General features: G+C 44.5%; 1 protein-coding gene and 1 pseudogene across 1 annotated transcript; one reads left to right on the top strand and one right to left on the bottom strand.

Moving 5' to 3' along the window:
• Positions 1 to 24,562: 24,562 nt before the first annotated feature.
• On the top strand, positions 24,563 to 29,339 carry LOC125544268 (SNF2 domain-containing protein CLASSY 4-like). The gene is made up of 4 exons (XM_048707882.2): positions 24,563 to 26,447; positions 26,677 to 26,829; positions 26,950 to 28,863; positions 28,951 to 29,339. Exons 1-3 carry the CDS (start codon positions 24,681 to 24,683, stop codon positions 28,837 to 28,839), a joined length of 3,810 nt encoding a protein of 1,269 aa, XP_048563839.2. The 5' UTR covers positions 24,563 to 24,680; the 3' UTR covers positions 28,840 to 28,863; positions 28,951 to 29,339.
• Positions 29,340 to 30,342: 1,003 nt separating this feature from the next.
• Positions 30,343 to 31,872, bottom strand: LOC125544269 (acyl transferase 5 pseudogene; annotated as a pseudogene).
• Positions 31,873 to 72,089: the final 40,217 nt, after the last annotated feature.

The following is a 72,089-nucleotide window of genomic DNA, read 5'->3' on the forward strand; positions in this document are numbered from 1 at the left end:
TTTTTGTTTCAGCTTAGCTAATAATTTCTTAAGATCACTCCTATCATTGCAAGAAAGAAAATTTCTAGCAGTTTCTTCATCCATGACATAGCCCTCAGGAACAACAGGTAATTCATATCTAGGGGGAGAGTCTTCATCATCACTTTCATCAATATTATGAGTTTCAATAATTTCATTCTCTCTAGCCCTAGCAAGTTGTTCATCAAGAAATTCACCAAGTGGCACAGTAGTATCAAGCATAGAAGTAGTTTCATCGTAAGTATCATGCATAGAAGAAGTGGCATCATCAATAACATGTGACATATCAGAATTAATAGCAGAAGCAGGTTTAGGTGTCGCAAGCTTACTCAAAAAAGAAGGTGAATCAAGTGCAGAGCTAGATGGCAGTTCCTTACCTCCCCTCGTAGTTGAGGGATAAATCTTGGTTCTTGGATCTTTCAAGTTCTTCATAATGATAAGCAGATATAAATCCCAAGTGACTCAAAGAATAGAGCTATGCTCCCCGGCAATGGAGCCAGAAAATAGTCTTGATAACCCACAAGTATAGGGGATTGCAACAGTTTTCGAGGGTAGAGTATTCAACCCAAATTTATTGATTCGACACAAGGGGAGCCAAAGAATATTCTCAAGTATTAGAAGCTGAGTTGTCAATTCAACCACACCTGGAAACTTAGTATCTGCAGCAAAGTAATATGATAGTAGTGGTAATGGTGGTAAAAGGTAACAATAGCAAAAGTAATATTTTTGGTGTTTTATAGTGATGATAATAATAGCAACGGAAAAGTAAATAAGCAAAGAACAATATATGGAAAGCTCGTAGGCAATGGATCGATGATGGAGAATTATGTCGAATGCGGTTCATCATGTAACAGTCATAACCTAGGGTGACACAGAACTAGCTCCAGTTCATCAATGTAATGTAGGCATGTATTCCAAATATAGCCATACCTGCTTATGGAAAAGAACTTGCGTGACATCTTTTGTCCTACCCTCCCGTGGCAGCGGGGTCCTAATGGAAACTAAGAGATATTAAGGCCTCCTTTTAATAGAGTACCGGAACAAAGCATTAACACATAGTGAATACATGAACTCCTCAAACTATAGTCATCACCGGTAAGTATCCTGATTATTGTCACTTCAGGGTTAACGGATCATAACACATAATAGGTGACTATAGACTTGCAAGATAGGATCAAGAACTCTCATATATTGATGAAAACATAATAGGTTCAGATCTGAAATCATGGCACTCGGGCCCTAGTGACAAGCATTAAGCATAGCAAAGTCATAGAAACATCAATCTCAAAACATGGTGGATACTAGGGATCAAACCCTAACAAAACTAACTCGATTACATGATAAATCTCCTCCAACTCATCACCGTCCAGCAAGCCTACGATGGAATTACTCACGCACAGCGGTGAGCATCATGAAGTTGGTGATGGAGGATGGTTGATGATGACGATGGAGATGGATTCCCTTCTCCGGATCCCCGAACGGACTCCAGATCAGCCCTCCCGAGAGAGTTTAGGGCTTGGCGGAGGCTCCGTATCATAAAACACGATGAATCCTTCTCCCTGGTTTTTTTTCTCCCCGAAAGTGATTATATGGAGTCCAGGTTGAGGTTGTTGGAGTGTCAGGGGGCCCACGAGGCAGGGGGTGCGCCCAGGGGGTAGGGCGCTCCCCCCACCCTCATGAACAGGTGGAGGCCCCCTGACGTGGATCTTCCTTCCAGTATTTTTTATATATTCCAAAATAATTCTCCGTGGATTTTCAGGTCATTCCGAGAACTTTTATTTCTGCACAAAAATAACACCATGGCAATTCTGCTGAAAATAGCGTCAGTCCGGGTTAGTTCCATTCAAATCATGCAAGTTAGAGTCCAAAACAAGGGCAAAAGTGTTTGGAAAAGTAGATACGACAGAGACGTATCAACCTGTGCCTCTTTCAATCTGTATCCCAGTTTGTGCTAGCCATCTTATGGCAACTTGTTTAACTTAATGTTTGTACTCAGATATTATTGCTTCCGCTAACTCTTGTGTTTTCAAGCTTATGTATTCGAGCCCTCGAGGCCCCTGGCTTGTAATATAAATCTTGTATTATTTTAATTTGTGTCTAGAGTTGTGTTATGATATCTTCCCGTGAGTCCCTGATCTTGGTCGTACACATTTGCGTGTATGATTAGTGTACGGTCAAATCAGGGGCGTCACAAGTTGGTATCAGAGCCGACTGCCTATAGGAATCCCCCTTCCAAACTCCATGGTCGAAGTTGAGTCTAGTCATTGAAAAAGTTTTTACTAACATGGATGTGCGACTTACGGGCCCACGTCGCCATTGGGTGGTACTAGGATCTTTTACTTCTCGTCTATACTCTGGGACTCTAATCTCTCTTTTATTCGAGTTGAAATGAATTTACTAACTCTAACATTAGGATCCCGTGAACACATCCACCCAGAGAGCCCCTTATTATAGATGATCACCTGCTACACCAGAAGATTCCAAAGATACTCTACGGTGTTCCCTCAAGACTATGTGCCCTCGCTTTTGCAATTCCATTCCATCGATAAATCCCCTATGGATAACCACATACACTTCCCATTCATACATTCATTCCCCATTGATCTTGTTATTACAAGATACCCCAAAATTCTCTCTATTGTTCCGAGAATTCTTTGTGCCTACTGCCCTGCAGTTCTTTACTGCCTGAATACCCCTGCGGATAATTTCTCACACTTACCGAGTATCAGCTCATCCCCAGCTGATTCATGTATTTCATAAAAGTCTTCGAAATACCATTCAATCTTCCAAAAATCCTTAACAGCCTATTGCTCTTGAAATTCTTGCTTGCTTGCATTATGATTAATCCCATAAGTCTGGTAATCTTATTGTCATCCTTTGTCGTTATCATTTTGAGTCTGTTGATTCAATGTGTTGTGAATGCACGCAATCCTCAATCAGATCCTAGCATTCATCCTTCTAGATTAGACGTTGTTTTAAACATGAGTTGGATCTCGACCAATCATATCGTCATCGATTGTACCCCTAAGGCTATTCAACATATCCATCCCTAATCAGAACATTGCTTCAGATCCCTTGTCTTGGAATTCATAATTCCTTTACAGCTGAGCTTTGAATTAGTCAGTTGTTTTTTTATCATCTGATCTCCTTGCATTCTTTCTTCTGGTTGAGTACCGATGCTCACAGCAGATCCCTTATGGACCACCAGATCCTCTATTGGATTTCATCCAACAACGTCCTTCATATTCAATAACCTTGTGAGCCTTTTCTTGGATACGTAATGCCTTTGGTAAATCGTATCCGCTGCTTCTCAACCATGCTCTGCTTTCGAGCTTGTATAATTTACTCCGGAAGTTTGTGTTATATGTTCCTAAGATGCCCCAACGGGTTGAACTTATGCCTTCCTTTCTCTGTGTGAACTCAAAAGTTATGTGGGTTATATTCTACTGACTTTTGGTCAGGTAAAATTTCAACGCTAAAACTTCTTCGAAACTGATAAGTTAATGAGAAGTTGTGTATTGGATAAGTGGGAGTCGACCTTGAACCTTTGTGTTCATGCCCATGGACCCGATGTGGAACTTATCATGGAAGCTTCTTGTAATAATAATAATAATAATCCCCTTGTTATAAGTTCATCTGGTATCTATGTTTGGTCCTTTTCAATCATGGTTCTGACCATACTGATCTTCTTTGATCCCATTTCTCGGACAAGTTGAAGTACTTGTCTTCTGTAGGTCAATACACCTATCCAGCCTCTATTTTGCTCTACCTTCGAGTACACCCTCTGGTATCTCGAGAATATCACGGAACTACATAACTTCTTATGAGTTCTTCATCTACTATTATTCTCACCGATTCCAACCCCCTGGGTTCTGAGTTAATAGTGACTCGAGAACACCGATAAGTGAATCGATTCCGCACTCTGATTCAATAACTCTAAGTAATTTTCATTGCTTATGAGTTTCATAATCCTTCAAGTCATTCCTAGCCTAATCAGCTATATCATTATCGTGCAACTTTTTATCTGTGCTACCTGGTCCTTCTTCCCGGAGCACAATTTTTGATGATGAGCTAAGCTTACGTCGACTTTCCTCGTCATATCATTTTGCCTTGAACAACAATCAAGATTTTGAGTTTGTGATGTAACTATGGTTCTAATAACCTTTCTCTTCATCATTCCTTTGACTTTATGTCATCACCGATCGATTACACCTTCATGAAATCTCTCGACAATTGTGTCGTGATCATCATCAACAATGATTTTCCTTCTTCCAAGTTGTGAATCGAATTCATGATGGAAAATAGCACCCTTTCCCCTTGATTATTTGTATTAACATCGACAACATTCTTGCATTCCCTCCAACACAAAACTTGTTCTTGTTTTGTGTTATACCTTGAGTTCCTTGTTATCCGACTTATGTTATGCTCTACCTTGGAGTACTACCATCTTTTATGTCAACAATGTCGTGAGAATTTCACCACCTCGTAACAATTCTTGATACAAGTTATACTCTTGCCATCACTGTTCATTCCTTGGTCCCCATGTCGTTTTTAACCGGGAAACCAACAATTGAACTACGACGTGCGAATTCAAAACTTCTAGCAACCCTATTGCTATGAAGTTAATGGTCGGCCGTTCATTCTTGGACTAATGGTGATTGAATCACCATTCCAACATTGATCATGCTACCTATGCCCATAATTTGGGCGCACCTTTCAACCAATGTTTAATTGTGTATGTTTTCCTCAAGCATACATCATTATGTCATTTGATCTGACAAATGTTATCTCCTTGTTCACATAATCGTAGAAATCCATCGTTTTGGGAATCTTGATGATATGTCGCTGAGTACATCAGCCACCCACCTCATCCTCTCCTTGGTTTAATGATGAAGTCTTCTTTCAGAACTCGCTTCCATAGTTCATTTCCCGAGAATCTTACAATGTCATCTCGTCAATTTGTGTTACACCTTTTTCTTCTCAGACATCCCGAGTCTAAGGTATCCTAACACCGATCAGATTTGAATCTCGGTCGGATATGATGGTTGGAACACATTCCCAAGAGTTATAACATTGGTCTTTAACCGGATAAGGTGATGTCATGCCTAGCACACCTGGCTGGAGGACCTATTGTTATAGTTTCCATTTTAGCAAGGTTAGTCATTCTTCCATGAGGAAATTGTAAGACTTGTTATATAAGTTGTTCCTGATGGATCCTTTATGAATCCAAAGTCGTATATTTACCCAGTGACCATGTCAATGCTATCCCGAAGCATGTCCGTAGTACTCCGATAACATTTGTAGCACAATGCTAAATTTTGTTTATCATTTATCCTAACACTGTTGTATGGGTAATATCATGAAATTCCTCCTTCCTTGCCGTAATGGTTTTCTGTGGGGGAACGTAGTATTTCAAAAAAATTCCTACGATCATGCAAGATCTATCTTGGAGATGCATAGGAACGAGAGGGGAGAGTGTGTCTACGTACCCTCATAGACTGAAAGCGGAAGCGTTTAGTAACACGGTTGATGTAGTCGAACGTCTTCGTGATCCAACCGATCAAGTACCAAACGCACGACACCTCCGCGATCTGCACACGTTCAGCTCGGTGACGTCCCTCGAACTCTAGATCCAGCTGAGGACGAGGGAGAGTTTCGTCAGCACGACGGCGTAGTGACGGTGATGATGAAGTTACCGACGTAGGGCTTCGCCTAAGCACTACGACAATATGACCGAGGTGGAAATCTGTGGAGGGGGGCACCGCACACGGCTAAGAAATCAACTTGTGTGTCTATGGGGTGCCCCCTCCCCCATATATAACGGAGGGGAGGAGGGAGCCGGCCGGCCTCAACGGGCGCGCCCCAAGGGGGGGGAATCCTACTCCTACTAGGAGTAGGTTCCCCATTTTCCTAGTCCAACTAGGAGGGGAAGGAAGGAGGAAGGGATGAGAAGGAAGGAGGGGGCCACCGCCCCCACCCCTTGTCCAATTCGGACAAGGGGGGCGCCACCTCCTAGTCGTGTAACATCCCAAATTTTCAATTTGGAATGTTATACAATAGATCATCATTGCATATCATATTTTATTGCATTTTGGTTGATCCTAGAAATTTCACGCAACTCAAGGACCCTCGCAGAGAGTTGGGGATTTCGTTATTTTCATATTTGAGTTTTCTCGAATTTTGAAAATAGGATCATTTGATTTTATTCATTTTATCTTCCATTATTTCTATTATAAAAGTATGAGAGAGGGAATAAAATGACTTTCCCAAAATAAAGAAATATTGAGGATTTAATAGTAAAATCAAATAAGATTTTATTTTGGTTTTATTTGCTATTTTATTTGAATTTACGAAAATGCGCGTTTTTCAAAATTGCATTTAGGCCCCAAATAAATGTTCATCCTGTGCGGCTTGATTTTAGAAGCTGGGGAAAATTTATTTCGGAATTTTTGAAGTCCGTTTAGTATACCTTTTGTTTTTTTTCTGAGCGTAATTATTTAAAAAAAAGTCTGAACCGACCTACGGGCCGTATCCGGCCAGGACTCCCTGGCCGAGGCCTTTAACTAGTGCCGCCCCGAGGCCCGAACAGCCCAACCGCGCCCCACCCAAACCTTAACCCTAGCCGCGCCGCGCCGCCGCCGCCCCGCCACGCTGCTGCCCCGCGCCGCCACCCGCGCCGCTGCCCTGCGCCGTGGGGATCGCCAGTACTTCTAGTGGAGAAGAAGGATGGATCGTTAAGGATGGTTGTTGATTATCGAGGGTTGAATGAAGTAACCATCAAGAACAAGTACCCACTACCGATGATCAATGATCTGATTGATCGATTGCAAGGAGCTAAGGTATTTTCCAAGATCGATCTGCGGTCAGGATACCATCAGTTGAAGATTCGAGAACAGGATATACCTAAGACAGCCTTTACCACCAGGTATGGGTTGTACGAGTATACCGTTATGTCATTTGGTCTGACTAACGCACCTGCATATTTTATGAACATGATGAACAAGGTGTTTATGGAGTTTTTGGATAAGTTCATCGTAGTGTTCATCGATGATATCCTGGTATACTCGAAGAATGAAGAGGAGCATAAGGAGCATTTGCGTTTGGTACTTGGTAAGCTCAGAGAACATCAGTTATATGCCAAGTTTAGCAAATGTGAGTTTTGGTTGAAGGAAGTTGGATTTCTCGGACACGTTATATCCGGAGAAGGTATAGCAGTAGATCCCACCAAGGTTGACACTGTGACAAATTGGGAAGCCCCAACAATAGGAGAGATCCAGAGTTTTCTTGGACTCGCATGATACTACCGGAGATTTATTGAAAATTTCTCGAAGATTGCGAAGCCTATGACGGAGTTGTTGAAAAAGGATACCAAGTTCATATGGACCGAGGAATGTGAGGCCAGTTTCTAGGAGTTGAAGAAACGTTTGGTTACATCACCAGTGCTAATTTTGCCAGATCATACCAAGGATTATGAGGTGTATTGCGATGCTTCACACCGAGGACTTGGAGCAGTGCTTATGCAAGAAGGAAGAGTCGTTTCATATGCCTCACGATAGCTCAAGCCTCATGAGTTAAATTATGCTACGCATGATTTGGAGTTAGCAGCCGTAGTGCATGCATTGAAAACCTGGAGACACTTTCTCATTGGAAACCATTGTGAGGTATATACAGATCACAAGAGTTTGAAGTATATTTTCACATAGAAGGAGTTGAACCTCAGACAAAGGAGATGGTTGGAACTCATCAAGGACTATGACATGAGATTGCATTATCACCCCGGAAAGGCTAACGTAGTAGCTCACGCGTTGAGCTGTAAAAGTCATGTCAACACCTTAATGACGGGTGAATTACCAAGAGAGTTAGCCGAGAATCTTCGTGAGCTATGTTTGGAGATAGTTCCGAGAGGGTATGTAGCAGCATTGGAGATTCAGTCTACTTTGATGGATAAGATCAGAGAAGCTCAAAAGACTGACAAGGAGATTGCTTCTATTAAGGAGAAAATAAGCAAAGGAAAAGCTAATGGATTTCGTGAGGATGAGCACGATACCTTATGGTTTGAAGACCGTGTTTATGTGGCTAATGACCCGGAGATCAGGAAGTTAATTCTGCAAGAGGCCCATGATTCACCATATTCGATTCACCCAGGGAATACCAAGATGTATTTGGATTTGAAGGATACTTTCTGGTGGACCGGAATGAAGAAGGATATTGCGGAGTATGTAGTAGTTTGTGATGTATGTCAGAGAGTAAAAGCAGAGCATCAAAAGCCAGCGGGATTGCTACAGCCATTGCCGATACCCGAATGGAAGTGGGATAAGTTAGGCATGGATTTTATCATAGGATTGCCCAGAACTCGTTCAGGCTATGACTCGATATGGGTTGTAGTTGATAGTTTGACAAAGGTATCTCATTTCATTCCAGTGAAGACTACCTATACCAGTGCCAAGTTGGCAAAGATATACATGACCAGGATCGTATGTCTGCATGGAGTTCCAAGGAGCATTGTATCAGATAGAGGAACCCAGTTTACCTCAAAGTTCTGGAATCAGTTGCATGAAGCTTTGGGTACGAGGCTAGAGTTTAGTACAGCTTTCCATCCGCAGACAGATGGACAGACCGAGAGAGTCAATCAGATTTTGGAGGATATGCTGAGAGCTTGTGCGCTAGATTATGGATCTAGTTGGGACGAGAATTTGCCATATGCAGAGTTCTCCTATAACAACAGTTATCAATCCAGTTTGAAGATGGCCCCTTTCGAAGCCTTGTACGGAAGGAGGTGCAGGACCCCATTGTCGTGGGATGAAGTTGGAGACCGCCAGTTGTTTGGACCGGATCTGATTAAGGAGTCTGAACAGAAAGTAAAATTGATTCGCGATAGGCTCAAGGTAGCCCAGTCCAGGCAGAAGAGCTACGCAGATTCAAAACGCAAGGAGACAGTTTACGAAGTCGGAGACCGAGTTTATCTTCGAGTATCTCCACTTCGAGGAGTTAAGCGCTTTGGAGTTAACGGAAAGTTAGCGCCACGTTTTGTAGGACCATACAAAGTTTTGGAGCGTATGGGAGAAGTAGCCTACAAGTTGGAGTTGCCCGAAGGATTGTCAGGAGTTCACGACGTGTTCCACGTTTCCCAGTTGAAGAAGTGCCATGCCGAGATGGCTGATATACCACTGAGAGACGCAGTACCGCTGGAAGCGATTCAGTTGGACAGTGATTTGACCTATGAGGAGAAACCAGTCAAGATTCTTGAATATGCCAGTCGAGTCACCCGCAGCAAGGTTATAAAGTTTTGCAAAGTTCAATGGAGCCACCACATGGAGGATGAAGCCACCTGGGAGCGAGAGGAAGATTTGCTGAAGGACCACCCTCACCTATTTTCTAGCCAACCCGAATCTCGAGGGCGAGATTCATCTTAAGGGGGGTAGGTTTGTAACATCCCAAATTTTCAATTTGGAATGTTATACAATAGATCATCATTGCATATCATATTTTATTGCATTTTCGTTGATCCTACAAATTTCACGCAACTCAAGGACCCTCGGAGAGAGTTGGGGATTTCGTTATTTTCATATTTGAGTTTTATCAAATTTTGAAAATGGGATCATTTGATTTTATTTATTTTATCTTCCATTATTTCTATTATAAAAGTATGAGAGAGGGAATAAAATGACTTTCCCAAAATAAAGAAATATTGAGGATTTAATAGTAAAATCAAATAATATTTTATTTTGGTTTTATTTGCTATTTTATTTGAATTTAGGAAAATGCGTGTTTTTCAAAATTGCATTTAGGCCCCAAATAAATGTTCATCCTGTGCGGCTTGATTTTAGAAGCCGGCGAAAATTTATTTCGGGATTTTTGAAGTCTGTTTAGTATTCCTTTTTTTCTGAGCGTAATTATTTTTAAATAAAAAAGTCCGAACCGACCTACGGGCCGTATCCGGCCAGGAGTCCCTGACCGAGGCCTTTAACTAGCTCCGCCCCGAGGCCCGAACAGCCCAACCGTGCCCCGCCCCAAATCCTAACCCTAGTCGCGCCGCGCCGCGCCGCTGCCCCGCGCAGCCACCCGCGCCGCCCCGCCGTGCCGCTGCCCCGCACCACCACCCGCGCGGCCCCGCCGCGCCGCTGCCCCGCCACCGCCACCCGCCGCCGCCGCTGTCGTTCGCCGGAGTCACGCCGCCACGACGCGCCGCCGCCGCTGCCGCCTCGCCGCGCCGCTGCCGACCGCGCCGCCACACCGCGCCGCCGTTCGCCGGAGGTTGACCGCGCCCGCCGCCGATTTCTCTCGAAAAACCGTTCGGTTTTCCGTCGGTTTTTCATTCAGTTTTTTTAGATTCGTTTTTTAATAGATCGGTTTTTCCGGTTTATTTAATTAGCGAGCGTTCGCTCGTTCATTCGTTTTAACGAACGCGTTCATCGTTTAGATCTAGATAACGAATGTTCGTTCGTTAGTCTGTTCATTGTTTTCTTTTTCTCGGATTAAATCTGCGATTTTTCTGATCGCGATTACTGATCCGATTTTCGTTCTAGTATAACTTTTGGTTCGTTTATCGGAATCAGGCGATTCAAGCGCCTGGAGTTTTGTCTCGAAACCCTCTTTCCGTTTAACCAACTCAAACAAGTTTTTGCCTCTGTAAAAATTGCCCTAGATCCAGAATAGTAAACAAAGCCTGTTTCTTTTGCCGTTTGTCTTTCGTTGCTTCGTTCGATTTGGTTCTTTTTGCCAACCGGAGTTCTTAAGTTGAACTTTCTGGTTAGATCTCTTATTTGAGTTTTACCTGTGCATTAGTTGAGTACTTATTGTATGCTTGCTTGTTTGCAATAGAGAACCCGGAGTGTGCCGCTTGCTACTTCGAATCGCTAGGTTTCCCGGATCATCAGCAAGGCAAGTAACACTTTGATCATACCTCCTACTACCCAGTTTTTATTGCATTAGATCAATCCTCACACATTGCATGTTTAGGATCTAATTAAATTGTGGGTTCTGGGAAGTAGATGAGGTAGTACCTATCACCTGTTTATTATCAAACCTTTGGGAGTTGCTTCTACGTTTGCTTGTTATGCCATGGTATGCTAGTAGACGTGGATTGGGTGAGTGTATCCATGACAGATGTGAGATTGTTAAATTAATGGTTTATCTAAGGTGGCAACTTAAATACACATCTGGGTGGATTGAGGCACCTGGGTATTCCAGCGATTGCCTATTTTTCTTTTGGACCGCCACCCAGGCTCACAGGGATCATGAGATTATTCATGCTAGAAACTTCTGTGTGCAGCCACAAGCTACTATGGGCTCTAGCATAGTTGAGTAAGTTGTGCGAACTCTTACAGTGGTAGACTAGCAGATGTAGGGAAAAGTAGGTGTAACAGTCTACCCGATCATAAGGTGCTAGCGCTTCTGAAAAACTATGTCTCGGTCATCCGTTTCTCAAACACCATGTAGTGCGAGAATCCCAACGAATTAGATCGAGTCTTGTGGGGAAAAGTGCGCAAACCTCTACAGAGTGTATAAACTAATCATGGTTAGCCGTGTCCCCGGTTATGGACATTCTTGAGTATCTAGTACTTGGATTATCATGTGAATCTCATCATGTTACTCTAAATTAATATTGTTGGGTTTTAATGATGATGTTTCTTAATTGGGATTGAGAATGCTGTCAACCATTCTCAATGTTTAACAACTACCATGATAGTTAAATAAAATTTATTCCTTTGCAGTAGGGAAAAATTGGCTTTACGCAAAACTGTAACCATAGAGCTTTCCACCAGCCAAATATGCATATAGAATAGCCTATTTCTTTCATTGCTCTCTATGTGTTACATTGCTAGCATATTCCATGTGCTGACCCGTTTCGGGCTGCAACGTTCATGTTGCAGACTTTTCAGACGACGAGTAAGGTGTCTTAGGTCGTATTTCTATACTCAGTGATGCCGTTGGAGTTGATGGACTCACTTATCTTCCAAGCCTTCCGTTGTTATAGTTATTAGATGGCCTTAAGCCATATTTATTGTAATAAGTTCTCTTTTGAGACACTCGATGTAATAAGTGTGTGATTGCTACTCTGTTATAAATCCTTCAAGTACTGTGTGGTGTCAGCATTACTGATCCAGGGATGACACCTGTGCACAGAGATTGGACCGTTTGAGGTCTGGTCGCTACAGGTCGGCCCTCTCTCCTCTAAGGCCCATGGTGGCCCATTAACTTCCCGGAGGGGGGGGGGTTCCGGTAACCCTCCAGCACTCCGGTTTTATCCAAAACTCTCCGGAACACTTCCGTGTCTGAACAATATGGTCCAATATATCAATCTTTATGTCTCGACCATTTCGAGACTCCTCGTCATGTCCGTGATCACATCCAGGACTCTAGAAAACCTTCGGTGCATCAAATCACATAACTCATAATACATATCGTCATCGAACGTTAAGCGTGCGGACCTACAGGTTCGAGAACTATGTAGACATGACCGAGACATATCTTTGGTCAATAACCAATAGCAGAACCTGGATGCTCATATTGGTTACTACATATTCTACGAAGATCTTTATCGGTCAAACCGCACAACAACATACGTTGTTCCCTTTGTCATCGGTATGTTACTTGCCTGAGATTCCATCGTCAGTATCATCATACCTAGTTCAATCTCGTTACCGACAAGTTTCTTTACTCGTTTTGTGATGCATCATCCCATAACTAACTCATTAGTCACATTGCTTGCAACGCTTATAGTGATGTGCATTACCGAGAGGGCCCAGAGATACCTCTCCGACAATCGGAGTGACAAATCCTAATCTCGATCTATGCCAACTCAACAAACACCATCGGAGACACCTGTAGAGCATCTTTATAATCACCTAGTTACATTGTGACGTTTGATAGCACACTAAGTGTTCCTCCAGTATTCCAGAGTTGCATAATCTCATAGTTATAGGAACATGTATAAGTCATGAAGAAAGCAATAGCAATAAACTAAACGATCATAGTGCTAAGCTAACTGATGGGTCTTGTCCATCATATCATTCTCTAATGATGTGATCCGGTTCATCAAATGACAACATAGGTCATTGGCCAGGAAACTTAACCATCTTTGATTAACGAGCTAGTCTAGTAGAGGCATACTAGCGAGACTCTGTTTGTCTATGTATTCACACATGTACTAAGTTTTCGGTTAATACAATTCTAGCATGAATAATAAACATTTATCATGATATTAGGAAATATAAATAATGACTTTATTATTGCCTATAGGGCATATTTCCCTCAGTCTCCCACTTGCACTAGAGTCAGTAATCTAGATTACAGAGTAATGATTCTAACACCCATGGAGTCTTGGTGCTGATCATGTTTTGCTCGTGAGAGAGGCTTAGTCAACGAGTCTGCAACATTCAGATCTGTATGTATCTTGCAAATTTCTATGTCTCCCTCCTTGACTTGATCGTGGATGGAATGGAAGCGTCTCTTGATGTGCTTGGTTCTCTTGTGAAATCTGGATTCCTTTGCCAAGGCAATTGCACCAGTATTGTCACAAAAGATTTTCATTGGACCCGGTACACTAGGTATTACACCTAGATCGGATATGAACTCCTTCATCCAGACTCCTTCATTTGTTGCTTCCGAAGCAGCTATGTATTCCGCTTCACACGTAGATCCCGCCACGACGCTCTACTTATAACTGCACCAACTGATAGCTCCACCATTCAATAAAAATACATATCTGGTTTGTGACTTAGAGTCATCCGGTCGGTGTCAAAGCTTGCATCGACGTAACTATTTACGATGAGCTCTTTGTCACCTCCATAAACGAGAAACATATCCTTAGTCCTTTTCGGGTATTTCAGGATGTTCTTGACCATTGTCCAGTGATCCACTCCTAGATTACTTTGGTACTTCCCTGCTAAACTAATAGCAAGGCACACATCAGGTCTGGTACACAGCATTGCATACATGATAGAACCTATGGCTGAGGCATAGAGAATGACTTTTATTTTCTCTCTATCTACTACAGTGGTCGGGCATTGAGTCTGACTCAACTTCACACCTTGTAACACATGCAAGAACCCTTTCTTTGCTTGATCCATTTTGAACTTCTTCAAAACTTTATCAAGGCATGTGCTTTGTGAAAGTCCAATTAAGCATCTTGATCTATCTCTATAGATCCTAATGCCCAATATGTAAGCAGCTTCACCGAGGTCTGATACGTCTCCGTCGTATCTTAATTTTTGATTGTTCCATGCCAATATTCTACAACTTTTACATACTTTTGGCAAATTTTTATACTATTTCCAGGACTAACATATTGATCGAGTGCCCAGCGCCAGTTCCTGTTTGTTGCATGTTTTTTGTTTCGCAGAAAATCCATATCATACGGAGTCCAAACGAGATAAAAACTTACGGAGATTTTTTTGGAATATATGTGAATTTTGGAAAGTGGAATCAACGCGAGACGATGCTCGAGGGGCCCACAAGGGCGAGGGGCGCGCCCTGGGCCCTCGTGGCCACTCCATAAGGCGGTTGGTGCCCTTATTTCGCCGCAAGAAAGCCAATATATATATATATCATGACAAAATTATAGCCCAATCGGAGTTACGAATCTCCGGGAATTTAAGAAATGATGAAAGGGCAGAATCGGGGAGCGCAGAAACAGAAGGAAACAGAGAGAGAGATCCAATCTAGGAGGGGCTCTCGCCCCTCCGCCGTCATGGAGGCCATGGACCAGAGGGGAAACCCTTCTCCCATCTAGGGGGAAGGTCAAGGAAGAAGAAGAAGAAGAAGAAGGGGGGCTCTCCCCCTCTCCCAGTGGCACTGGAACGCCGCTGGGCCATCATCGCGACAACGATCTACACCAACAACTTCACCGCCGTCATCACCAACTCTTCCCCCCTCTATGCAGCGGTGTAACCCCTATTTTACCTACTGTAATCTCTACTTAAACATGGTGCTCAACGCTATATATTATTTCCCAATGATGTATGGCTGTCCTATGATGTTTCAGTAGATCCGTTTTGTCCTATGGGTTAATTGATGATCGTGATTGGTTTGAGTTGCATGTTTTATTATTGATGCTGTCCTATGGTGCTCTCCGTGTCGCGCAAGCGTGAGGGATCCCCTCTGTAGGGTTTGCAATATGTTCATGATTTTCTTATGGTGGGTGGCGTGAGTGACAGAAGCACAGACCCGAGTAAGTAGGTTGTTTGTATATGGGAGTAAAGAGGACTTGATGCCTTATAATGCTATGGTTGGGTTTTACCTTAATGATCTTTAGTAGTTGCGGATGCTTGCTAGAGTTCCAATCATAAGTGCATATGATCCAAGAAGAGAAAGTATGTTAGCTTATGCCTCTCCCTCAAATAAAATTGCAATAATGATTACCGGTCTAGTTATCGATTGTCTAGGGACAAATAACTTTCTCGTGGCAAAAAGCTCTCTACTGAAACTAACTTAGTTGTGTATTTATCTAAACAGCCCCTAGCTTTTATTTACATGCTCTTTATTATCTTGCAAACCTAGCCTACAACACCTACAAAGTACTTCTAGTTTCATACATGTTCTAGGTAAGGCGAACGTTAAGCATGCGTAGGGTCGTATCGGTGGTCGATAGAACTTGAGGGAATATTTGTTCTACCTTTAGCTCCTCGTTGGGTTCGACACTCTTACTTATCGAAAGAGGCTACAATTGATCCCCTATACTTGTGGGTTATCAAGGTCTTTCGTTGAAAAATCCTTATTCAAGTATCCTTTTATGCTATTCAGAAATTCAGTATCATTTCCGATCAACAATATGTCATCCACATATAATATCAGAAATGCTACGGAGCTCCCACTCACTTTCTTGTAAATACAGGCTTCTCCAAAAGTTTGTATAAAACCATATGTTTTGATCACACTATCAAAGTGTATATTCCAACTCCGAGATGCTTGCACCAGTCCATAAATGGATTGTTGGAGCTTGCACACTTTGTTAGCACCTTTTGGATCGACAAAACCTTCTGGTTGCATCATATACAACTCTTCTTTAAGATATCCATTAAGGAATGCAGTTTTGACATCCATTTTCCAAATTTCATAATCATAAAATGCGGCAATTTCTAACATGATTCGGACGGACTTAAGCATTTCTATGGGTGAGAAGGTCTCATCGTAGTCAACTCCTTGAACTTGTTGAAAACCTTTCGCAACAAGTCGAGCTTTGTAGACAGTAATATTACCGTCAGCGTCAGTCTTCTTCTTGAAGATCCACTTATTCTCTATGGCTTGTCGATCGGGCAAGTCAACCAAAGTCCACACTTTGTTCTCATACATGGATCCCATCTCAGATTTCATGGCCTCAAGCCATTTTGCAGAATCTGGGCTCATCATCGCTTCCTCATAGTTCGTAGGTTCATCATGGTCAAGTAATATGACCTCCAAAATAGGATTACCATACCACTCTAGTGCGGATCTTACTCTGGTTGACCTACGAGGTTCGGTAGTAACTCGATCAGAAGCTTCATGATCATCATCATTAGCTTCCTCACTAATTGGTGTAGGAATCACTGGAACTGATTTCTATGATGAACTACTTTCCAATAAGGGAGAAGGTACAGTTACCTCATCAAGTTCTACTTTCCTCCCACTCACTTCTTTCGAGAGAAACTCCTTCTCTAGAAAGGATCCATTCTTAGCAATGAATATCTCGCCTTCGGATCTGTGATAGAAGGTGTACCCAACAGTCTCTTTTGGGTATCCTATGAAGACACATTTCTCCAATTTGGGTTCGACCTTATCAGGTTGAAGCTTTTTCACATAAGCATTGCATCCCCAACTTTAAGAAACGAAGACTTGGGTTTCTTGCCAAACCACAATTCATATGTTGTCGTCTCAATGGATTTCGATGGTGCCCTATTTAACATGAATGCAGCCGTATCTAAAGCATAACCACAAAACGATGGCGTTAAAGTAGTAAGAGACATCATAGATCGCACCATATCTAATAAAGTGCGGTTACGACGTTCGGACACACCATTACGCTGTGGTGTTCCAGGTGGCGTGAGTTGCGAAACTATTCCGCATTGTTTCAAATGAAGACCAAACTCATGACTCAAATATTCACCTCCAAGATCAGATCGTAGAAACTTAATTTTCTTGTTACGATGATTTTCTACTTCACTCTGAAATTCTTTGAACTTTTCAAATGTTTCAGACTTATGTTTCATTAAGTAGATATACGCCCATTAATATGCAAGGATTTGGGATTGCCATGCAACGGATGCACTAGAGCTATAAATGTATGAAAGCTCAACAAAAGAAACTAAGTGAGTGTGCATCCAACTTGCTTGCTCTCGAAGACATAGGGCATTTGAGGAAGACCATTGTTGGAATATACAAGCTAAGTTCTATAATGAACAATTCCCACTAGTATATGAAAGTGATAAAACAAGAGACTCTCTATCATAAAGATCATGGTGCTACTTTGAAGCACAAGTGTGGAAAAAAAGGATAGTAGCATTGCCCCTTTTTATTTCTTTTTTTGGGCCTTTCCTTTTTTACCTTTCTCTTTTTTTATTTGGGACAATGCTCTATTAATGATGATCATCACACTTCTATCTATTTACAACTCAATGATTACAACTCGATACTAGAACAAAATATGACTCTATATGAATGCCTCCGGCGGTGTACCGAGAAAGGCAATGAATCAAGAGTGACGTGTATGAAAAATTATGCATGGTGGCTTTGCCACAAATACGATGTAAACTACATGATCATGCAAAGCAATATGACAATGATGGAGTGTGTCATAATAAACGGAACAGTGGAAAGTTGCATGGCAATATATCTCGGAATGGCGATGGAAATGCCATAATAGGTAGGTATGGTGGATGTTTTGAGGAAGATATAAGGAGGTTTATGTGTGATAGAGCCTATCATATCACGGGGTTTGGATGCACCGGTGAAGTTTGCACCAACTCTCAAGGTGAGAAAGGGCAATGCACGGTACCGAAGAGGCTAGCAATGACGGAAAGGTGAGAGTGCGTATAATCCATGGACTCAACATTAGTCATAAAGAACTCACATACTTATTGCAAAAATCTACAAGTCATCAAAAACCAAGCACTACGCGCATGCTCCTAGGGGGATAGATTGGTAGGAAAAGACCATCACTCGTCCCCGACCGCCACTCATAAGGAAGACAATCTAAGAACACCTCATGTTTCAAATTTGTTACACAACAGTTACCATACGTGCATACTACGGGACTTGCAAACTTCAACACAAGTATTTCTCAAATTCACAACTACTCAACTAGCACAACTCTAATATCACCACCTTTATATCTCATAACAATTATCAAGTATCAAACTTCTCATAGTATTCAATGCACTTTCTATGATAGTTTTTATTATACCCATCTTGGATGCCTATCATATTAGGACTAGTTTCATAACCAAAGCAAATTACCATGCTATTCTAAAGGACTCTCAAAATAATACAAGTGAAGCATGAGAGATCAATAATTTCTATAAAATAAAACCACCACCGTGCTCTAAAAGATATAAGTGAAGCACTAGAGCAAAATTATCTAGCTCAAAAGATATAAGTGAAGCACATAGAGTATTCTAATAAATTTCAATTCATGTGTGTATCTCCCAAAAGGTGTGTACAACAAGGATGATTGTGGTAAACTAAAAAGCAAAGACTCGAATCATACAAGACGCTCCAAGCAAAACACATATCATGTGGTGAATAAAAATATAGCCTCAAGTAAAGTTACCGATAGAAGAAAACGAAAGAGGGGATGCCTTCCGGGGCATCCACAAGCTTAGGCTTTTGGTTGTCCTTGAATTTTACCTTGGGGTGCCATGGGCATCCCCAATCTTAGGCTCTTGCCACTCCTTGTTCCATAATCCATCAAATCTTTACCCAAAACTTGAAAACTTCACAACACAAAACTTAAACAGAAAATCTCATGAGCTCTGTTAGTAAAGGAAAACAAACCACCACTTAAGGTACTGTAATTAACTCATTATTTATTTATATTGGTGTTAAACCTAATGTATTCCAACTTCTCTATGGTTCATAACCTCCGAAACTAGCCATAGATTCATCAAAATAAGCAAACAACACACGAAAAACAGAATATGTCAAAAACAGAACAGTCTGTAGTAATCTGTAGGTTTCGAATACTTATGTAACCCCAAAAATTCTAAAATAAATTGATGAACTTGAGGAATTTATCTATTAATGATCTGCAAAAATAATTAACTTAATCGCACTCTCCAATAAAAAATGGCAGAAAATCTCGTGAGCGCTAAAGTTTCTATTTTTTACAGCAAGATCGCAAAGACTTTCCCCAAGTCTTCCCAATGGTTCTACTTGGTACAAACACTAATTAAAAGCATAAAACCACATCTAAACAGAGGCTAGATGAATTATTTATTAATAAACAAAACCAAAAATCAAGGAACAAAAATAAAATTGGGTTGCCTCCCAACAAGCGTTATCGTTTAACGCCCCTAGCTAGGCATTGAGATTTCAATGATGCTCACATGAAAGACAAGAATTGAAGCACAAAGAGAGCATCATAAAACATGTTACAAACACATCTAAGTCTAACATACTCCCTATGCATAGGCATCTTATAGGCAAACAAATTATCATAGCAAGCAAAAACTAGCATATGCAAGGAAGCGGAAAGAAACAATAGCGATCTCAACATAACGAGAGGTAATTTAGTAACATGAAAATTTATAAAATCATATTTTACTCTCTCATAATAATTACATGTGGGATCATAAGCAAATTCAACAAAATAGCTATCACATAAAATATTTTTAACAAGATCCACATGTATGCAAAGTTGACACTCTTCCAAAATAGTGGGATTAACATTAACTAAAGTCATGACCTCTCCAAACCCACTTTTATCAAAAACTTCATAAGATTGAACATTCTACAAATATGTGGGATCTAAAGTTGACACTATCCCAAACCCACTTTCAATATTATTGCAAACATTATTATCAATCTCATATTCATCATGGGGCTTAAATAAATTTTCAAGATCATAAGAAGAATCACCCCAATCATGATCATTGCAACAAGTAGAGAACATAGCAAAACTAGCTTCCCCAAGCTTAGGGTTTTGCATATTATTACCACAATTTAAATTAATATAATTTATAATAACATCATTGCAATCATGCTTTTCATCGAATGAACTATCAAGTATGGGTGCAATAGCAACGATCTCATGTTTAACATAAGGAACTATAGCAAATTCATCTTCATAAATATTGGCATCATGGACACAAGAATAGCAAGCATCATGTTCATCAAGGGATATTCAATCAAATCATCGGAATCATAATTATCTATAGATTCATGCATATCATTATTTTCTTCCGAAGCAACGATCATTCTTTCAATAAATTCTATGACATAGACATTATGAGCATAGTTTTCATAGCAATATTTAAGTATGTCAAAAATTTCAGATTCATAGAGAGTAATATCATACTTTTCAATCAAAGAAACAAGTTCATAAGCACCCTTAAAAGCAACAAATTCTTCAATTTGTTCGATATCATCGTAACTATAAACACACTTTGCATAAGAAGATAAGATTTCATTATCATTAAACTCACATAGGTAGGGGAGGTGTGTTTTAGTGTTCTTAGAGCAACAAGTAAAATCACAAATTTCACAAAGATTCCAAGCATAACATGGCAATCTGTTTATTTGATCCCATAAGAGTCACCTTTTCAGACAAACGGTGACGCACAAAATGAGCATGCTCATCTAAAGATTTCCCATCAACTAGGCTAGTTGGGGTTTCAGCACGAGCGCATAAGGATCGAAGATGATCCAAGTAGAACACTTTAAGTGGATCCATATCAATAGATTTTTAGCAAGCAAAGATGCAAGCAAATAGAAGGCACATGGAAACACAAACAAAGATACATACGGAAAGAAGGCGAATGGAAAAGAGAGGGCGAATAAAACGGCAAGGGTGAAGTGAGGGAGAGGAAAACGAGAGGCAAATGGCAAATAATGTAATGCGAGGGATAAGAGTTTGTGATTGGTACTTGGTATGTCTTGACTTGTGCGTAGATCTCCCCGGCAACGGCGCCAGAAATCCTTCTTGCTATCTCTTGAGCACTGCGTTGGTTTTCCCTTGAAGAGGAAAGGGTGATGCAGCAAAGTAGCGTAGGTATTTCCCTCAGTTTTTTGAGAACCAAGGTATCAATCCAGTAGAAGACTACACGCAAGTCCCTCGTACCTACACAAACAAATAAGAACCTCGCAACCAACGCGATAAAGGGGTTGTCAATCCCTTCACGGTCACTTACGAGAGTGAGATCTGATAGAGATGATAATAATAATAATAATAAGATAAATATTTTTGGTATTTTTATGATATAGATTGAAAGTAAAGATTGCAAAATAAATGGTGCCAGAAGCAGCTTGTTAACGGGAGATTAATATAAAGGAGAATAGACCCGGGGCCATAGGTTTCACTAGTGGCTTCTCTCAAGATAGCATAAGTATTACGGTGGGTGAACAAATTACTGCCGAGCAATTGATAGAAAAGTGCATAATTATGAGAATATCTAGGCATGATCATATATATAGGCATCACGTCCGCGACAAGTAGACCGAAACGATTCTGCATCTACTACTATTACTCTACACATTGACCGCTATCCAGCATGCATCTAGAGTATTAAGTTCATAAGAACAGAGTAATGCATTAGGCAAGATGACATGATGTAGAGGGATAAACTCAAGCAATATGATATAAACCCCGTCTTTTTATCCTCGATGGCAAGAATACAATACGTGCCTTGCTGCCCCTGCTGTCACTGGGAAAGGACACCGCAAGATTGAACCCAAAGCTAAGCACTTCTCCCATTGCAAGAAAGATAAATCTAGTAGGCCAAACCAAACTGATAATTCGAAGAGACTTGCAAAGATAACCAATCATACATAAAAGATTTTAGAGAAGAATCAAATATTGTTCATAGATAAACTTGATCATAAACCCACAATTCATCGGATCTCGACAAACACATCGCAAAAAGAGTTGCATCAAATAGATCTCCAAGAAGACCGAGGAGAACATTGTATTAAGATCCAAAGAGAGAGAAGAAGCCTTCTAGCTAATAACTATGGACCCGGAGGTCTGAGGTAAACTACTCACACATCATCGGAGGGGCCATGGAGTTGATGTAGAGGCCCTCCGTGATCGATTCCCCCTCCGACGGAGCTCCGGAAAAGGCCCCAAGATGGGTTCTCTTGGGTACAGAAGGTTGCGGCGGCGGAAATGGGGTTTCGTGGTGCTCCTGGCTGTTTTAGGGGTATATATATATACATATATATATATAGAAGGAAGAAGTAGGTCAGCGGAGCCACGAGGGGCCCACGAGGGGGAGGGCGCGCCTAGGGGTGTAGGCGCGCCCCCTGCCTCGTGGCCTCCTCGTTGGTTGCTTGACATCCACTCCAAGTCTCCTGAATCACGTTTGTTCCAAAAATAACTCTCCTGAAGGTTTTATTCCGTTTGGATTTCGTTTGATATTCCTTTTCTGCGAAACACTGAAATAGGCAAAAAAAACGGCAATTTGCACTGGGCCTTGGGTTAGTAGGTTAGTCCCAAAAATAATATAAAAGTGTATAAATAAGACCATTAACATCCAAAACAGATAATATAATAGCATGAAACAAACAAAAATTATAGATACGTTGGAGACGTATCAAGGAAAGGCTGGCTCAGCTGGGCCGGGCTGCACTGTTGCCAGTAGGCCGCAAGTGCACAGTAGATTTTTCTATTTTTCTTTATTCTTTCTGTTTCTTTTATTTCTCCACTGTTTTTAATTTATTTCAGCTATCAAATGAGTTTTTGTGAATATGAAATTTGGCACATAATTACTAGGCAACATTTTGAGCTAGCACACAAGGTTTCAAGTCATTTTGAAATACTATAATATTTGTTTGTTTTGCAATGGCTATTTTATTTACTGTTAGACCACTTTATAATTTCCTAGGGGTTAATTGGCGAGTCACATGATGTTGGTTCCAACATGACAAATGATCATAGGAATTAATAGAATAATGTGAACATTTTAGTTTTTGTGTTCGAAGAAATAATGATTTCACTTGCAATTTAAATTTAAATTTGACTTGATTTTTGTCAAGTGGCAATTTGGCTTGGTAAAGCATGATGACATGGCATCATTAGCATGAGTTCACTATAGCATAATTATTGGGGTGTTACACCCTCTCTCTTTAGACCAACCATTTTCATGGTTCGAGCAAGTTTCAAGCTTTTCCATTTGATCTTGTTACTCATGGAGGTTGGAGACTCCTAGGCGATAGGAATCACTGATGAGGATCCAATTTTGTGGATTTCCTAGTCATTTGTAAAGGTTTGAAGGCCATTTCAAGGTTTACCACGAGTAGTTGGGCTTTGCCTTCATTGTGAAGGCTCAAGGAGAAGAAGGTGAGCCTTGGTGGTGCCAAGAGACCTTAGTGTTCTTGCATCTTTCCAAACGCCGGTTAGCTTCCAAGGAAATGCACATCAGGGTACGTCCTCGTCTCTGGGTGCTTTGGGTTCTTCCTTATCCAAACTAGATTACTTCTGTTTTACTCTAGTCCCTTGACCTTGCAAACATTGTTTAGGTTGTACTCATCGTAGTTACATTTAGGCAAACCTTTATTCCGCAAAACATAAACTTGTAAGAGAGGGAGATAAATTTTGTAGAGACTTATCCACCTATGTAGGTCCATCTCAATCCTACCACATGTATAGAAAATTTGGTCCTACAATGCTACTGAAGGTAAAAGGACACCAACATATGACTGAGATGTGTGATACTCACACCTCCTTGCTGTATGGCCAGGTTGAAGAACAATGTGCATGTGCAAACTCGTGCTTAGGCCAACTGCATTGGTCGAGCTCTTGGTTGTGTGACTCGTTGTTATTTCACATGAACCATAAGAATAGTCATGATTCATCGACAACAGGTAAGATATTTGCTATGAGTAATAATGGAGGAACGCTATGTCGATAAATCCAAAATTAATGGAGGAACGTTATGCCGATAAATCCGAAATATTCATCGATAACAGGTAAGATATATGTTATGAGTAATAATGGAGAAATATTACGTCGATAAATCCAAAATTAATGGAGGAGCGTTATGTTGATATAAATCCAAAATTAACGGGGCAACTTCCATAATCGTGATTTCTATGTGTGTAAAGTAAAAGCAAGGGCGCAGGTGCCAAGTTTTACCAGGTGCCTGCATTGGCATTGGCATTGTTGCAGGTAAAATTGGAACCGGAGGGTGTTCCATTATTGCTGGAGTGGTCATTTCAAAGCGATGGCTCTGGGCTGGTGGGTGGCATGAGCCTACCTTGCCACAAGATCATGCTATGAGGCAAAACAGGCAGCGACGTGCTACTGTGGCTCTTTTCCTCAAAATGAAGGGCTACTCCGCTGACCGCCGGGACCCCACGCAGCGCCCATCACCCGAACCCTTTCACGTTTCCACCTCTTCCCCTCGCGCGCCCAATTTTAGCTCATTTTAGCCAGCCAGCAGACCCACACCTCACACTCGCACGGCTACACTAGCTGGGACACTCCCAAAAACCCTCGTCCTCTCCCTTGCCGTTTCCACCGCCGCGACGAGATGCCGACCACGCCGTCGCCCGGCGACCTCCCCGGCCGCAGGCCCCGCCGCCTGATCATCGACGAAGTCGACGACGACGACGGCCACCACGCGCCGGAGGTCGCCGCGGCCGGGAGCCAGCGCGTCGAGGCGGAAAGCGCCCAGGATTTGGTGCCAAACCCGCTCGCGCCCTCGTCCTCTTCGCAGCCGGTGGCTGCACCGGCCACCGGCGCCAAGCCCGCCGAGATCATCGAGATCGACGACGACGACGACGACGACCGCGTGCCGGAGGTCGCCACGGTCGGGAGCCAGCGCGTCGAGGCGGAAAGCGCCGAGGATTTGTTGCGAAACCCGCTCGCGCCCTCGTCCTCTTCGCAGCGGGCGGATGCACTGGGCACCGGCGGCCATCCCGCCGAGATCATCGAGATCTCCGACGACGACGGAGAAGAAAAAGATGTCGGCGAGACCGGGGGACCTGTCAAGAAGGAGCCTGTCGATGACATCGACTGGCCCTCTCTCCTCTTGTCAAGCGAGGAGGAGGAGGAGGCCCGAAGGTCTGACGAGAGTACGAGCAGCGGCGGCCCCGATGGAACGAGCAACGGAATTGAGACGAGTCGGCGAGAGGGTGCCTCTGACGATGGCGAGGAGGAGGGGGAGGAGGAGGTGGGGATGCCGGATCCAGAGGATAAGGACGGTGCAGAGGACGCGCATGAGGAAGAAGATAAAGAGGAGGAAGAGGAAGATGAATGGGAGCAGGAAGAAGAGGAAGAATCGGAGGAATCGGAAGAAGATTCCGAGGAACCTGAGGCAGAGGAAGAACCGGGCCGTCGCGTGCTTAGCGATGCCAGGCTCGCCGGTCGGTACACGGGGCCGCGGCCGGGCGGCGAGATCTTCCTCAAGCGCAAGTTTGAAGGGTGGTACATCACCAAGATGGCGGACACCGCCTCTCCCGGCGGCACCGTCGCGTCGCGGCTGCGGTCAAAGCGGAGATGCCCCGACGCGAAGCTGCTCCGGCAAGCCACCCGCAGAAAGCCGTACTGCGTCGACACGCCCTCGCAGTCCAGCTCGGAGGCAGAGGAGGACGACAAAGACAAACCACCGCCTCATCCAGCGCGATCGTCCAGTGACGAGGGCGGGCGCGGACATGGCAGGACGGGGATAAGGCGCCCACGGCGCCGAGGACAAAACGCCGATGATGACTCTGACGAAGACGGCAGATCGGCGACGAGGCGGCGCCGAGGACAAAACGCTGCCCACAGCGATGAAGACTTTGAGGAACCCGGCGGAATGGCCGCCGCGAGGAGAAGGGAGAAGCAGCGCATGGAAGAAGATGATGCTGCTGCTGACGGCGGCGATGAGGCTGATGAGCAGGGAGCTTCCCGGAGGGCAAAGAAAGAAGGAGCGGCGTCCTGCCGGCAGGCGGCCGGCCGCAAGGGCAAGGACTTCCCCGCAGAGGGATGGGAGCAGCAGGGCGATGTCACCTTCAAGAAGAGCTCCCTGGTTCCTCCGAGGCGGCAGGACGGGCGAGACCAAGAGACTTACGACGATCTGCTCTACTCCATTTTCGAGGGAATCGAGACCACTCTTCAGAACGCCTCTGCTCCTCTGGACGCCTCTGTTCCTGCACCAGAGCAGGGAGGCGATCCGTTTCCTCTGGTGTTCTCCTTCGGGGTTGTAGATGAGGTGGTGCCGGAGAAGACTGCTCTGGACGACCTGTGGGCACAACGTGACTTGGCCTTGGACTTGGAGGCCGAATCCAACAAGGTTTCTTCTCACACTTGCCACAAGGTAACTAACTAAATAATCTGTTCCTCCTGTGAATTAATTGTCCAATTGTGCTACTGCAATTTTTGGTTTGGACCAGTTACGTTTAATTTTTCTAGCAATTTGTGGCCTTGTTTTAGGTTCCTACAAATGTGAAGAAGATGAAAATTTCTTTTCCCTGGATACTGTATAGAACAACACTTTTGTTTCAGTTTTACAAACAAGCTAGTGATCCCTTTGTCTTTTCATTCAGGACGCAGAGAGCGATGAGCATGAAATTCCTGCACATGGAGGGACTTTTTGCAAGCGAGGGAAGCATGATCTCTTTCATGATGATCAAATCGGCATTCGATGCCGAAAATGCGATTACATCGAAATCGAAATTAGACACGTATTTCCATCCATGGTAAGCACAATTTGGCTTCAGCATGTGTATGTCAGTACGTGTTTCCATTGACTTTTCTAGAAATAGAGAGCATCAATAGGCACCTTGTTTCTCTTTTCCCTGACCTCTTCGATTCAACAGGCCAAGGAATCGACCGATAGGGAGCCAGCAGCGGAGCATGATAGGCTTGACATGTTCGTTGATGACATCCTGAAATCAGTTGGTTATGAAGGGGCAAGCAACGTGGCACTGGGAAGTGACAAAACTGGCGTCGTCTGGGATCTCATTCCTGGGGTACGGGAAGACATGTTCCCACACCAGCGGGAAGGGTTCGAGTTCATGTGGAGAAAACTCGCAGGAGGGATCGACATTGAGCAGCTGAGGCACACCATGAACACTGACACCACAAGTGGCTGTGTGATCTCTCATGCCCCGGGGACCGGCAAGACCAGGCTAGCAATCACATTCGTGCAGTCTTACCTGGAGCTCTTCCCGCACTGCAGGCCAGTTATCATTGCCCCCAGGGGTATGCTGGCTACATTGGAGCAGGAGTTCAGTAAATGGAATGTCAAGCTCCCATTCCATGTCCTCAGTTCCAGTGAGATCCAGTGGGATCAAGACAAGACCATCCAGAAACTGGTCTCCAAGGATCATGGTCTGGGCCAGAAGCTGGCCATGAAGAAACTGAGCCAGAAATCCAAGATGATGCTGAAGCTTGCATCATGGTATGAAGGGAGCAGCATCATCGGTCTAAGCTATTCGCTCTACAGGAATCTTGCCAAGGGCGAAGGCAAGGATGGAGAAATGCAGAGGAACCTGCTTCTTGAGAAGCCCGGCTTGCTGGTCCTCGACGAGGGGCACACACCAAGGAACAAGAAGAGCCTCATTTGGAAAGTTCTCGCAGAGGTCAGCACCGAAAAGCGGATAATCCTGTCAGGGACTCCATTCCAGAACAACTTCCTAGAGCTGTACAACATCTTGTGCCTGGTTAAGCCCAAGTTTGCCAAAGATTTTGCTTGTACAAGACTCAGCAAGAAAGGAGTTGCTTCCACCAGCCAATCAAGAGCAGCGCCTTATGTGGAGGAGGATGAAGGCAAAGAATTCTGGAGTTCATTAAGGATAAGTAACATCACGGATGAACACCTCACTGAAATCCGGGAAAAGCTGGGCCCTTTTGTGCACATCCATAATGGTGACATTCTTCAGAAGTCTCTTCCAGGATTGAGAGAATCTGTTGTGATCCTGAACCCTCTTCCTCGTCAGAAGGAAATCATCGCAATGATGGAGGAAAGTGCAGGGAAGGGTTTTCTTGACGCAGAATACAAGATATCTCTTGCGTCCATACACCCATTCCTCGTCACAAGCACAAAGCTGTCAGACACAGAAGCCTCTGTTGTGGACAAGATGAAGAGCGTGCGGCTGAACCCATGCGAAGGAGTGAAGACATGGTTCGTTTTCGAGATCATCCGTCTTTGCGAAGCACTGAAAGAAAGAGTGCTGGTGTTCAGTCAGTACCTTGAGCCACTGGCCCTGATCATGGACCAGCTTACCACAGAGCTAGACTGGACAGAAGGCAAGGAGATCCTACTCATGAGTGGAAATGTGCGTGTTAAACAGCGCGAAGCCTTGATGGAAGCCTTCAACGACATGAACAGTGAGGCTAAGGTGATGCTTGCATCAACCAAGGCCTGCTGTGAAGGAATAACACTGGTCGGTGCATCGTGTGTGGTTCTCCTTGATGTCGTCTGGAATCCTTCTGTTGGACGGCAGGCGATTGGCCGAGCCTATAGAATCGGCCAGGAGAAGATTGTGTACACATACAACCTGATTGCAGAAGGAACAAAGGAGAAGGTCAAATATGACAGACAAGCTACCAAGGATCACATGTCCAAATTACTGTTTTCAAATGAACCGCAACCTACTGGGAGCAATCTGTCACCAGAACTGATATCCAATGATAGGATTTTGGAAAAAATGGCTGCACGTGAAGAACTCAAAGACATGTTTGTGCAGATTCTCCCTTCCCATTGACTGCAGAAATTACAGCTCAATCTTGTAAGTGGAAGCTTCTGAGATTAGAATGTGCTAATTGACATTTTATGCAACGGTGCTAACCTATTTTTTTATGTTGTGGGTGGACAGGGAGGTCTGATGATTCTACATTCCATCGATATCGGAATCTTCAGAGTCTCCAAATAATAACTGGCATCTTGCTGCCCCTGTGGAATAGCTGCTCCTAGAACTCTTGTGGTGGTGTATTGTAGGGTACCAGTGGGTTTTTGTCCCTAGTTTGTCTCTTAATTGACGAGGAACAGCGGGTTTCCCATTAGTGTGTCGAACTCGTTTCTTTCCCTTTCTCTCCTTTCTTGCTTTCTGTAAGACTTGGTATTTCCGATATTATTTGCCTGGTAGTGAACTATATAAGTTTATCTATACCAATATAAAAAGATCCAAAGAGGCAGATCCAACTGACGTTAGTTTGTATTAGTCCCTTAGTTTGTATTAGTTATTGTCCCACATTGCTTGCATAAGATTTAGTAGATTGACTCAATCTTAAGACTACAATTATTTCTATCACTGTACATTTTCAGGTTGTTTTCTGTTTGCTCTGGTTTACTCTGCCGGCTAGCTACCTGGTCTATATACTCCCTCCATCCCAAAATAAGTGACTCAATTTGTACTAGTTTTAGTACAAAGTTAGTACAAACTTGAGTCACTTATTTTGGGACGAAGGGAGTACTTCTTATTCCAGCTTTAAATCAGGACAATTGACAAGCTGCACTGCTGCCTTTTGATCAAAAATGAGGAAGAAGTAACAACTTTGTAATTTGGCGTGTAGAAAGGCACCGGACTGTGCCAGAGTTAGGGCAGCAAAAAGTAATAAGTATCTTGAATGAAGATTTCTACCTATATTTGTTTTGTTACTATATACTCCAGTTCCAACAGTTGCCGTTCTGCATCGTCAAACATTCTAAAAACTGAACATGTCCTCTGGCAGGATAATGCTATCAACAGATTAGCCTTGAAAACTTTCATATCAATATATTTTTATAAACGAGTATGTCAATACTTCAGTGAAGAAGATAAAGGTGAATACCTGCATGGTGAATAGTGACAGATAGCTGGGCAGATGAGCCGTGAGTCCATCTCATACGACGCATAACGCATTGGTGTCGTCTGATTAATTTGGTTGGACAGGACCATCTTGAATCTGTTGCAATTTTTCTCCAGCACCATCTGATCTAGGATTCTCCATGCACTCCTCCCCTCAGAGAAATATTTAATCTTACTCAACTGACCAGTGTGAAACATATAGGTAGCCTCAAAAAATTCTGGATTATTTGTGTTTGTGAATGCGACACACAAAAGAATTGGATTTGAGTTTTCATATGTTAAAACCTATGAATCATCAATCAACATATAGGCAATGAGACCAGAAACAGGAAACTCCTGAAAAACTACTGACTTCCATAACTTCCATCAAAGTATGGCTCCAAATTAAAATAATTTGGTAAGCATGTGAAATCATGAATGGAATTGCCCCACCATAAACTGAATTTTATTCATTCTTGTGGCTGACAGCTTACAATTGTTCCACATTGAAAAGAAATCAACACATGGCAGAGATACTAGTGTGATTTATACCTGCACAAAGCATCAGAATGTGACCTAAACAAATGAAAACATTGCATACACACCAATGTGAAGAAAAAGTACAGTGAGAAGGTGTTACAGGTATGAGAACATGTACTCGGCCATGGCCAAGAAGCAGCATCCAGCAAAGCGTACTTGGCAAGCCCGTCGGCGAACACAGCGGCGTGTGGCTCCTCCACACAGCGGAGCATGAGCCGGATCCCGCGCTTGGGCGCCGGGGGCTTGAGGTAGATCACCGACGCAACGATGTTGACGTCGTCCTTGAGCGTGAACACATATCCAGGCTCGCCGAAGCCGTAGTCCACCTCGTTGAAGCCAACGCGGCTCCAGTCCGACACCGTCACGGTGCCGTAATCCAGCGGCACGTTGTAGTGGTCATCCTTGGCGCCGCCGTGCATCCAGTCCGTGAACCTCACCTTAAGCGCCTCCTTGGCCTCTCGCATTACGCCGACCACTTCGGGCAGTGGCGCCTCCCGGATGGTCTTGCTGCTCCGGGTGATCCCGACCGGGTACACGCAGTTGCCATAGTAGCCATCCACTGACGGCAGCACGCCCTGAAGGAGGTGCCGCGTGCTGGCGGCGAAGCCAAGGCGGACTTCAGCGGCGTCGGCGAGCTCCACCGCCAGCGCACGGCACGTGAAGACCACGGCCGTCACCGCGTCGAAGGTGGACCAGGTCTCCCCCGTGGCGGCCTTGAACTCGTCCTTGATTCGCAGGATGCTCTCCGGCGAGATCTCGACCACCTGTGTCACGAAGCTGAACGCCGTGAATGACGGCGGCGGACCGCGCGGCAGCTTGGGTGGGTCCGGGATCGTTTCGCGTCCCACACGGGAGCCACTGATGGCGCCGGGAACCCCCGGGCCAGCTCGCCTGCCGCTTGCAGGAACTGCGCGGCGCCCTGCCCGTCGAACACCAGGTGGATAAGCTCCGCCTTGGGGATGAGCAGCGGGCGCTCGAGGCCGTTGACGTCGGCGAGCGAGCAGCTCGCCGTGGCCTCCACGAACCAGACGCCCTCGCCGGTACAGTCCACCACGAGGTCGCCCGGGGAGGGCTCCGCGATGCGACCGGCTACCGGATAGTAGGGCACCAGCGCCCTCGCGAACCCTTGGCGCATCGTGGCCACCTGGTCGTCGCCGCCCCGGTCGGATGCCGGGGGGAAGACCCGGATGAAGTCGACCGAGACGCGGACGGCGGCGGTCTTGTCGATAGAGGAGAGCGGGAGCACGCCGCCCGGGGTGGGCCCCGCCGGAGGGACGAGCTCCGGCGGCGACTTGGCGACGGTGGGCGCGGCCATGGTCTCGTGGGTTGGTGGGGGAAATCAGAATGGGAGCGCGCTGGTTGCTTGCTTTGGCGCTTCCCCACTAGGAATGATGAATGGAGGAGGTTGAGGTTGTTGCCGTCAGTGTTTGCCTCGGTGGCCGGCACGAGCTCACTTCTGGTTTAAAAATGGTTGACTCTTTTTTTTAAGTACGCCAATGACATACCGTTGTTTCATAGAAGGCAGAAGTTTATATACAAAAGTCCGAACAAGATGTGAATAAAACATCGGAGGGGCACACACCACTCATATATCTTAGAAGACTTAGCCTACTGTCTCGTAAAAAGATCTAAAGCTCCGACACCGCCGAGACCTGTCGGATTTCGGGTTCCGACAAAACCCTTGAGGTTCGAACACTCGGGTGCGCACGAAGATCTCTCCTCCTCTCTAGCTCGCGCACTTTACGATCTCAGGGCCTAACTCGACGAACCCAAAGAACATGAGACACAAGATTTATACTGGTTCGGGTCACTATTGTGGTGTAATACCCTACTCCAATGTGGTGTGGTGGATTGCCTCTTGGGTTGAGGACGAACAGTACAAGGGAAGAACAGCCTCGTGAGGAGAGGTGTTCTTGTGCTTGGTGTGCTTGTGTGGTTGAAGATTGGAATCCCCCTCCTATGGTGGTGGCTAGTTCTACTTATAGAGGCCCTGGTCCTCTTCCCAAATATTGAGCGGGAAGGGATCCCACAACGGCCAAATTCGAAGGGAGACAACTAGTACAAGCTATCCGGATAAAAGTGGTCTTCGCATGCCAAGGGATCTGGTGGTGACGCCGTCCTGGGCTCCACGACGACCTCCATCTTGTCGTCCTGCTGGTATTGGTCGTGTTGCACTGATATGGAAACCTTTGCCTGATGCCTCGGGACTCCTCGTCTGCGCTTGCCCCTTTAGCATCAAAGAGGAAACAAGGATACTGCGCCCGCCTGGCGCCCGCCTGGTTCCAGTCGTCATGGCTTGCGTCACAGGAACCTCGCGAGGTGTCCCTTACCTTGATCTCTCCGCCCCTCGCGAGCCAGCCCTGGTGAGGCCGCCCCTGAGGAGGTCTTGTGTCATCCGCCTCGCGAGGGTCTTGAATGTTTGCTGGTGCCGTACAGAGCCGCTGGTGGAGCCACGCTGCGGGCCACAAACAGGCAAGTCTGGGGACCCCCATTCCCAGAACACCGACAGTAGCCCTCGGGCCCAAGGCACGCTCGAGTTTGGCTTCGAGGCGAAGCCAAAGGACAAGCGCGGAGCGCCGCGGGCCCCATCAGCCTGCGGCCGCGGTTGGTGCGTGGCGACTGATTGGACGTGGGCGTCTCCGCTTCCCCACGTCGCCTCGGCAACCGCCTGACTTGACGAGTCCTTGCTGCATGCAGAAAAAGATCATTATTACCTTGGATCATGGAGGCCGGCGGTTGGCCTCCCCTTGGCTATAAATGGGAAGTGGGGGCGGAGCCCCCGTCACCCGTCTCTTCCTTGCTTCTCCCGCTTCTTCTCCTTCCTTGCTCCACTGCTCGCTGGTGTAGTCATGGCGTCGATACGGAGGTTCTCGGCTGCGGAGAAGGGCAAGACTCCCCTTAGCGATCCCGAGCTACTCCCGCCGAAGAAGAGGAGGTCCCATCGGCGCAAGATGGTCATGAGCCCAGTAATGTCGCAGCCGTGGTACCAGAGGCCACCTCCTGGGTACCCATTGCCGTTGTACACTCTCGCTGAGGGTTCCGGAGGAAGGGGCAACGAGCGTCACCGCCCGCGCCAGGGCCGGGGGCGCCGTGCCGTGGAGGCGCACGCCGTCGCCCCAGGGGTCCATGCCGCGGACTCCTCGCGCGAGTTCGTGCTGTGGGCAGCGATGCCTCCAAGCACTTAGATTCGCCTTCCGCAGTTCTTCACCGTCGAGATGCCGCCGAGGGGCCCTCTCGAGGTTTGGCTGCAGCACGCCGACTGCAGCGCCCCGGCGACTGGAGCGGAGGTTGAAGCCGTCGCCTCCGGGAGGATCTTCATGACTCGAGGCTGGGGCGAGGTCGCCCGAGTCTGCCGCGCGGAAGGCGCCCTCGCCATCCACTTTGACTATGATGGCGCCTCCATGCTGTTCTTCAAAGTCTTCGATGAGGAAGGCCGCTGCTTGGAGTGTTGCCCTGAAGGGGGTCGCTAGGACGGCGCAGCGGCTGGCGCCGGGCCTGCCGCTAGCCTCGCCCGCAGCTCCTCCAGCGACAGCGGTGACTCCTGGTGGTCCAGCGACTCTCCTGAGCTTGCCGAGTCTCCGAAGACGAGCAACGACAGCTACGTGCCCCCGAGCTCTTGTCGGGCCCGGAGCAAAGCCGCCGCATCTGGCCGCTGCCGTCGTTGATCTGGATGGGGTTGGCGCCGGCCTCCAGTGGCCCACTGTTGATGATGGCGTCGGCGTCGTCCGGTGCATGTAGATAGAGCTCCTAGGAATTCCCTTCCTTTTGTTCCCTGCGAGGAATCGAAACAGACCTCGCGGGGGGTGTAAAGCGTCCGTAATGCCTTTTGTTGATATTATCCTTATTGTGAAAGTTTGCGAGCACATGTCCTGCTGAGGATCGGTCCCCCCCCTTTTCAATCCCGCGGCAGCTTGGTGCTCTACGCTGATAGGTCTCGGTCCCCAGGCAGGCTGCAATCGTCGCTGGTATGCCAGGTCATGATGCTGTGGTCAAGGCCAGAAGGTGAGCGGCCCGAGGTCCAGTAAGAGCTCCTGAGGTGCGATGGTCAAGAGGTCCCCTTTAGAGCGCAAGCAGCTACCTGAGGATGGGAAAGGGTGGCGACATTGCCGCAGCAGGGCAGTGACAAGGCGAGAATCTTATGCCGTAGCTCTGGGTTGGTCCGGGTACGGAACTTATCTTTGGCGTTCTGGAGCTGGTTTCTCATGTTGCGCCAGACTTGGGTGTCGGCCGCTGCCGGGTAGTTAGGTTAGGCTCGTGCGGGCCTCTCCCTCTTCTCCATGCTCTTCCTGGTGCTCTACGTCCTCAGGTCCCGGCCCTCGAGCGAGCTCAGCCGCCGCTGGTATGCCAGGTTGCGATGCCGTGGTCAAGGCCAGGGGGTGAGGGCTAGAGAGCCAGTAAGAGCTCATGAGTCGCGATGCTTAGGAGCCCCCCTTTTAACGCGCAAGCGAATTGCATGGGAGAAGAGAGAGAGTCTGTGGTACCACCTGCTGTAGTCCTTAGGAAGTTCTTGCAGGTTAGCGCGAGGAGGGCGCAAACCGCCGTGGTGATCACTGGTCTGCCACTGGCACGTGGGGGGGGGGGGACTCCCTACTGCGGAGAGCCCCCGGGGCATGTACAGCCCCGCCCTGACACGTGGCTTGCACGGCAGGGCTAGACGAGGTGTATCTGGGCACCCGTGAGCCAGCACGGGACTCACGAGGCCCTACCTCAAGGCGGGTTGCGCCTGGTCTTGGTTCTTGATGGCTGCGGCGTTCCTGCGAGATGGTTAGACAACCTGCACCGAGTGGATTTCCTGAGGCTATCGCACGAGAAGGCCAAGCACCAACGACCCCAGGAGGTGACGTGAACGGGACCGGCCCGCCAGACAAAGCTCAGCCGTTGGATTTATCGACGTTGCAGGGATGGGCCTGAGCACAGACGTCGTGCCTAGCCTTCTTATGCGAAGGATCATGAAGAAATACGATCGGCGCGCAGCTCCCATGGTGGGTGAAAATCAAGCAGGTGATAACCGTAGATAGATTATGCATGAAAAGCAACTAGCTTAGGCAGATGCGAGAACGATACATCCCACTGGGTTGGACCCGAGCGGCCTGGGGTTGATGCAGCCCGTGGGGTGCTCCCAGCAAAGTGAACTAAAAGATGCAAGCGGATACATGTCGCAGGGATGGACCCAAGCGGCCTGGGGATGATGCAGCCCAAGGGGCGCTCCTAGCTGAATGAATTTGGAAAGATATCACCTGGTTTGTGTGCCGAAGGAGTGTTGGGGCAGCTGAAGACATGTAGCGAAGAAGTTGCTCCTCACGAGCCGCCGAGACCCCGAGCCTCGGGAGGCTCTGGAGGCTCAGGTGGCCTCCGGAGGACCGTCTCCATCTCCGCCAGGACTGCGTGGTGCCTGGCCTCCTGACCTGTCAGGATGCTCCGCAGACTGCGCTGGAAGGCTGCGAACGTAGCTGTGAGGCAGGCCCTTACATCGGCCAGCGCGTGAAGGCCAGAAGCGCTCCTGAGATGCGGCCCTGGTGAGTCCTGGGATGTCGATGCAAATGTGCAGCTCACCACCCTCGCCTAGGTGGGGAGCAACGCTAGGTGGGCGGCGGTCGCCGCGTATTGCTCTTGCTTCCTGAAGCTCCTGAGATGCCTTGGTGATGAACTCCTGAGCGTCGGGCGCTCCTCGTCCGATGTCCTCCTGAGGGAAACGTGCCGCGAAGCACGCCTCCACGTGGTGCCCGAGCGCCTCCCTCGTGATGTTGGCCAGGTCCGAGGCCCTCCAGAAGAGAGCCCCCGAGCCCTACCTGAGGAGGGAGCCAGGCGCGCCTCCCTATGCGAGGGAAGGAGGTGCCTCAGGCACTGGTGCGGATCCCGAAGTGGCGCCGCTGGAGGTACCGCTCCCCTGAGGTCCAGTGCGGAGTAGCTTCTTCTTCTTCTTGGGGTTGGCCTTAGGAGGGTACTGCGCACCCGCGCTGTCAGGGTCTTCAGTTGATGCAGCTTGGAAGGCGCACTCGAGGGAGCACACCGCGTCTCTTTCTTCGCAGGGGACCATGATGATTCCGCCGCTTCCTGGCATTTTGAGGACGTTGTAGCCATGGTGGGTGACTGCCATGAATTTGGCCAGTGCTGGGTACTCGAGGATGGCGTTGTACGACAGGCGGATGTGGGCGACATCGAAGTCGGCGAGCTCGGTGTGGTAGTTGCCGCGCTGACCGAAGGTGACAAGGAGGCGAACTTGCCCTATCGGGGTGGTGGAGCCGTCTGTCACTCCTTAGAAAGGCTTGGTGGGCTAGAGCTGATCGTATGGCACTTGAAGGCTATCGAACGTTTCGACGGACAGGACACTGAGTCCTGCGCCGCCTTCGATGAGGGTCTTGGTGACTTGGACATTGCTGATGACGGGTGAACAAAGCATCGGGAGGACGCCAGCGGTTGCCGCGCATTTGAGCTGGTCCGTGATACGTCTCCAACGTATCTATAATTTTTGATTGCTCCATGCTATATTATCTTCTGTTTTGGACATTATTGAGCTTTATTATTCACTTTTATATTATTTTTGGGACTAACCTATTAACCGGAGGCCCAGCCCAAAATTGTTGTTTTTTTGCCTATTTCAGAGTTTCGCAGAAAAAGAATATCAAACGGAGTCCAAACGGAATGAAACCTTCAGGAACGTGATTTTCGGAACGAACATGATCCAGGAGACTTGGACCCTACGTCAAGCAACCAATAGGGAAGCCATGAGGTAGGGGGCGCGCCTACCGCCCCCCAGATGCGCCCTCCACCCTCGTGGGGCCCCTGTTGCTCCACCGACGTACTCCTTCCTCCTATATATACCTACGTACCCCCAAACGATCAGAAATGGAGCCAAAACCCTAATTCCATCGCCGTAACTTTCTGTATCCACGAGATCCCATCGTGGGGCCTGTTCCAGAGCTCCGCCAGAGGGGGCATCGATCACGGAGGGCTTCTACATCAACACCATAGCCTCTCCGATGATGTGTGAGTAGTTTACTTCAGACCTTCAGGTCCATAGTTATTAGCTAGATGTCTTCTTCTCTCTTTTTGGATCTCAATACAAAGTTCTCCCCCTCTCTCGTGGAGATCTATTCGATGTAATCTTCTTTTGCGGTGTGTTTGTTGAGACCGATGAATTGTGGGTTTATTATCAAGTTTATCTATGAACAATATTTGAATCTTCTCTGAATTCTTTTATGTATGATTGGTTATCTTTGCAAGTCTCTTCGAATTATCAGTTTGGTTTGGCCTACTAGATTGATCTTTCTTGCAATGGGAGAAGTGCTTAGCTTTGGGTTCAATCTTGCGGTGTCCTTTCCCAGTGATAGTAGGGGCAGCAAGGCACGTATTGTATTGCTGCCATCGAGGATAACAAGATGGGGGTTTTATCATATTGCATGAATTTATCCCTCTACATCATGTCATCTTGCTTAAAGCGTTACTCTGTTCTTATGAACTTAATACTCTAGATGCATGCTGGATAGCGGTCGATGTGTGGAGTAATAGTAGTAGATGCAGGCAGGAGTCGGTCTACTTGTCTCGGACGTGATGCCTATATACATGATCATACCTAGATATTCTCATAACTATGCTCAATTCTGTCAATTGCTCAACAGTAATTTGTTCACCCACCATAAAATACTTATGCTCTTGAGAGAAGCCACTAGTGAAACCTATGATCACTGGGTCTATCTTCCATCATATTAATCTTCCAACACTTAGTTATTTTCATTTCCTTTTATTTTACTTTGCATCTTTATCATAAAAATACCAAAAATATTATCTTATCATAGCTATCAGATCTCACTCTCATAAGTGACCGTGTAGGGATTAACAACCCCTTATCGCGTTGGTTGCGAGGATTTATTTGTTTTGCGTAGGTGCGAGGGACTCGCGCGTAGCCTCCTACTGGATTGATACCTTGGTTCTCAAAAACTGAGGGAAATACTTACGCTACTTTGCTGCATCACCCTTTCCTCTTCAAGGGAAAACCAACGCAGTGCTCAAGAGGTAGCAGTCCACCGAGCTAAAGGTGATGTCGTACTTGGACCACCTGAGCGGGCGCGTAGCCTCGAGCTTGGGGAGGGCTGCACTCACTTCCGGAGAACTGCTTGAAGATGCGCTGGGAGGCTGGGGCCTGAGCGCCACCCAAGATGCAGACGATAGCGCGCGGCTCCTGGAAGCCCCCAGCCCCTTCATCCCGTTGATGGTCATCGTTCCTTCTTGGAGGCGGCGGCGGAGGGAGACCAGGGTTGCCTTGAGGACGATCCTCACGAGGCTAGTCCCTCCAGGCGCTCTCGCGAGGCTGGTCCTGCCAACGATCCTCGCGAGGCTGGTCGCGCCACTCTTGGCGGGGCCAACGGTCGTCCCAATGTCCTCCACCTCATCCACCTCCTCAGCCGTAGCCCTGGTCGTTGCGCTCGGGGCGTCGACCGAAGCGTCCATCTCGAATGGCCCCGAGCTCTTGACAATCGTTGGTGTTGTGTGTGCGCACGTTGTGGAAGGCGCAGAACGTACGGCTGCCCTTTGACGACTCGGGAAGATTTCGCCCGCGCTTGGTGTCCGGTTCTGCTGCGAGCACGACCACCCCCTTGCGCTTGACGTCCTTGACCTTGGCCTTCTTCTTCTCTGGATCCATGGTGGGGAGCTCGAGGAGGGAGAGACGCCCCTCCTCAGCCCTCGTGCACTTGGTTGCTATGTTGAACAACTTCAAGGTCATGCACAGCTTCTCATGGATGGCGATGAGGGAGTCCTGGATTAGGGGGTCTCCGGACAGCCGGACTATATCCTTTGGCCGGACTATTGGACTATGAAGATACAAGATTGAAGACTTCGTCCCGTGTCCGGATGGGACTTTCCTTGGTGTGAAAGGCAAGCTTGGCAATACGGATATGTAGATCTCCTCCCTTGTAACCGACTCTGTGTAACCCCTAGCCCCCTCCGGTGTCTATATAAACCGGAGGGTTTAGTCCGTAGGACAACAAGAATCATACCATAGGCTAGCTTCTAGGGTTTAGCCTCTACGATCTCGTGGTAGATCAACTCTTGTAATACTCATATCATCAAGATCAATCAAGCAGGACGTAGGGTATTACCTCCATCAAGAGGGCCCAAACCTGGGTAAACATCGTGTCCCCTGCCTCCTGTTACCATCCGCCTTAGACGCACAGTTCGGAACCCCCTACCCAAGATCCGCCGGTTTTGACACCGACAGGCGAGCTCCTCCTTCATCTTGACGTCGCAGACGCCGTCGAAAAACGCCGAGATGATGGCCTCATCCGTTACCTTGGGGATCTTGATACATGCACTGTTGAAGCACTGGATGTACTTCTGCAGGGTTTCTCCTGGTTGTTGCTTGATGCGGTGCAGGTCACCCGTGACTGTGGGGCGGTCGCGAGTGCCGTGGAAGTTGGCGATGAAGTGGCTGCGCATCTCATCCCAGGAGGAAATCGAGCCTGGGGGCAGGTTCAGGAGCCATGAGCACGCGTCGTCATTGAGAGCCATGTTAAACCAGTTCGCCATGACCTTTTCGTCGCCGTTGGCTGCTTCGATGCTCAGCTCGTAGAGCTACAGAAACTCCGTAGGGTTAGGGGTGTCGTCGTAGCGAGGAGGCAGATCCGGCTTGAACTTGCCCGACCAGACGATGCTACGCAGCTCAGGAGTGAAGGCACGGCAGCCCACCGTGGCCACCGGGGCCCGTCATGGAGGCGGGGCTTGACCTTGGCGTCCCTGTGCCGCCATGGCAAGTGGCACGTGGCCCTGCCGCAGCAAGCGGTCCTGGCGTGGTGGTGTTGGAAGCGGTGGAGCATCTTCTTGTGGACGGGGAACCTCCTGGCAACTTCTTTCTTCATGCGCGGGCACACGGCGCGGAGGATCACGCCGCTGGGCCGCGCATCTTGGAGTGAGGACGCTATATTGACGCGGGGGAGGCTGAGGCGCTCCCTGAGCCGCGCGCCTCGGTGCAAGGGCGCCATCTTGGTGCTGAGGAGGTGGAGGCGCTTCGTGAGCCACATCGCCCGCAGCCGGGGGCGGGCGAGGCAGCAAGAGGGATGGTGCTAGAAGCCCCCGCGGCGCTGACGAGCTCGGCGATGGGGTCCAACCAGTCCTCATAGAGGTCGTCGACCGGGCGGTAGCGCAGGAACTCGCGTGCCATGAGCAGCGCGGCCTGCGCGTCCATGGGGGCGCAGCGAGCGTGAGAGGATGAGACGACCGGAGTCAGCGACGGGGTGGCGGTGCGACCATCTCGCCGCAAGGGGTGTAGTGAAGAGGCTTGCTGCTCGTTTGCCGCCGGGCCGGTGGCGGCGTTGGCGGCGGGTGACAGAGAACGATGGGGAGGTCCGCCGACAGGGTCAGTCTGAGCGACATGGGTGGCGAGAGCGGCCCGACGCTCAGCGCTGGCACGGCGAGCGTCGGCCATGAACTTGGCGAAGCGATGAAGCGCGGATCGACGAAGGGGAAAGCTTCGGCGCACCCCTACCTGGCGCGCCAAATGTCAGATTTCGGGTTCTGGCAAAACCCTTGAGGTTCGAACACTGGGGGCGCACGAAGATCTCTCCCCCTCTCTAGCTCGCACACTCTATGATCTCACGGCCTAGCTCGACGAACCCAAAGAACATGACACACAAGATTTATACTAGTTCGGGCCACCGTTGTGGTGTAATACCCTACTCCAGTGTGGTGTGGTAGATTGCCTCTTGGGCTGAGAACAAACAATACAAGGGAAGAACAGCCTCGCGAGGAGAGGTGTTCTTGTGCTTGGTGTGCTTGTGTGGTTGAATATTGAATCCCCCTCCCATGGTGGTGGCTAGTCCTACTTATAGAGGCCCTGGTCCTCTTCCCAAATATTGAGCGAGAAGGGATCCCACAACGGACAAATTTGAAGGGGAGACAACTAGTACAAGCTATCCTGACAAAAGTGGTTTTCGCCTACCAAGGGCTCTGGTGGTGACGCCGTCCTGGGCTCCACGATGACCTCCATCTTGCCGTCCTGCTGGTCTTGGTCTTGTTGCACCGATATGGAAACCTTTGCCTGATGCCTCGGGACTCCTTGTCCGCTCTTGCCCCTTTAGCACCAAAGAGGAAACGAGGACACTGCGCGCGCTGGCGCCCGCCTGGCGCCAGTCGTCATGGCTTGCATCACAGGAACCTCGTGAGGTGTCCCTTGCCTTGATCTCTCTGCCCCTCGCGAGCCAGCCCTGGTGAGGCCGCCCCTGAGGAGGTCTTGCGTCGTCCGCCTCGCGAGGCTTGGTCCCTCGTGAGGGTCTTGAATGTTTTGCTGGTGAAGATGGGTCGTACGGGGCCGCTGGTGGAGCCACGCTGCGGGCCGCAGGAAGGCAAGTCTGGGGACCCCCATTCCCAGAACACCGACAAGACCGGCCTTCCTCCAATCTTCAATCTCCTCTTGAATGTCATCTCTAAGCTGCAGTGGAGATCTCTGTCTCGACTTGTTGTTGAAGACACGAGCATTGCGTTGCTTCCAGAGCGCCCATGCAATGAGAATAACTATTGAGTCTATGCTTCTCTTGGTCCTCCCAGTGAATCGCCTCCTTTGATCCAGCCACCAATTTAAGAACATGATGTTTGTGTCTGGCATGTGTATGTTGGTGTTCCATGCACTGAAATAGGAGTGGTTGACTCTTTTGATTTGAGTGTGAGTGGTCTGGTACTGTTTTGGGTTCTTTTTCTTCTTTGATGAGGGAATTTATTGGATTTCACATGACCCTGGGGCAACTTTAGCAAGGTAATCGTCATTTATATCTACAACCTCCCAAACGGTTTTGAATGATGCTTCATCTTCTATATCTAAATAGCTAGCCCCACTAATATATTTCTCTCAACGTGCAAGCATGTCACCTCATCATTCAACATGCATAGGAAAAGGCCCACCTCAACATGCAACTATGCATATTAAAAATCCACTTCAACATGCAAACATGCATGCATGTAAAATTCCACCCTATTATGATATTTACATTTAATTCTTATATACTTTAAAAAAGTATTATTTTGAATATTCATGTATCATATAACAAAATCCTCATTAAAATATTGTAGAACATTCCCGCAACAACGTGCGGGGCATCATCTAGTTTTTCTTAACGCCGCGGAGCCTGTGGGCAAACATGAAGTCGCTATATCTCGTGATGTTTTTTCAGTTTTCTTCTATCTACCGTGCTAGTCTAATTTGGTATGAACGGAAACAACTATAAACTAGTACAAACAATTCATCTGAATACAACAAATCATCCAAATGAAACAAATTATTCAAGTAGAAAATAATGAATTAAAGAAATGTAACACATTGTCGCCCAACTAGCTATCGTCAATGCTCAGTGAGATCTTCATGCCACTGATCACGGGAGGTTCGGTCTTCAACAGAGTACTCACTCAGTGATGCTTATCAATTACATGTCATCCCATTATCCTTGTGGATCTTGAAGCCTCTTTCTCATTTGAAGTTCTCTTGTGTTATCTAACCTTGTTTGCTCAAGCTTATTTCTTCAAGAACCATCTCAAGGACCATAAGGTGAGTATATGCATATCAATCATGTGCATGATGATATCTTGCTTTTGCACATATTGTTTGCAGGAGGGGATCATAAACATGATGGTACATTTTCATCTTTACTTTGCTCTGCTGCATATAGCCAAGATATATGTAACTCATTACTCATTCTGCCATGTTGTGCATTCACATATCTTCAAATTCTATCAAATACATGACTGCGCACATGTAGGGGGAGCTTATGCTGGTTACATGCTTCCTCGAAGCTTTAACATTCTCTTCATCATATCATTACTTACAATTTTGATGTATGTTTTCATCAATTACCAAAAAGGGGGAGATTGAAAGCACACGTGCTCCCTTGGTGGTTTTGGTAATTAATGTCAACATATCTTTCGTTGGACTAATAGTTCTACCTAGTATATTTCAGACAAGTTCAATTCTGGCATGGCAAGGACAAGAGGATGTGGACCCTCCTTCAAAATGCCAAGGACATGGATTGGCAGAAGTTCAAGACTCTACATTTTTGGTTAAGTGATCCAAGATCACATTGAGTCCATAGGAAAGCCAATACTATTAAAATGGGATGAGGTGGTGTTTAATGATCTATTTGCTCAAGTGCTTATTGATATTGCTCCAAAACCTTCAACCACTTTCTCTATCCAAATCTGTCCAAAACCTTACACTCCAACTTGGCCCACCGAAACTTCCCCATCCAGACCCACCGAGTTCATCTGGACACTCCCGCAGCCAAACCCTAACAAATCAGATCCATCGATATGGTTCTCGGTCCCATCGGAATGGCTTGCCCAACTCTCTGTAACTTGTCGCAATTATTTCGGTCTTACTGAGTTTTGCAATCAGTCCCGTCGAGATGGCCTGCCAAACCTTGCGTAACCAGTTGCAATTATTTCGGTCTCACCGAGTTTTGCGATCGGTCCCACCAAGATGGCTTCCCAACCTTTTTGTTGCCTTATTGCTTCACTTTGGTCCTACCGAGTTGAAGCAATCGGTGCCACCGAAACAAGGGTTGCCTTTGCCATTGCACATCAATCCCTCCGAGATGTTTCTGTCGGTCCCACCGAGACTCGTAACGTTCATATCTTTTACACACGTCGGTGCCACCGAGATTTCTGATCGGTGCCATCGAGTTGAGTCAAAAATGTGTAATTATTGGATTTTGTGTGGAGGCTATATATACCCCTCCGTCGCCCCCCTCTTACTTAGTAAGAGAGCCATCAGAACATGCCTACACTTTCACTACTCATTTTCTGAGAGAGAACCACGTACTCATGTGTTGAGATCAAGAGATTCCATTCCTACCACTTGAACCTTGATCTTTAGCCTTTCCTAAGTTGCTTTCCACTCAAATCCTTCTTCCACCATAGCCAAATCTGTGAGGGGGAGTTGAGTGTTGGGGAGACTATCATTTGAAGCACAAGAGCAAGGAGTTCATCATCAACACACCGTCTATTACCTTTTGGAGAGTGGTGTCTCCTAGATTGGTTAGGTGTCGCTTGGGAGCCTTCGACATGATGTGGAGTTGAACCAAGAAGTTTGTAAGGGCAAGGAGATCGCCTACTTCGTGAAGATCTACCCAAGTGAGGCAAGTCCTTCGTGGGCGATGGCCATGGTGGGATAGACAAGATTGCATCTTCGTGGACCCTTCGTGGGTGGAGCCCTTCGTGGACTCGCGCATCCGTTATCCTTCGTGGGTTGAAGTCTCCATCAACTTGGATGTACGATAGCACCACCTATTGGAACCACGCCAAAAATCTCCGCATCTTCATTGCGTTTGCACTCTCCTGTGACGCTCCTCGATTCAATCTAAACTAATCATACACGCAAACATGTATGATCAAGATTAGGGACTCACGAGAAGATATCACAAAACAACTCTAAACACAAATTAAGTCATACAAGCTTCATATTACAAGCCAGGGGCCTCGAGGGCTTGAATACATAAGCTCGATACAAACGAGTCAGTGGAAGCAACAATATCTGAGTACAGACATAAGTTAAACAAGGTTCCATAAGATGGCTAGCACAAACATGGGTACAGATCGAAGAGGCACGGGCCTCCTGCCTAGGATCCTCCTAAACTACTCCTGGTCGTTGGTGGCCTGCACATAGTAGTAGGCTCCGTCGATGTAGTAGAAGTCGTCGTCGATGGCATCTAGCTCCTGGGCTCCACCATATGGTTGCGGCATCCGAGAAGAATGGGAAAGGGTGAAAGGAGGGAGCAAAGCAACCGTGAGTACTCATCCAAAGTACTCACAAGCAAGGATCCACACTACATATGCATCGGTATCAATGAAATGGGTAGTACATGTGGACTAAACTGCAGAATCCTAGAAAAAGAGGGGGAGAATCTAGTCCTATCAAAGACTATGCTTCTGGCAGCCTCCATCTTGAAGCATATAGAAGAGAGTAGCTGGTATGTATCAAGTATCATCATATAGCATAAATCCTACCCAGCGATCCTCTCTTCATCACCCTATGAGAGAGCGATCACCGGGTTGTGTCTAGCACTTATCTGGGTGTGTTTTATTAAGTATCCGGTTCTAGTTGTCAGAGGTCGGAATACAACTCTAAGTCGTCCTATTACCGTGGACACGGCTATTCGAATAGATCAATCTTCCCTGCTGGGGTGCACCATATTGCCCAACACGCTCGATCCCTTTGGTCGGGCACACTTTCCTTGGTCATACCCGCCCTCGAAAGATCAACAGGTCGTAGCCTGATACGTCTCTATCGTATCTACTTTTCCAAACACTTTTGCCCTTGTTTTGGACTCTAACTTGCATGATTTGAATGGAACTAACCCGGACTGGCGCTGTTTTCAGCAGAATTGCCATGGTGTTATTTATGTGCAGAAAAAAAGTTCTCGGAATGACCTGAAACTTCACGGAACATCTTTTCGGAAATAATAAAAAATCCTTGCAAAAGATGAAGACCAGGGGGCCCACCACCTGTCCACGAGGGTGGGGGGCGCGCCCCCTACCTCGTGGGCCCCCTAGAGCTCCTCCGACCTCAACTCCAACTCTATATATTTGCTTTCGGGGAGAAAAAAATTAGAGAGAAGGATTCATCGCGTTTTACGATACGGAGCCGCCGCCAAGCCCTAAAACCTCTCGGGAGGGCTGATCTGGAGTCCGTTCGGGGATCCGGAGAGGGGAATCCATCGCCATCGTCATCATCAACCTTCCTCCATCACCAATTTCATGATTCTCACCGCCATGCGTGAGTAATTCCATCGTAGGCTTGCTGGACGGTGATGGGTTGGATGAGATTTATCATGTAATTGAGTTAGTTTTGTTAGGGTTTGATCCCTAGTATCCACTATGTTCTGAGATTGATGTTGCTATGACTTTGCTATGCTTAATGCTTGTCACTAGGGCCCGAGTGCCATGATTTCAGATCTGAACCTATTATGTTTTCATCAATATATGAGAGTTCTTGATCCTATCTTGCAATTCTATAGTCACCTATTATGTGTTATGATCCGTTAACCCTGAAGTGACAATAATCGGGATACTTACCAGTGATGACCGTAGTTTGAGGAGTTCATGTATTCACTATGTGTTAATGCTTTGGTCCGGTACTCTATTAAAAGGAGGCCTTAGTATCCCTTAGTTTCCACTAGGACCCCGCTGCCACGGGAGGGTAGGACAAAAGATGTCATGCAAGTTCTTTTCCATAAGCACGCATGACTATATTTGGAATACATGCCTACATTACATTGATGAATTGGAGCTAGTTCTGTGTCACCCTAGGTTATGACTGTTACATTATGAACCGCATCCGACATAATTCTCCATCACTGATCCATTGCCTACGAGCTTTCCATATATTGTTCTTCGCTTATTTATTTTTCCGTTGCTATTGATATCATCACTACAAAATACCAAAAACATTACTTTTTCTATCATTAATTACCTTTTGCCACCATTACCACTACTATCATATTACTTTGCTACTAAACACTTTGCTGCAGATATTAAGTTTCCAGGTGTGGTTGAATTGACAACTCAGTTGCTAATACTTGAGAATATTCTTTGGCTCCCCTTGTGTCGAATCAATAAATGTGGGTTGAATACTCTACCCTCGAAAACTGTCGCGATCCCCTATACTTGTGGGTTATCAAGACTATTTTTTGGCGCCGTTGCCGGGGAGCATAGCTCTATTCTTTGAGTCACTTGGGATTTATACCTGCTTATCATTATGAAGAACTTGAGAGATCCAAAAACCAAGATTTATCCCTCAACTACGAGGGGAGGTAAGGAACTGCCATCTAGCTCTGCACTTGATTCACCTTCTGTTTTGAGTAAGCTTGCGACACCTAAACCTGCTTCTGCAATTCGTTCTGATATGTCGCATGTTATTGATGATGCCACTTCTGCTATGCATGATACTTATGATGAAACTACTTCTATGCTTGATACTACTGTGCCACTTGGTGAATTTCTTGATGAACAACTTGCTAGGGTTAGAGAGAATGAAAATATTGAATCTGATAATACTGATGAAAGTGATGATGAAGGCTCACCTATTATTCCTGAGGGTTATGTTTTTGAAAAAGAAGCTGCTCTGGCTGTTTTAGCTTGCAAAGATAGATACGAACTTAAGAGGTTATTAGCTAAATGGAATAAGCAATTTCTAAATGCTAGGATGAAACCTGACCCTGCTTTTGCTACTTCACCTATCTTTGTTACTGATAAGGATTATGACTTCTCTGTTGATCCTGATATAATTACTTTGGTTGAATCTGATCCTTTTCATGGCTATGAATCTGAAACTATTGTGGCACATCTTACTAAATTAAATGATATAGCCACCATGTTCACTAATGATGAGAGAACTCGCTACTTTTATATCCTTAAAATATTTCTGTTCTCATTAAAGGGTGATGCTAAGATATGGTTTAATTCTCTTAATCCTGGTTGTGTGCGTAGTCCCCAGGATATGATTTATTACTTCTCTGCTAAATATTTCCCTGCTCATAAGAAACAAGCTACTTTAAGGGATATATATATAATTTTGTGCAAATTGAAGAAGAGAGTCTCTTGCAAGCTTGGGGGAGGCTTCTCAAGTTACTTAATGCTTTGCCTGATCATCCTCTTAAGAAAAATGAAATACTTGATATCTTTTATAATGGACTAACCGATGCCTCCAGAGATTACCAGGATAGTTGTGCTGGTTCTGTTTTCAGGAAAAGAACACCGGATGAAGCTGAAATTCTATTGAATAATATGTTGACCAATGAAAATAATTGGATACTTCCTGAGCCTATTCCTAAACCAACTCCGAAGAAGAGAGGTGTTCTATTTCTCAGTCCTGAAGATATGCAAGAGGCAAAGAAATCTATGAAAGAAAAAGGTATTAAAGCTGAAGATGTTAAGAATTTACCTCCTATTGAAGAAATACACGGTCTTAATTTACCGCATGTTGAAGAAACATATGATCTTAATCCTTCACCTATTGAAGAAACTCATGGTCCTGATAACCCGACACAGGTAGTAAAGGTAAATTCTCTCTATAGATATGATAAAGCTCAAATCCCATTTACTAAATTTGCTAGCCCATGCTTAGATGAGTTTGATAAATTTATGGCTAAGCAAGAAGACTTCAATGCTTATTTTGGTAGACAATTGAAATACAATTCAAATATGCTTGAACCCTTGGGTGATTATATGGCTAATGTCAAAGGTGAACTTAAACTTATTAGTAAACATGCTTCTATGGTTACCACTCAAGTAGAACAAGTACTTAAAGCTCAAAATGATTTGCTCAATGAATTGAATAGTAAGAAAAATGATAACGCTGTTAGAGTTATGACTAGAGGTGGTAGAATGACTCAGGAACCTTTGTATCCTGAAGGCCACCCTAAGAGAATTGAGCAAGATTCTCAGAGAAATAATATGGATGCACCTAGTCCTTCTAAAAGGAAGAAAAAGAAAAATGATAGGACTTTGCATGCTTCTAGTGAACCTATTACTGAAACACCTGAGAATCCAAATGATATTTCTATCTCTGATGCTGAAACACAATCTGGTAATGAACCTGAAACTAGTGATAATGTTAACGATAATGTCCATGATGATGCTCAACCTAGTAATGATAATGATGTAGAAATTGAACCTGCTATTGATCTTGATAACCCACAATCAAAGAATCAATGTTATGATAAGAAAGACTTTGTTGCTAGGAAACATGGTAAAGAAAGAGAGCCTTGGGTTCAGAAACCCATGCCTTTTCCTCCCAAACCATCCAAGAAAAAGGATGATGAGGATTTTGAGCACTTTGCTGAAATGATTAGACCTATCTTTTTGCGTATGCGATTAACTGATATGCTCAAAATGAATCCTTATGCTAAGTATATGAAAGATATTGTTACAAATAAAAGAAAGATACCGAAAGCTGAAATTTCCACCATGCTTGCTAATTATAATTTTAAGGGTGGAATACCTAAGAAACTAGGAGATCCCAGTGTACCAACTATACCATGCTCCATTAAAAGAAACTATGTTAAAACTTCTTTATGTGATCTTGGAGCCGGGTTAGTGTTATGCCTCTCTCTTTATATCATAGACTTTATTTGAATAAGTTGACACCTACTGAAATATCTTTGCAAATGGATGATAAATCTACTGCTATACCTGTCGGTATTTGTGAGGATGTGCCTGTTGTAGTTGCAAATGTTACTATTTTAATGGACTTTGTTATTCTTGATATTCCCGAGGACGATAGTATGTCTATTATTCTTGGAAGACCCTTTTTGAATACTGCAGGGGATGTTATTGATTGCACTAAAGGCAATGTCACTTTTCATGTTAATGGTAATGAGCATACGATACACTTTCCGAGGAAACAACCTCAAGTTCATAGTATCAACTCTATTGGAAAAATTCCATCTATTATATTTGGAGATTTTGAATTTCCTCTTCCTACTGTCAAGAAGAAATATGATATTCTTATTATTGGGGATGTGCATATCCCCATTGAGGTAACATAGTGTTATTCGAAATTTCTCCGGTTCCATGTTATTCGGAATGAGTTAACAAGACTTAATCAACCTTGTTAGTGGATTCCTTTTGATGAGCATGAGATGGATGAAACTAGAAGGCACGACCTTTTGTACCCCACTTTTACTTTCTGTTATTTATTTCAAATAAAATAAAAATAGTATTTTTCTGTCTGTTATCTGAATTACCCGTGCAATATAAAAATACCGCGAAAATAAAAGTTCTCCAAATGCCCTGAAATTTAAATATGATTTTTTCTGGAATATTTGAGAATATTTGGCACTGAGAACACATCAGGAGGAGCTGGCACCTGGCCACGAGGGTCAGGGGCGCGCCCTACCCCCTGGGCGCGTCCCCTGCCTCGTGGGCCCACGGTGGCCCTCCTCCACTTATCCTTTCACCCACACACTCCTTCTTCCTCCCACAAACACGAATATCCAGCTCAAACCCGAGTCCAAGCTCGTTTTGCTGCCATTTTCGATCTCCTTGCTCAAAGCACCTCTCACTAAACTGCTTGGGGAGATTGTTCCTTCGTATGTGACTCCTCCATTGGTCCAATTAGTTTTTGTTCTAGTGCTTTATTCATTGCAAATTTGTGCTGCCTAGGTGACCATGTTCTTGAGCTTGCATGTCAAATTTATATGGTTCCAAGTAGTTTTGATGCATGATATAGGCTCTAGGCACTTGTAGGAGTAGTTGCTATCAATTTTGTTGAGTTTGGTTTACTTTTATTTTGAAGTTACTAAAAATTTCAGAAATTTTTCAGAGGAAGAAATATGATTAGGAAAATGTACCAAGGTGGTTCTTCAAGGAAGCAAGGACCCAGGCTTGCAATGCATGATGCTGATGAAGAGCCACCAAGAGATGCTCCAGTGCATCCTTGTGAACGGCCTTCGGGAAACTTTATGGATCGAGCGGGAATTAAGGAAGAATTTAACGCATATTTGCGTAACGCCGATCTTGTGAGCTTCGAGGAAGAAAAGTGCCGCCAATACCACTATCTCACTAGTACCTTTGTGAGGAGGTTTGAATTTTCATCTTCACGTAATTCTCCAACTGTCCTGTTTGATCTTTATGAAAATTCTTACACTATGGACTTAGAGGATTTTACCACTGCTTGCAAGCTTCCACAATGGGGTAGTATCAGGGAACCTCGCAAATCTGAATTTAGAGATTTTCTTGCTAGCATAAGTGTGGGGGAATCTAGAAATATAACACAAGCTACCATAGGGAGCATTCATTTTCCTGCTATACATTATTTTTCTCTCTTCATAGGTAGATGCATTAATGGTAAATATGAGGCATGCCACATGTGTGTCCCTGACCTCAGTATTCTTAGGAGTGTCGTGTTAGGAGATAAATCTTATAATTCGGGAGCCATTGTTGCACGTAGGTTGCATCGTAATAGATTTAATGGAGATTTCTTTGGTGGAATTTATGCAACCCGCTTAGCTGATTTTCTTGGTGTAACCATACGCGAGGATGATATTGAATTGCCTCCCGCTTACCTAGATTTTAATGCTATGGTTCACCACCAGTTTGTTGAGAGGAGTGAATCACCTCTCCAGTATCGACTAAGCTTTGATAGACGGCATGCTGTCCGTATTACTCTCCCTGCTCCTGCCTTCTTTGATTACCAGGCAAAAGGAAGATATGTTATTACCAGAGAGGAGGCAGATGAGTATGAGAGGAGGGCTGAGGCCGCTCGTCGCCACGCTGCAGCTCAGGAGGCGATAGCCGCTGCATCTCAGTACGACCCCAACTATTATTATGGATATCCGCCAGCCCAGCCGTGGCCATAGACCAACTTAGGCCAAAAGCCTAAGCTTTGGGGAGTACGTATTTCTCACCAACATTACATTCATGTTCACACACTCATTGCTAGATGTCGGTGCTCATACTTTTTCATTGTATCATCCATGCTAGTTTATTTCCTTTTTATGTTTTCTTCTTGTGTGTTTAATAAACCTTAAGAAAAACCAAAAAATTAGTTGTAGATTTTAATTAGTTTACTTTCCATGCTTGTAGTAGTAATTAGAAAGAAAACCCAAAAAGATTTCCTGTTCTTCTTTTACTTGTTGGGAGCTTTCCTATATAAATAGTTTTATTTCTTTTCTTTTCTTTGGGGTCGATAGGAGAAGACCATAATTAAATTGTTGAAGTGGCTCTTATATGCATAATTGTTGATCTGACAAAAGAGCCCATATTGCCTTGTCTTCTCCTATTTATTGAATGCTCGCAGATTCCAGCTTAGTCCAATGCACGTGCACTATTATTATTATTCACATCGTTCGGTTGTGCAAGTGAAAGGCAATTATGACGATATATGATGGACTGACAGAGATGAGAAAAGCTGGTATGAACTCAACCTCTTTTGTTTTTGTAAATATGATTAGTTCATCATTCCTGATTCAGCCTATTATGAATAAACATGTCTGCAATGACAACTAGAGATCATAGTTTCTTGTGCCATGCTTGATTAGCTAGGAGCTTATAATGGTTTACCTTGCGTGCCAACAAGCTATTAAAATGGTTGTGATGTGGTATGATAGGGTGGTATCCTCCTCTGAATGATTTAAGTGACTTGACTTGGCACATGTTCACGCATGTAGTTCAAACAAAATCAACATGGCCTTCACGATATTTATGTTCATAGTGGATTGTATCCTACTCATTCTTGCATCCAGTGTTGATTAATTTTAATGCATGTTCATGACTGTTGTCGCTCCCTAGCTGGTTGCTTCCCAGTCTTTTGCTAGCCTTCACCTGTACTAAGCGGGAATACTGCTTGTGCATCCAACTCCATAAACCCCAAAGTTATTCCATATGAGTCCACCATACCTACCTATATACGGTATCTACCTGCCGTTCCAAGTAAATTTGTATGTGCCAAACTCTAAGCCTTCAAATAAATATCCTATTTTGTATGCTCGAATAGCTCATGTATCAACTAGGGTTGTCCGTATCTTCCATGTTAGGCGGGTTATTCTCAAGAGGAGTGGACTCCGCTCCTCACTCACGAGAAAGTGGCTGGTCATCGGGATGCCCAGTCCCATGCTTTATGCAAATCAAATCAAAATAATTGCAAACAAAACTCCCCCTGGGAATCTTGTTAGTTGGAGGCACTCGTTGTTTTGAGCAAGCCATGGATTGATGCTTGTTGGTGGAGGGGGAGTATAAACTTTACCATTCTGTTTGGGAACTGCCTATAATGTGTGTAACATGGAAGATATCGCCATCTCTTGGTTGTTATGTTGACAATGAAAGTATACCGCTCAAAATATTATTCATCTCTATTTCAAAACAGAGCTCTGGCACCTCTACAAATCCCTGCTTCCCTCTGCGAATGGCCTATCTATTTACTTTTATGTTGAGTCGTCATCCTCTTATTAAAAAGCACCAGTTGGAGAGCACTGTTGTCATTTGCATTCATTACTGTTAGTTTACATTGAGTATGACTTGACTGGATCTCTTTTACCATGAATTACAATGTCTAGTTAGTCCTTGATCTTTAAAGGTGCTCTGCATTTATGTTTTGTGGTCTCAGAAAGGGCTAGCGAGATACCATCTTGTTATATCATATTATGATTGTTTTGAGAAAGTGTTGTCACCCGAGATTTATTATTATTGCTCGCTAGTTGATTATGCCATTGATATGAGTAAACTCGAGACCTAAGCGTTATTGTGAATGTGGTTAGTCATAATCTTTGCTGAAAACTTGAATGCTGGCGTTACATATTTACAACAACAAGAGCAAACAGAGTTTGTAAAAGTTTTTCTTTATCACTTTCAGTTTATCAACTAAATTGCTTGAGGACAAGCAAAGGTTTAAGCTTGGGGGAGTTGATACGTCTCCGTCGTATCTACTTTTCCAAACACTTTTGCCCTTGTTTTGGACACTAACTTGCATGATTTGAATGGAACTAACCCGGACTGACGCTGTTTTCAGCAGAATTGCCATGGTGTTATTTATGTGTAGAAACAAAAGTTCTCAGAATGACCTGAAACTTCACGGAACATCTTTTCAGAAATAATAAAAAATCCTTGCAAAAGATGAAGACCAGGGGCCCACCACCTGTCCACGAGGGTGGGGGCGCGCCTGCCCCCCTAGGGCACGCCCCTACCCCGTGGGCCCCCAGGAGCTCCTCCGACCTCAACTCCAACTCTATATATTTGCTTTCGGGGAGAAAAAAAATCAGAGAGAAGGATTCATCGCGTTTTACGATACGGAGCTCCCGCCAAGCCCTAAATCCTCTCGGGAGGGCTGATCTGGAGTCCGTTCGGGGCTCTAGAGAGGGGAATCCGTCGCCATCGTCATCATCAACCATCCTCCATCACCAATTTCATGATGCTCACCGCCGTGCGTGAGTAATTCCATCGTAGGCTTGCTGGACGGTGATGGGTTGGATGAGATTTATGATGTAATCAAGTTAGTTTTGTTTGGGTTTGATCCCTAGTATCCACTATGTTCTGAGATTGATGTTGCTATGACTTTTCTATGCTTAATGCTTGTCACTAGGGCCCGAGTGCCATGATTTCAGATCTGAACCTATTATGTTTTCATCAATATATGAGAGTTCTTGATCCTATCTTGCAAGTCTATAGTCACCTATTATGTGTTATGATCTGTTAACCCCGAAGTGACAATAATCGGGATACTTACCGGTGATAACCGTAGTTTGAGGAGTTCATGTATTCACTATGTGTTAATGCTTTGGTCCGGTACTCTATTAAAAGGAGGCCTTAATATCCCTTAGTTTCCACTAGGACCCCACTGCCACGGGAGGGTATGACAAAAGATGTCATCCAAGTTCTTTTCCATAAGTATGTATGACTATATTCGGAATACATACCTACATTACATTGATGAATTGGAGCTAGTTCTGTGTCACCCTAGGTTATGACTGTTACATGATGAACCGCATCCGGCATAATTCTCCATCACTGGTCCATTGCCTACGAGCTTTCCATATATTGTTCTTCGCTTATTTATTTTTCCGTTGCTATTGATATCATCACTACAAAATACCAAAAACATTACTTTTGCTATTATCACCTTTTGCTACCGTTACCACTACTATCATATTACTTTGCTACTAAACACTTTGCTGTAGATATTGAGTTTCCAGGTGTGGTTGAATTGACAACTCAGCTGCTAATACTTGAGAATATTCTTTGGCCCCCCTTGTGTCGAATCAATAAATTTGGGTTGAATACTCTACCCTCGAAAACTGTTGCGATCCCCTATACTTGTGGGTTATAATAGCCCTACATAGGCTCAACAGAGAGGCCAGCATGCCGGTCTACATCCTAAGCGCACAGGGGTCTTGGGTCCATCGCCCATTGCACTCATACACGTTGCTAGGGCGACCGGGATCAGTCCTGGAAACTTACACTACAAGGCAGTTTCTTTACACGGACCACCTGGGCGTTTGCTACTTCTTGAGCTTGCGTTGTTTTTTCCCTTGAAGAGGAAATGGCGATGCAATAAAGTAGAGATAAGTATTTCCCTCAGTTAAGAACCAAGGTATCAATCCAGTAGGAGGTACAAGGGAGTCCCCAATAGATGCACCTGCACAAACTAACAAACACTTGCACACAATGCAAAAAAGGGGTCGTCAATCCCTTCACGGTCACTTGCAAGAGTGAGATCTAATATATATATATATATATAAATGATAAACAAAAGGCAAAATAAAGTAAATATAAATAAATTGCAGCAATTTATTTTTGGATTTTTGGTTTTATAGATCTGAAAATATATGATGGAAATAGACCCAGGGGCCATAGGTTTCACTAGAGGCTTCTCTCTTGAAAGGAAACATACGGTGGGTAAACAAATTACTGTTGAGCAATTGATAGAAAAGCCCATAGTTATGACTATAGCCAAGGCAATGATCATGAATATAGGCATCACGTCCGTGACACGTAGACCGAAACGATTTTGCATCTACTACTATTACTCCACACATCGACCGACTCCTGCCTGCATCTAGAGTATTAAGTTCAAAAGAACAGAGTAACACTTTAAGCAAGATGACATGATGTAGAGGGACAAACTCAAGCAATATGATGTAAACCCCATCTTTTTATCCTTAGTGGCAACAATACAATATGTGCCTCGCTACCCCTGCTGTCACTGGGTGAGGACACCGCAAGATTGAACCCATCATAAAGCACCTCTCCCATTGCAAGATAGATCAATCTAGTTGGCCAAACCAAATCAATAAATTGGAGAGAAATACAAAGCTATCTTAATCATGCATAAAAGAGTTCAGAGAAGACTCAAATAATATTCATAGATAATCTGATCATAAACCCACAATTCATCGGATCTCAACAAACGCACCGCAAAAGAAGATTACATCGAATGGAACTCCAGGAACATCGAGGAGAACATTGTATTGAAGTTCAAAGAGAGAGAGAGAATAAGCCATCTAGCTACTAGCTATGGACCCGTATGTCTGTGGTAAACTACTCAGACATCATTGGAAGGGAAGCCAGGTTGGTGTAGAGGCCCTCCGTGATCGAATCCCCCTCCGGCGGAGTGCCAGAAAAGGCCCCAAGATGGGATCTCATGAGAATAGAAGCTTGCGGTGGCAGAGAAATATTTTTATGGATGCTTCCGATGTAGAGGGAATATTTGGGTATTTATGGAGCAAGAATTAGGGTTAGACGGTCTACGGGGGGCCCACAAGCCTGGGGGCGCGCCCCCGTTGCCTCCTCGTAGGTCTTCTAGCCTCCTCTCCAAGTCTCTTGGGTTTCTTCTAGTCCAAGAAAAATCATCGTAAAGTTTATTCCATTTGGACTCTGTTTGATATTGATTTTCTGTAGAAGGCAAAAACAAGGAAAAAACAACAACTGACACTAGGCACCAGGTTAATAGGTTAGTCGCAAAAATGATATAAATTAGTACCAAAATGCATATAAAACATCCAATATGGATAATATAATAGCATGGAACAATAAAAAATTATAGATATGTTGGAGACGTATCAGCGCATGCCGCTCAGTCGCTGACGTCGGAAGAGGTTCGGCTGATACTATGACGCCAAGCGCCCATAACTGTCCCCGCATAGTTGGTTAGTGCGTATAGGCCAAAAGACCAACTCGAATCAAATATCCAAATCTCGTTAAGCGCGTTATTTTGAAACAACCATGGACAACGACTAGGGACCAGGCCACCTCTCTCCTGTGTGGTCTCAACCTGCCCTGTCGCTCCGTCACAAGGTATCACTCAGGGGGGCGCCGGGAACCCAGGTCAACTACTACCTGGATGGAAGCACCTGCCCCTTCAGCCCCCACATTCGTGAATAACTCATGGGTACTCTACGAGCCGACCTGACTTTAGTCACCACATGTATCAAGTATAATATAGTATGTATGTATATACCCGTGATCACCTCCCGAGTGATCACGACCCGATATTATAGCATGGAAGACATACAAGAACGTAGGGCCATCGATGGAATACTAGCATCCTATACTAATCATTTAGGATTGCAGGTAAAGATATCGATAGTAGTAGCAAAGACAGGCTATGCAACAGAATAGGATCATCCGAAAAGCAGTAACAACTACACTACTCTAATGCAAGCAGTAGAGGGAAATAATAGGCGGTATCAGAATGATCAAAGGGGGTTTTCCTTGCTTGGAAGCTCTGCTGAGAAGGAGGGGTCGTCAACACCATAGTCGATTGGGGCAGCAGCGGCGTCAGTCTCGAAGTCTACCGAGAGAAGAGGGGGGACAAACAATGAATACAATGCAAACGGATGCATGATGATGCATGACATGGAAATAAGCGATGCTACCTAACACGGTACTGGGTGATACCGGCGAAGGGGGAAAACATCCGGGAAAGTATTCCCGGTCTTAGGCATTTTTGGACAGATGAAATGGAGGGGTGCGGTTCCATTTTTGCTATGCTAGGGGCACATGATAGATGAATGGAGTGCATATTAGGATTCGTTACGTTTTTGTGATCGATTTTCATATACAAATTATTTTCATCCGAGTTACAGATTATTTCATATTAATTTTCAAAGTTTTAGATATTTTCTGAATTTATTTATATTTAAATTAATTCAAAAATGAATTAATGCGTCAACATGACGTCAGTAGTCAATAGGGCTGTTGAATGGTCAAACTGACGCCTGGGATCCACATGTCAATGACAGTGGGACTAGCAGCGTTTTAAACTAATCCAAATTAGTTAACTAAGGATGGGGGCCCACATGTCAGTGCCTACTTAGTTTGGCTAATTAACTTTAATTAATTTAAATCATAATTAGGGGGGCACCTGTCGGGCGCTGACCGTGGTCAATTGGCCAGCCGGGCCCCTGGGCCCCACCAGGCAGTGGCCCTAGGGGGTGGGCCCGACCGGCCACGTTGGCAGGGCGGCGATGGGAGCTCCGACGAGCCCTTTTCACGGTGGAGCGCCCCGGGCCTCGCCGGAAAACGGCCACGGGACACCTTTTGGTACGGGGCCGGCTACGTTCGAACATGCGGACGAAGCCTCATCCACCCATGGTGGTCTCGAAGGGAGGGGTGGCCAGAGTTGGGCGCAACGACGACTGGTACTATGCGAAAGCGGTGAAACGAGGCGCGAGCGAGCCATATGAGCAGCGGGGCAGCAGCTACGAGGCTCCATGGGCGCGCTAGGGCGGACGGGCGATGCCGTAGTGGCTCTAGAGCATGATGCTCGCAGCCATGGCGACGGCCGGAGCACAGCTACAACGGGAGCCCACGCTACGGCTATGAGAGAAATCACGGGGAGAGGGGGAGGGATGCTGTAGGATCGAAAGTATGTCTAGAGGGGGGGTGATTAGACTACTTGACCAAATAAAAATCTATCATTTTCCCAATTTTAAGTCTTGGCAGATTTTAGCAACTTAGCACAAGTCAAGCAATCAGCCTACGCATGCAAGTCTAAGAGTATAGCAACGGAATGTAAAACATTTGCATATGAAGGTAAAAGGAGGAGTTTGGAGGGAGCAAATGCAACATAGACACGTAGATTTTTGGCATGGTTCCGATAGGTGGTGCTATCATACATCCACATTGATGGAGACTTCAACCCACGAAGGGTAATGGTTGTGCGAGTCCACGAAGGGCTCCACCCATGAAGGGTCCACGAAGAAGCAACCATGTCTATCCCACCATGGCCATCGCCCACGAAGGACTTGCCTCACTTGGGTAGATCTTCACGAAGTAGGCGATCTCCTTGCCCTTACAAACTCCTTGGTTCAACTCCACAATCTTGTCAGAGGCTCCCAACTCCCAAGTGACACCTAACCAATCTAGGAGACACCACCCTCCAAAAGGTAATAGATGGTGTGTTGATGATGAACTCCTTGCTCTTGTGCTTCAAATGATAGTCTCCCCAACACTCAACTCTCCCCCATAGATTTGGATTTGGTGGAAAGATGATTTGAGTGGGAAGAAACTCGGGGAAGGCTAGAGATCAAGATTCTTGTGGTTGGAATGGAATATCTTGGTCTTAACACATGAGTAGGTGGTTCTATCTCAGAAAATGTATACTAGAAGTGTAGGCATGTTCTGATGGCTCTCTCCACGAATGAAGAGTGGGTGGAGGGGTATATATAGCCTCCACACAAAATCTAATAGTTACACACAATCTACCCAACTCGGTGGGACCGAATCATGAAACTCGGTCAGACCGATTTAGTTCAAAATGTGAATGTTAGGCTTTTCGGTGGGACCGACATGTCAACTCGGTGGGACTAATTTCATTAGGGTTAGGGCATAATGTAATCTCGGTGAGACCGATCGCATAAACTCGGTGAGACTGATTTATGTAATAGGCAAACAGAGAGTTGGTCAGGCAAACTCGGTGGGACCGAATCGCTCATTTCGGTGAGATTGAAACGTTACGAAAGGGAAACAGAGAGTTTGCATGGCGAACTCAATGGGACCGATCGCTCATCTCGGTTAGACCGAAACGTTGCGAAGGGAAATAGAGAGTTTGCAATCCCATCTCGGTGAGATCGAGATCCCTATCGGTGAGACCGAACTGATTAGGGTTTCTGGCAGTGGCTATGTCAAATGAACTCAGTAGTGCCAGATAGATCAAATCGGTGGGGCCGAGTTTGAATTTTGGTTTGGGTCATATGTGGATATGAGAAAGTGGTTGAGGGCTTTTGGAGCATATCACTAAGCATTTTGAGCAAGCAATCCATTAAGCAACACCTCATCCCCTTTTAATAGTATTGGCTTTTCTATGGACTCAATGTGATCTTGGATCAGTAAAATGAAAAATGTAGAGTCTTGAGCTTGAGCCAATATGTGTCCTTAGCATTTTGAGGGGTCCACATTCCTAGTCCATGCCATGCCAATCATTGAACTTTCTGAAATGATCATCTTGAAAGAGCATTAGTTCAATGAGCTACATGTTGTTAGGAATTACCAAAACCACCCAGGGATAGTTGCACTTTCAATCTCCCCCTTTTTGGTAATTGATGACAACATATAGATCAAAGCTTCGGAAAATGATAATAAGATTGAAATTCATCATCGCTTTGAGAAGTATGTGATAAGTAAGAGCTCCCCCTAAATTTGTGCATTATTTAAAATTTGCTTTTGAATGCAAATGCACAATCGATTAGGATCATGGGTTACTCTTCCATGTCACATACATCTTGGTGGAGCGCTCAAAATGATAGAAAGTAAAAACATGCACTCATCACCAAGGCAAAGTGAATGATCATACAAGATATATAAAAGATAACACCATTCAAGCATAAGCATTAACATAGAATATGATCAAACACATGATCATGCAATTATCTCACACACATAGACATAAAGTATCAAGCAAGCACACAAAAGTATCAACCAAGCGACAAAGAAGGCAAAAGAAGCAAAGCTCTCTCTCTCTCGAATCCTATGATCTATAACTTTCTCCCCCTTTGGCAACAAGTTACCAAAAAGTTTGAAAATGCATAGTGCTATGCGTCTCTCTAGGCTTGATCTTCAAGAGAGGCGTTGAGAGGACTCCAAGGATGAATGCATCTATGGATGTTGTTGGAGCTGGTGGAGTGGCAACTGGAGGTGGCACTGATGATGTGGCTGCAGGTGCTGATGTAGTAGCTCCAGTGTCAGTCACTAGCACTGCAGCATACCTCTGACCTCTTGGCACTCTCTGAAAGGCATCTGTGGTAGCTTGCCCTTTCCTCTCCTCAGCTTCTTCCTGGAGCTGCTCAACTGCTGTCTGCATCTCTGTCACTTTTAAATCAAGATCATAAAATTTGGTCTCAATGATCCTTTCCAGGCTCTCTTGGTTCGGAGTCAGGGTGGCCAAGCCCTTCTCAATCCTCATGGTGGCTTGAATCAGATATCCAAGTTGATCTTGTTTGGTCTTGAGAAACACTTGAGATGCCTCTTCAACACTTGGCATCTTTGCAGCTTTCTCAGCTTTGACTTTCTCTCTTTTCTCTTGTGCCTGTGCAGATGTAGGATCTTCTTCAGTCATGACAACAGTGTTGTCCTCAAAATCTGGTCTCAAGGGTAGATGCTCCTTATCTAACAAGTAGGTGCATGTGCCCATCTTGGAGTTGATGAGCATCTGAATGTGTGGAGCATACCCACATGATCTCTTCTGATATGCAGCTGTCCTCTTGATTGTTTCCACAATCAGGCTCATGACTTTGAATTTCTGGGGCACATCAAAAAATTGCAGCAAGTTGATGGAATGGCCACTAATCATCTTGTGATCTCCAGATTTGGGCAACAATGTATGCCTCAAGATAGTGTTAATTGTGGCCAAACCAGATAACAGATAATGAACAGAGCCTAGCCTATGATTTTCTAGGGCTTTGTCAGGAATCTCCTTGTACATGTTGGCCATTGAGTTGTGGTCTTTCTTCTTCTTGGCATAGACATCCAAGTCATCCTCATGCTCTTCAGGGGCATTGATCAATTTTCCCACTCAACAACTGTTGATTGGTACCTTGTACCCTCAAACATCCAAACAATCCTACCATCAGGATAGAAATGAGTTGTAGAGTAGAATTGCATAATGAGCTCATCATTTCACTTAGTGAGTTTTTGACCCACAAAGTCATCTACTCCACAAGATCTGAAACTTTCATGCACTCCTGGGAAGTGATCTTCATTCCCATCAATGTATTCCCAATCTGCCTACTTCATATCGCAAACAATTGGCTTCTTGTCAAGCAAGATGGTCTCATAGAAATCCTACTGCTCTTTGGTATGGAACCTGTAGTCCACAATAGTCCTTCTCCTTACAGCATATGGATCAGTTTGTCTCCAAAGTATGAGACCTGCATCCTTCCTGATGTTCATGTCTTCTTCCAGTGGATGACTATCATCATGATGTGGAATCTTGGGTTTGAGCTTCCTAAGCACTTGGGCTTCAACATCTTCTTCTTCTTCAATCTCAGGCACTGGGGCCTTGTTCTTCTCAGCAGCAGAAATATTCCTTGTGCTCTGATGACCCACAAGTATAGGGGATCTATCGTAGTCCTTTCGATAAGTAAGAGTGTCGAACCCAACGAGGAGCAGAAGGAAATGATAAGCGGTTTCCAGCAAGGTATTCTCTGCAAGTACTGAAATAAGTGGTAACAGATAGTTTTGTGATAAGATAATTTGTAACGAGCAACAAGTAACAAAAGTAAATAAGGTGCAACAAGGTGGCCCAATCCTTTTTGTAGCAAAGGACAAGCCTGGACAAACTCTTATATGATGTAAAGCACTCCCGAGGACACATGGGAATATCGTCAAGCTAGTTTTCATCATGTTCATATGATTCGCGTTCGGTACTTTGATAATTTGGTATGTGGGTGGACCGGTGCTTGGGTGTTGCCCTTACTTGGACAACCATCCCACTTATGATTAACCTCTCTATTTCAAGCATCCGCAACTACAACAAAAGTATTAAGGTAAACCTAACCATAGCATGAAACATATGGATCCAAATCAGCCCCTTACGAAGCAACGCATAAACTAGGGTTTAAGCTTCTGTCACTCTAGCAACCCATCATCTACTTATTACTTCCCAATGCCTTCCTCTAGGACCAAATAATGGTGAAGTGTCATGTAGTCGACGTTCACATAACACCACTAGAGGAGAGACAACATACATCTCATCAAAATATCGAACGAATACCAAATTCACATGACTACTAATAGCAAGACTTCTCCCATGTCCTCAGGAACAAAAGTAACTACTCACAAAGCATAAACATGTTCATAATCAAAGGGGTATTAATATGCATATAGGATCTCAACATATGATCTTCCACCAATTAAACCAACTAGCATCAACTACAAGGAGTAATTAACACTACTAGCAACCTACTAGCACCAATCCCGGACTTGGAGACAAGAATTGGATACAAGAGATGAACTAGGGTTTTGAGATGAGATGGTGCTGATGAAGATGTTGATGGAGATTGCCCTCTCCCAATGAGAGGAGCGTTGGTGATGATGATGGCGATGATTTCCCCCTCCGGGAGGGAAATTTCCCCGGCAAAAAAGCTCCGCCAGAGCCCTAGATTGGTTCCGCCAAGGTTCCGCCTCGTGGCGGCGGAGTTTCGTCCGATAAGATGGCTTATGATTTTTTTCCATCGAAAGACTCCATATAGCAGAAGATGGCCACCGGAGGGCCACCAGGGGGCCCACGAGGTAGGGGGCACGCCTAGGGGGGTAGGGTGCACCCCCACCCTCGTGGGCAGGGTGTGGCCCCTCTGGTGAAGTTCTTGCTCTCAGTATTTTTTATATATTTGGAAAACATCTTCCGTGAAGTTTCAGGACTTTTGGAGCTGTGCAGAATAGGTCTCTAATATTTGCTCCTTTTCCAGCCCAGAATCCCAGCTGTCGGCATTCTCCCTCTTTATGTAAACCTTGTAAAATAAGAGAGAATAGGCATAAGTATTGTGACATAATGTGTAATAACAGCCCGTAATGCAATAAATATTGATATAAAAGCATGATGCAAAATGGACGTATCAACTCCCCCAAGCTTAGACCTCGCTTGTCCTCAAGTGAAAAACCGAAATCGAAAAATATGTCCACATGTTTAGAGATAGAGGTGTCAATAAAAATAAAATACGGACATGAGGGCATCATGATCATTCTTAGAACAACAACTTATATAATTCTTATCATATAATATCTAATGCTAGAGTAATAATTCAATCACAATATCAGGTATGAATCTTAAACTTCATTGCAAACTAACAAACTACAATCTCAGTCATTGAAGCAATTGCAATTTATCATAACAGAGGAAAGAGTCAATGTATAAGAGCTTTTCAGCAAGTCCACATACTCAACTATCATATAATCTTTCACAATTTCTGACACTCACGCAATACTTATGGGTATGGAGTTTTAATCGGACACAGAAAAAGATAGGGGCTTATAGTTTTGCCTCCCAATGTTTTACCTCAAGGGTAATGTCAACAGTAATAGTTCATGAAAACTCACATCCAATTAGCCATATATACCAGGATCTTTCCAACATACTGTGCTTGCCAAAGGATAAAATGTAAAAAGGAAGGGTGAAGATCACCATGACTCTTATGCAATGTAGGAGATAAAAGTAAAAGATAGGCCCTTCCCAGAGGGAAGCAGAGGTTGTCATGCGCTTTTATGGTTGGATGCACAAAATCTTAATGTGAAAGAACGTCACTTTATATTGCCAATTGTGATATGGACCCTTATTATGCAGTCTGTCGCTTTTATTACTTCCATATCACACGATTGTATAAAGCTTATTTCCTCCACACCAATCAATCATACATATTTAGAGAGCAATTTTTATTGCTTGCACCGATGACAACTTACTTGATGGATCTCACTCAATCCATAGGTAGATATGGTGGACTCTTATGGCAAAACTGGTTTAAGGGTATTTGGAAGCACAAGTAGTATCTCTACTTGGTGCAATGAATTTGGCTAGCATGAGGGGGAAAGGCAAGCTCATCATGTTGGAAGATCCAAGACAATATAATTCATCTCAGATGTAAGAAAACATAACCCATTACGTTGTCTTCCTTGTCCAATGTCAACTCTTTAGCATGTCATATTTTAATGAGTGCTCACAATCATAAAAGATGTCCAAGATAGTATATTTATATGTGAAGACCTCTCTTTCTTTATTACTTCCTATTAATTGCAATGATGACCAAAACTGTGTTTGTCAACCCTCAATAACTTTTATTCATCATAATCTTTCTATGTGAGCTCATTACTCTTACATGATCTCTTTGTTTCTTTTTTATTTCTTTCTCTTTTCTTTTATTCACTTAGGATCATGGCAAAATAATCAAGCCCTTAACTCAACACTAATCTTTATTATATAGCTCACGGACTTGATTACATAAAAGCAAAACTCACAGCTAGATCACACTAAGAACTTTTATTCTACTATATCAAGATATTACCAAAAGGATCGAACTAAGAAAAACGGTAAAGATAAAGTGATGGTGATACGATACCGGGGCACTCCCCCATGCTTGGAAGTTGCCAAGTGGAGTGCCCATACCAGATACTCAATTATTCTTTGTTGGTGGAGACGGTGGAGATTTTGTTGATGGCGTAGGCGTCTTCCTTAATTTGCGTTTGAGGACAGAATTTTGGTCCCTTAGGTCCTCGATCTCCTGTTCCAGGATCAGTATGTTTTCGCATAGTTCCTGCTTGTTTTCCTGCAAGAGGCGAAAAGGAATAAACTCGATCTTAGGTTTCTTTACTCTATCCGGGAGACTTGACTTTTTGAACTCCACATGCATGTCCCCAGGTTGAGGTAGTGGGACTTCATCTTCATCTGAGCTCGTCTCCTCCTTTCCCTTGGGTTCATAGCCCTCTTCTTCTTCCGTAGTCCAACCGCAATGCTCCACATCCCCATAGATCTTAGGATCTGCAAGGTAATCAGCCACGTAGCTTTCTCCTTCTGAATCCTGGGACGACATGTTGCTCTGTCTGCAGCAGGACAGCTCAAAACAAAGACAAGAGATTTTTGCGTGATACGGGACTCAAAACCCCGGGAGATTATATAATGATTTTTTACCGAACAAAATATGTGTCGTGTACGAAAACGGAGTCCAGAGAGCACACGAGGTGCCCACGAGGTAGGGGGGCGCGCCCAGTAGGGTAGGGCGCGCCCTCCACCCTCATGGAGCCCTCGTGTCCTTCCCAGACTGCTGCTTATTTTTCTATTTTTCTAAATATTCAAAAATGGAGAAATATTGCCTTAAAAACTGTTTTGGAGTCGGTTTACTTACCGTACCACATACCTATTCCTTTTCAGAGTCTGAAACGTTTCGGAAAGTGTCCCTTATGTATTCCTCCGGGGTTACGGTTTCGATAACATTGGTTTCAACATTTATGGGATTACCTGAGATATAGTGTTTGATTCTTTGACCATTCACCACCTTCGGATTTGTGCCTTCGAAGTTGTTGATTTTTATGGCACCGGAACGGTAGACCTCCTCGATAACGTAAGGACCTTCCCATTTAGAGAGAAGTTTTCCTGCAAAAAATCTTAAACGAGAGTTGTATAGCAATACATAATCACCTACATTAAACTCACGCTTTTTTATCCTTTTGTCATGCCATCTTTTAACTTTTTCTTTAAACAACTTGGCATTTTCGTAGGCTTGGGTTCTCCATTCATCAAGTGAGCTAATATCAAATAACCTCTTCTCACCGGCAAGTTTAAAATCATAATTAAGTTCTTTAATAGCCCAATAAGCCTTGTGTTCTAGTTTGAGAGGTAAGTGACATGCTTTTCCATAGACCATTTTATACGGAGACATACCCATAGGATTTTTATATGCAGTTCTATAGGCCCATAATGCATCATCAAGTTTCTTGGACCAATTCTTTCTAGACCTATTAACAGTCTTTTGCAAAATTAATTTGAGTTCTCTATTACTCAATTCTACTTGACCACTAGACTGAGGGTGATAAGGAGATGCAATTCTATGATTAACATCATATTTAGCAAGCATTTTATGGAAAGCACCATGAATAAAATGTGAACCACCATCAGTCATTAAATATCTAGGGACTCCAAATCTTGGAAAAATAACTTCTTTAAGCATTTTAATAGAAGTGTTATGATCAGCACTACTAGTTGGAATAGCTTCTACCCACTTAGTAACGTAATCAATAGGAACTAAAATATGTGTATAACCATTAGAGGAAGGAAAAGGTCCCATATAGTCAAAGCCCCAAACATCAATTGGTTCAATGACAAGTGAATAATTCATAGGCATTTCTTGACGTCTACTAATATTACCAATTCTTTGACATTCATCACAAGATAAGGCAAACTTATGGGCATCCCTGAAGAGAGTAGGCCAATAAAAACCAGATTGCAGTACCTTATGTGCAGTTCTATCTCCAGCATGGTGTCCTCCATAAGCTTCGGAGTTACACTTGCGTAGGATCTGTTCCTGTTCATGCTCAGGTACACAATGTCTAATAACACCATCTACTCCTTCTTTATAAAGATGTGGGTCATCCCAAAAGTAATGCCTCAAATCATAGAAGAACTTTTTCTCTTGCTGGTATGTGAAACTAGGTGGTATAAACTTAGCAACAATGTAATTAGCATAATCAGCATACCATGGAGCAGTATGAGAGGCATTTATGACATTTAATTGCTCATCAGGGAAGCTATCATCAATAGGTAGTGGGTCATCAAGCACATTTTCTAACCTAGACACGTTGTCTGCAACGGGGTTCTCAGCTCCTTTTCTATCAACAATATGCAAATCAAATTCTTGTAGCAAGAGAACCCATCTAATAAGTCTAGGTTTAGCATCTTTCTTTTCCATAAGATATTTAATAGCAGCATGATCAGTGTGAATAGTTACTTTAGAATCAACAATATAAGGTCTAAACTTATCACAAGCAAATACAACTGTTAAGAATTCTTTTTCAGTGGTAGCATAATTTCTTTGAGCATTGTCTAGAGTTTTACCAGCATATTGAATAACATTTAGTTTCTTATCAACTCTTTGTCCTAGAACAGCACCTACAACATAATCACTAGCATCACACATAATTTCAAAGGGTAAATTCCAATCAGGTGGCTGAACAATAGGTGCAGAGATCAATGCTTTCTTAAGTATTTGAAATGCTTCTACACAATCATCATCAAAGACAAATGGTATATCTTTTTGTAATAAATTAGTCAGAGGCCGAGAAATTTTTGTTAAGTCCTTAATGAACCTCCTATAAAAACCAGCATGACCAAGGAAACTTCTTATACCTTTGATGTCCTTGGGACATGGCATCTTTTCAATACCTCTTTCAGAAACTTTATGCCCCAGGACAATACCTTCATTAACCATAAAGTGGCACTTTTCCCAATTCAAGACAAGATTAGTTTCTTCACATCTCTACAAAACTCGATCAAGGTTGCTCAAGCAATCATCAAAAGAAGATCCATAGACAGAAAAGTCGTCCATGAAAACCTCACAAATCTTTTCATAAAAGTCAGAGAGTATACCCATCATGCATCTTTGAAAGGTAGTAGGTGCATTACATAAACCAAAAGGCATACGCTTATAAGCAAAAGTACCAAAAGGGCATGTAAAAGTAGTCTTTGATTGATCTTTGGCTGACACAGGTATTTGAGAGAAACCAGAATAACCATCTAGAAAGCAAAAATGTGTATGTTTGGACAATCTTTCTAGCATTTGATCAATAAAAGGTAAGGGGTAATGATCTTTTTTAGTAGCCTTCTTTAATTTGCAGAAATCAATTACCATCCTATAACCTGCAATAACTCTTTGAGGAATCAATTCATCTTTATCATTAGGAACAACAGTAATACCTCCCTTCTTAGGGACACAATGGACATGGCTTACTCATTGACTATCAGCAACAGGATAAATTATACCTTCCTCAAGGAGCTTTAGTATCTCCTTTCTTACCACTTCTTTCATTTTAGGATTCAGCCAGCGTTGATGATCACGAACTAGTTTAACATCTTCTTCCAAATTAATTTTATGTTGACATAGAGTGGGACTAATGCCCTTAAGATCATCAAGAGTATACCCAATAGCAGCGCGGTGCTTCTTCAGAGTTTTCAATAATCTCTCTTCCTCATGCTCTAAGAGGTTAGCACTAATAATAACAGGATATATCTTTTTCTCATCAAGATAAGCATATTTAAGAGTATCAGGTAACGGTTTAAGCTCAAACACGGGATCACCCTTGGGTGGAGGAGGATCCCCTAGGATTTCAACAGGTAATTTTTTTCCAGAATACGTTCCTGTTTAAAGAATACTTCATCTAATTCCCTTCTTTCATTCATAAACATATCATTTTCATGGTCTAGCAAGTATTGTTCTAAAGGATCACTAGGAGGTACGGCAATAGAAGCAAGACCAATAATTTCATCCTTACTAGGTAATTCTTCTTCACGGTGTTGTCTACTAAATTTAGAAAAATTAAATTCATGAGTCATATCATCTAAACCGATAGTAACATCTCTTTTGCAATCAATGGTAGCATTAACAGTATTTAAGAAGGGTCTACCAAATATAATGGGACAAAAGCTATCTTGTGGGGAACCAAGAACAAGAAAATTAGCAGGATATTTAGTTTTCACACACAAGACTTCAACATCTCTAACAATTCCCATTAGTGAAATAGTATCTCTATTGGCAAGTTTAATTGTGACATCAATATCTTCCATCTCAGCAGGTGCAATATCATGCATAACTTCTTTGTATAAGGAATAAGGTATTGCACTAGCACTAGAACCCATATCACATAAGCCATGATAACAATGATCTCCTATTTTAACAGAAATAACAGGCATGCCTACCACAGGTCCAGGTTTATCTTTATCACGGGGTTTAGCAATTCTAGCAATTTCATTGCAGAAATAAACAACATGTCCATCTATATTATCAGACAAGAGATCTTTAACAATGGCAATATTTGTTTCAACTTTAACTTGCTCAGGAGGTGTATATGTTTTAATATTTCTTTTACGAACCAAAGTTGAAGCTTTAGCATGATCCTTTATCCTAACAGGGAAAGGTGGTTTCTCGACATAAGAAGTAGGAACAATAGGATCATTATAAGTAATAGTCTTTTCTTCAACTTTAATAGGTGCAGCTACTTTTACTTCTATGGGAGGATGATATTTAAACCACTTCTCCTTGGGAGATCAACATAAGCAACAAAAGATTCACAGAAAGAAGCTACTATCTTAGAGTCAAGTCCATATTTAGTGCTAAATTTAAGAAAAATATCGGTATCCATAAAAGATTTAACACAATCAAAACTAGGAGTCATACCTGACTCCTTACCATTGTTGAGGTCCCAATCTTCAGAGTTGCGTTTAATTCTTTCCAATAAATCCCATTTGAATTCAATAGTCTTCATCATAAAAGAGCCAGCACAAGAAGTATCAAGCATGGTGCGATTGTTACCAGAAAGCCGAGCATAAAAATTTTGAATAATCATTTCTCTTGAGAGCTCATGATTGGGGCATGAATATAACATTGATTTAAGCCTCCCCCAAGCTTGAGCAATGCTTTCTCCTTCGCGAGGCCAAAAATTATATATGTAATTGCGATCACGATGAACAAGGTGCATAGGATAAAACTTCTGATGAAATTCCAATTTAAATCGTTTGTAATTCCAAGACCTCATATCATCACATAGCCTATACCATGTCGATGCATCTCCCCTCAAAGATAAAGGGAAGACCTTCTTCTTAACAACATCTCCGGGTACACCTGCAAGCTTAAATAATCCACAAACTTCATCCACATATATCAGATGTTCATCAGGATGTTTTGTTCCATCTCCTAAAAAAGGATTAGCTAGTAGTTTTTCTATCATACCCGAAGGAACTTCAAAGCAAGCATTTTCATTTTCATTTTAATTTTCAGTAGGTTTAGTAGGTTGAGGAGAAACTCTTTGCTCTACTGGTCGGGGTGAAGATACCCCGAACAAGCCCCTCAGAGGATTACCTTCCATTGTAACAAGTGATAGTAAATTTCAGCACACTATATAAATTTTTCCTTACCAAATTCCACCTACCAAAGGCGCTTCACTCCCCGGCAACGGCGCCAGAAAAGAGTCTTGATGACCCACAAGTATAGGGGATCTATCGTAGTCCTTTCGATAAGTAAGAGTGTCGAACCCAACGAGGAGCAGAAGGAAATGATAAGCAGTTTCCAGCAAGGTATTCTCTGCAAGTACCGAAACAAGTGGTAACAGATAGTTTTGTGATAAGATAATTTGTAACGAGCAACAAGTAACAAAAGTAAAAAAGGTGCAGCAAGGTGGCCCAATCCTTTTTGTAGCAATGGACAAGCCTGGACAAACTCTCATATGATGTAAAGCGCTCCCGAGGACACATGGGAATATCGTCAAGCTAGTTTTCATCATGTTCATATGATTCGCGTTCGGTACTTTGATAATTTGGTATGTGGGTGGACCGGTGCTTGGGTGCTGCCCTTACTTGGACAAGCATCCCACTTATGATTAACCTCTATTGCAAGCATCCGCAACTACAACAAAAGTATTAAGGTAAACCTAACCATAGCATGAAACATATGGATCCAAATCAGCCCCTTACGAAGCAACGCATAAACTAGGGTTTAAGCTTCTGTCACTCTAGCAACCCATCTTCTACTTATTACTTCCCAATGCCTTCCTCTAGGCCCAAATAATGGTGAAGTGTCATGTAGTCGACGTTCACATAACACCACTAGAGGAGAGACAACATACATCTCATCAAAATATCGAACGAATACCAAATTCACATGACTACTAATAGCAAGACTTCTCCCATGTCCTCAGGAACAAAAGTAACTACTCACAAAGCATAAACATGTTCATAATTAGAGGGGTATTAATATGCATATAGGATCTCAACATATGATCTTCCACCAATTAAACCAACTAGCATCAACTACAAGGAGTAATTAACACTACTAGCAACCTACTAGCACCAATCCTGGACTTGGAGACAAGAATTGGATACAAGAGATGAACTAGGGTTTTGAGATGAGATGGTGCTGATGAAGATGTTGATGGAGATTGCCCTCTCCCAATGAGAGGAGCGTTGGTGATGATGATGGCGATGATTTCCC

The sequence above is a fragment of the Triticum urartu genome, chromosome 3A, assembly GCF_056163025.1.
Source record: "Triticum urartu cultivar PI428250 chromosome 3A, HENAU_Tu73, whole genome shotgun sequence".
NCBI classification, from domain to species: Eukaryota; Viridiplantae; Streptophyta; class Magnoliopsida; order Poales; family Poaceae; genus Triticum; species Triticum urartu.

Bases quoted from the DNA above. Each gene is read 5' to 3' on its own strand.
- LOC125544268 (XM_048707882.2), top strand. From the start codon at position 24,681: ATGCCGACCACGCCGTCGCCCGGCGACCTCCCCGGCCGCAGGCCCCGC. The intron at 26,448-26,676 runs GTAACTAACTAA...CTTTTCATTCAG, and splicing joins CTTCTCACACTTGCCACAAG to GACGCAGAGAGCGATGAGCA. The intron at 26,830-26,949 runs GTAAGCACAATT...TCGATTCAACAG, and splicing joins GACACGTATTTCCATCCATG to GCCAAGGAATCGACCGATAG.